The sequence below is a fragment of the Heloderma suspectum genome, chromosome 1, assembly GCF_057233095.1.
Source record: "Heloderma suspectum isolate Gila_16-S chromosome 1, 16-S_ref, whole genome shotgun sequence".
Taxonomy (NCBI): domain Eukaryota; kingdom Metazoa; phylum Chordata; class Lepidosauria; order Squamata; family Helodermatidae; genus Heloderma; species Heloderma suspectum.
Genome location: NC_139458.1, coordinates 271226891 through 271298979, shown reverse-complemented (window position 1 = coordinate 271298979; position 72089 = coordinate 271226891). Strand labels below are relative to the sequence as shown.

Below are 72089 nucleotides of genomic sequence, written 5' to 3'. Positions count from 1 at the left end.
ACCCCGTGAGGTAGGTGAGGCTGAGAGTCAGCGACTGGCCCAAAGTCACCCAGTGAGCTTCATGGCCGAGTGGGGACTAGAACCCAGATCTCCCCAGTCCCAGTCCAACACTCTAACCACTACACCACACTGGCTCTCTAAATACTTCCATTCTAAACAAATTTGTCTTAGGTAAGGCCTACACTGTTTGGTGGAGCTAACTTTCAAGCAAATGTGCTTAGGAAGGAATTCAACCATATTTTATTTTCCAGTTTATTGTTCATTTACGATATTCACAAGGGTCCAGTGATGGCGGGGGAGGGGGGAAAGCTCCTTGTCTGCAGGATACTTGCCCCTCTCACCTCCCTATTGCATCACCTATGGTCTGTGCATTGTTTTCGGATGTATAAGCAATGCAAAACTGTGGCTGGCATCTTCTGGGAACTGACTGCTCCAAGAAGTTACTAGACTCAGCCAAACCTATTTTGTGGGGGCTTTATCCTGGTATCCCCACTTCAGGAATCTTAAAGTCTACTATACAAGCACTGAATTCGTCTTATCTTACTGGCGAATAATAATAACGCTGTCACAAGCCATATGGGATGAGGCCTTATATACGCCTTGCTCCAAATCTTCCCCTGAAATCTCATGAGGCTGGGAAATTCCATTCCCCATGAGATTTTGCCTCTCCTGTTCAATTCTCTCAATGGACTGGAACTCATAGCCATGGCAAGAACTTCCAATGGGCAACACCCAGGAAACTTACCAGATGCAGCAACCCCCAGATACCCTTAATGTGGGGTTGGGTGGACAGTGCTGACTCCTTCACCCCCACAACCTTTCCCCTCCCCTCAGGTCCGATGGTATGTTGGGTCAGGTTCTTTTGTTTTATGCAATACAATTTATATTTTTATTAACTTTAGTACGTATTTGTTAATCAAAACAATTAAATGGTTTATCATATGTGTTTTTTTTTTCCCATCCCTATTTTGTTTCCCCAGTCCTATTCCATTCAACACAGTTCTTGCCGTTTGGAATCCTGTGTAAAAAGTTCATTATCCCAGTAAAAAACTATGGATTTTAAGTCTTTTATACATCTAGCTTCCATTCATACCTCCATACTAGGAACATAGAAACTGAGTAAGACCATTGATCTATACTGAGTGACCATTAGGCCATCTTGACTAGTACTGTTGACACTGACTGGCAGTGTCTCTCAAGGGTTTCAGGTAGGATTCTTTCCTAACTTTACCTGGAGATGCTGGGGATTGAATCTGAGACCTTCTGCATGCTTTGCATACTCTCTGCCACTGAGCTACAGCCCCATACTCATGACAAAGAGATTACCAAATAAGAAGGAAAACCAAAATGAAATACGTGGGGGCGGGGGGAGAAGGAGGAAAATAAAGGTGTACATCACAAAAAGTTTAAAAATGTTTAAGGATAGACTATGAATTGGGTAGCAGAATTTTAATGAGGTGTTCCATTTTCCACTGTCCATATTTCCTGATGTTTTTGTTCTGTTTTGTTTTTAAAAAGGTACCTGTCAAAGGGTTTTCTTTTCAATAGCTTTTCAGCTTTTAAACATTTGGTGGGTTGAATCCCAGGTCTGGCATTATTATGAAGATAGATTTAAAAAGACACTCCAGATGGCAGATTCTAGAAAGGCTTCTCTATTTCTCCCTCCAACCTTTCTCTGAGAGCAGGGTCCCCATATTCCAGTTCCATGAATCTGAGCAGCCTAATTTGCATAATATATTACTGGTTTGCTAATTAAGAAAAATGCATTCTTATTTTGCATGAGAATGTCATCCCCCCTCTCCTCGAGCACAAGGCCTCGGCATGCAAATCAATGGAGCACAAGGATTCTGCCTGCAACCGAGTGATGGATTTTGGGTTAGGAGGGAATTGGGGAAGGTAATTGAGCTAGATTGGCCTTTGCTGGATCCAAAGGGATGTACTCTATGGGGGGTCATTTTCACTAGAAATCCAAACCAACCTCAGCCCCAACTCTACTCAGCTATATTAACAGTGGACTAGATTGCAGAGCTTCCATTAGCCATACTTGTGCTCAGCCACAGCCAAAGCCACATATGAATTTAGGGATGGTGGAGAATTTCTCCACGAATCTCCGGGAGGCCGAATGCCAACACATTCGGCCCCCCAAAATTGGTGGGGAAATTCTCCGCCACCCCCCCCCAGATGGGACTTACCTCCTTCGAATGTCTCTCTCGGCGGTGGGTCCCAGCGGCGTTTCGGCGGGGGCGGCGGCTGGTCTTCCAACCGGCTGCCGCCGCCGCCATTACAAAGTAAAGTAAAAAAAACAAACACGTGATAGGCTACGTAACGATTTACGTAGCCTATCACGGCTAGATTTTCAAAGTCAGCCGTGATCGGCTACGTAAATCTTTACATAGCCTATCACGGGTGACTTTGAAAAAAAAAAGCACGTACACAAATGGCGTTGCCCTTATTTTCGCCGTAATCTACGTAAATCTTCACGTAGACTACCCCTGCCCAAACAAGGAACGCAAATAGCGGCACCCATGGGCGCTGCCATTTGCGTACGTGCTTTTTTTTTTTCAAAGTCACCCGTGATAGGCTACGTAAAGATTTACGTAGCCTATCACGGCTGACTTTGAAAATCTAGCCATGATAGGCTACGTAAATCGTTACGTAGCCTATCACGTGTTTGTTCGTTTTTTACTTTACTTTTTTTATTTCGTGGCCGGGAAGACGGCAGTGAGGGATGGGGCGCCTCCCCACTGGCCTGAATTTTGGCCGGGAGGGGCAGGGCGCCTCCCCCCCACCAAGAACTTTGGGGGGAGAACCGAAGCACCTCCCCCCCACTGCGAAGCAAGCTGCAGGACCAGGTAAGGGACTTTCATCCATCCTTACATATGATATACCTGCAATGTGGGGATAATGAACTGGATTTGCACTGGCATCAGCATTGCCAAGGCAATAGGTACATATTAAAGAAAGGAAGGAAATAATCAGATTTTGCACATGAAGCATTGCCTCTATTAGGACGGGTAGAAACTCCTATTTTCTGCAAGTTCTATCCCTGGACAATTGAATTGTGACTCCTCTTTTTTCCTATCTCTATGGATATCATGGTTGCCATTGTATGTCAGCCTTCGCTGTGACTTCCCTGATTGGCTACAACAGTGGAAAATGGGGCTCATTTCTCACAAAACAATTAGTCAGAAATTTGCTGCCTGCACATTTTGCTTCGTATCTCTGGTTCTGTAAGGGACTTGTTATTGTTTATTGATTTTTAATGAAAGCCGAGAATCAGAGCCAGAATGGCATGGTCATAATTTGGACATAACCTGGCCAACTAAGCCCCATGGCAATCCACTCTGTGTGTAATTTAAAAGAAAAAAAAACCTATCCCTGCTAAAATTTACTGATCTTATCAAAATTTTGGCTCAAGTTTCCTCACAGCCCCAATCCAGCTTAATCAGTTGTGAGAAAAGTTGTAATCCAGGGCTGGAGAAGCTATAGCCCTCTAGATGTTGTTGGACTACAACCCCCATCATTCTTAACCATTGGTCATGCTGGCCGTGGCTGATGGATGGAAGTTGATTGTCCAACGACATCTGGAGGACCACAGGTTCCCTCAATCTCCATTAATCCATGACATTCTTAACTGGGTGCAATGCTCATTGAGTCAGAGAAAACATGAAGTTTGGGGGATGCAAATGCTTCTGAAAGCAATGGAACTTAAGGTAGCCAGAACTAGTTGTAGAATTCATTTCAATGGCTGATGTGCCTTTCAGTTGTTCCCTCCATGCGTATGCTAAAGACATGGAGGGGGAGAGGATCCATGTACATGGGTCATGCTCCTGACTTTGTTACACCACACTGATGCCTCCCCCTGCCCCCAATACCTACCCATTCAGGAGAACATCTGGGCAAGGGTGCTGACATGCTTATACGTCTGTAGGTGCTCCACATTATTAGAAACCCCAACCATGCAGGACTTCTGACCACATGACGCACCTACAGTCACACTGTTTGAGATGTTAGGAGTTGGGGCCAGTGGGGGTGCGATCCCATTCCCCCTGCATGTGTTTAGCCTATGCATGGAGGAAATAACTGAATGAGGCATGGCCTCCAACCCAACCCACAGAGCTGGTCCAGCAAGATGCCATGATCAATGGTATCAAATGCCATAGAAAGACCAAGAAGAATCAACAAGGTTGCACTGCACTGTTACTCTTATGATAGAGATCAACCAGTAGGACAACCAAGGCTATCTCAACCCCAGCCTAAACTCAGAGAAAAATGAGTCTAGATCATCTGGGGCCTAGTGGGCACATTTCAAAATTTGAGAAATGGTCCCAGGCACGACCATAAAATGGCTGTCATGGGTGGACATGGCTAGTCAAAAGGACAAGTAGCCTGCCCAGGGGAATTCATGGGAAATAAAGATGTCAGCAGCTGGAGGCTCCCACTTTGCTTTGAAGAAATCCCAGCTGCCAGTAAATAAAAATTGGGAGGAGTAGGGTGTCTTGGTGAGCACTAAGGAAGGAGACTGGGAGCACTTTGGTGCCCGTGGACACCTTGTTTCATTGTCCTGGTCTAGATAATCTGTTTCATCCAACAGTACCTGGAGCTGGACCACCACCACATTCTCAAGCCCAAGAAGGGATTCCCCCCCACCCCGCCTGCCCCCCCCCCACTGGTGATAGTTACAATCTTCCAGGGACCAGTGAGGCTTTCTTAAGATATGGTCTCACAACCACCTGCTTCAAGGTGGCCAGAATGATCCCCTCTCTTACCCTCCAGGACCTACATGGCCACTTTCCTGCAGCTCAGTGTAAGGAGCCAAGATGGGAAAGGGTCAAGACAGTTGGTCAGACATTTGCAGCCATGGCACTCAGAGCCTCTCTGTGGAAGTTATAATGGCAGGTGCACCTGGAGCCTTGTCTAGTGTTTTGCTGAACCACCTGACCTCACCTGGAAATGTTTTTTTAAAAGAAGGATGTTGTGCTGACTGCTATCAGTGCCTGTATTGGGTGCTGATGTTGCATCTGTTTCCTGTTGCACCATGAACCCCCATCATCTGCCACCGACTGTGGTGGTCATTTGAGTGGGCCTGGGCTTTGTGGCTCCAGATTTGGGCCCCGAAGTCCAGTCCTACTTATTCTTTAATCTGATTCTCAAAGCCAGCTGAGACATTCCCCACCCCCACTCACCCCGATCAATCACAGAATTCAAGCAGGCTTGCAAACACAGATGTTTTCAGAGATATGATTAGCTTATGGTTTCGCATCACTAAAATCTTGCTAAAACCATCCATATGCTTCCCACATGTTGCTGTTTCGATCACTTTGTACCTTGAAATCTTTTATTCATTTTCTTGTTACCGCTTTGGCAGAGTGTATCAGATATTTATTTATTTATTTATTTATTTATTAAAATGTATTTTGTGCTCTACAAGGATATGTCAGGACAAGGAGGTGGGAAGCAGGTGAGATCAATGAAGTCTTTGCATTTGGACTACATGAGGGTTGACCAGATGCTACAATTCACCGTGCTGTTTGTCAGGCATAAGGAGAAAGCAAGGGCATCTCTACACCAGCCTAAAATCCTGCAATTAAAACAGGGCTTTCTGCTTCCGTTTTAAATGTAGGATCCCAATGACTCCCTTTTTCACCTGCTTCCTTTTTCCCCTCCCCTTTCCCCCTCCTCCTCCCCATATCTCAGTCTTCTATTCCCTTTCATTGATCTCGCTCCTCTTCTTGCCGCTTTTCCTCTTTTCATGGAGAGAACTGAAGTGGAACACATCGGAGTAATTGGACAGCTCATTATCTGCGTTCTATTTAAAAACTGAACAAAGGGCATTTAGTGCAGAAGACGCCCTGGATAGTCACGGCTCATGTAAAGAGCCCTCAAACTTCCATGAAGGAGCCATCTCAATTGCAGGAAAAAAGCTCCATGTGAAGGAGACCCAAAAGGGGTTTCTGAAGGCCAGTTTTTATAGTCAAACTATGTACTGGAAATGGCCTCTACCCCTCTAACACAGTGGTGCATTGAAATTTACGAAATGGCCCTGAGTCTCTATACAAACAAGAAAGGTCGGTTGGCAGTGCAAATATTTTGGTCCCCTGACGTAGACAGTACATAAAAATCTAACAACTGTACGGTGATTCCATTTCCATTTTTGCACCTGATCGTTCATGCACTCCACTTATACCCTCCCTCCTCTTCCCTCCAGAGATCTCTCAGAGTGTCTTGCATGCAGTGGGGTCAGGGCTTGCAGTGATGCAGTGCTGACGCTTTTTGATTAGCAAGGACACCGACGTCATCTGCTACCACTCTCAGACTTCCCTCTTCCCACTGAGTTTAGCTGCAATCCTCACAGTAGCTGGCAGGAAAGGATTTTTCCCCAGCAACAATATATTGTTCCTTGTTGCAACGCAAAGTATTTGGGGGTGGCCTGGTCTTGAACGGGAAATTAAAACCCATTAGCTTTAGAGAGGACTTTCTCCTAATAGATGGAGACTACCAGAACTAGTTTGTTGATAGGGATCACTACAGCTTTGGACTCTCCTTGGGGGTGTGACTATGGGGACTGTCATGATGAGTGCCTGCACTTCAGAACTGACCACTACACCACTGCTTGTAGGTCAGTCCCAGATAGTCTCCCATCCAGGCTAATGCCAAGACCAGAGCTGCTGTTGTGTGCCTTTCAGCCATTCTAGCAGCCTTGTATTGTGCATGTTAAACATAACACACTTTCTAGGCCAATGGTGGGCAATTTGTGGCCCTCCAAATGTTTTGACCTACAAGTCCCATCAGCCGTAGCCAGCATAGCCAAAGGTGAGGGCTGAGGGTGTTGCAGTTCAACACGCCTGGAGGCTCACAACTGGAGGCCCAAGTTGCTCACACCTGGTCTAACTAACTTTTGAAACGGTAAGCTTTAAAAAAAAAAAATCTTTCTTTTAAGTATGTGAAAGGATGAGTATGCATGTTTACTCAGACGTCAATCCCACTGTGTTCAGAGGGGCTCACTCCCAGTTAAGCATGTGCCAGAGGTTAGAACCTTAGCTGATAGTAAGTATGGTAAGACAGGAGGCAGGAAAATCTGATTCCAAAGCATATCGGAGTGTGGAAGGTAGAGACTGCCTGATGGCACAAGGATGGCCTCTGAACTGAGTCTATGTCAAGACGGAGTCGGGCTTTGGCAGGCACCCCAGCCTTCAACTGGGGTACATTCTTACAGTGTCAGCTAAAGTACATTCTTACAGTGTCAGCTAAAGCTTGCAGTGGCTTGCCTAACAGAGGAGGCCACCAACAAATTCTGGCTGGGGTTCCCACTAAGAATGTGCTCATTTCACTGTCTGGATCAAAGTCAGCACCTGATTTCGCTGTTTCCCAAGCCTCGGTTCTGGTGCCCCTAAGCAAAGGGTGAAGTCCACTGTGATGTTTTACTAAATCAGTTCAGTACAAGAGGCTTTTCGGGAATTTCTTTTTTTCTTAAATCTCCAAATCTACCACTGACACTCCCAAGTTAGCCAAGCCTCCTGCACTCTTTCTTTCATACACGGTCCAAAGGCAGTTACCATAGCAGCTGCTTCAGCCTATTCATGCTACCGTACATCTAATGCACAAAAACACTTTGGGCCTCCTTTAACCCCTATGGAGGAATTTGCAGTTTAATAAGCACGCACCTTTCAAGGCTCATCTGGAAGCGTTAAATGTTTTCAGGGCAGATATGGCTTGCCTGCCTGCCTAACCAGCTAACTCCAAAACTTGCTAAGCTATATTAATGAGGAGGAGGAGGAGGAGGAAACTGAAATGGTTTCATGATTTGAGCATGAAATCATGAAACAAATCATGAAATTTGTTATATTTCAGATTTGTCTGAAATCTGTATAAGCAAATTCACATACTATAGGAAGGTTAGTTAACATTCTTGGCCTTAGGAAATATGGGCTGGCTGAACACACACACACACACACACACACACACACACACTGCCCAGTGTAATTTTCAGTGGTTTAGGCTGTCATGAACATTAATGAGTTTGTCCTATTTGTTCAGTTTCTCTCATCAGTGCCAGCTCCAGATTTTTGCGGGCTCTTGGGCAAGGCAGCCTCAATGGGCCCCCTCCCTCAGTGAGGCTACCTTCTCACCAGCTGGACTTGCTCCTCATCCACTTTTTCATCACTGCTACCTCTTGCTAGCTTGACAGGCAGGGAGCCAGGGAGCAAGCAGGCAAGAGCATCTACTGCTTCTCTTCCTCACCACCGCGGTTTTCTGGGCCAGAGCAAGAGGCAGGTGAACAAGCAGGTTGCAATGATGAAGAGAAGGAGCAAGTCTATGGGGCTCTTGTCAGTGGGCCCCTGCTGGGATGTGGGCCCTCAGCAGGTGCCCTACCATGCCTACCCTCAACTCCAGCCCTGTCTCTCATAAGGGTAGGTCCATACTCCTACTTTCTAATCCAATCAATATGTTTGACTCTCTCTATGGATGGGCTAGTCACTCTGTGTCACTTTCAGTCTGTGTCCAGTCTGTGTCATTTTCGTATATGTTCATTCAAAAGACAGTTCCATCCTGTTTAATCTGTATTTTTTAAACAACAACAAACCCTGCACAAAAATACATATTTAAATGCATAGTTTAAATGTATTCTCTCTCAAAATAATAACATATTTTGATGCTCCCCCCCCCCTTTTTTTTGGCCAAGAACTGTACTGAAACATTTGGGAAGTGTAAGATTTGGTGGATAACCAGGTTCCAATTCTCACGTTAATCCTGGAGCTGGGGATCAGGTCAGTTTGTATTGGAATTCATAAACATCAGATTCCTCAAGCAGCCGTATATCTCTCTAAACAACATGCTAACCAGATTGAGCAGCACCTTGGCAAAGCTATACGCACTCAGTCAACTTTAGCTTAGCATGCAGTAATTTATTGACTTTCCTAAATCATGCTGTTGTCCACAATAAATCTGCCACTGGTGATGTTTTGTATCAAAGAGGGGTAAATGAGAGAACATAAGAGATAGGGGTGGTTGAATATGTCAGTTTCACTTCCTCCCGCATTTAAGCTTCTTAAATTGCAATTTCTTCCTCTCCCAAATGTGATGAACTTTGTGAAAGCTGATATTTTCAAAAGCAAACTGAAATGAAATTTTCATCCATCTGCACAGGCAAAATTCAACAGGTACAGCTAGGGATGGCAGAGAAATCCACCATGGACTCCAGCGAGGCCGAATCCGGGCCCCCGGAGTCCATGGTGGAACAGACTGCTCCCCACCACCACCCCGCAAACTAAGGTCGGGACAGACCCTACCTGGCACTGGCCGGAATGGTCCATCTTCTTCGTTCCGCAGCCGTCCGCTGCCAGGCTGCGGCCACTAGGGGTGGACGAAAGTCCCTTACCTTTCGCCGAAGCTTTTTCGCGGTGGGGGGGAGCGCTTCGCTGCTCCCCCCGCGAAGTTCAGGCCGGGGGGGGGAGGCTTCCCGCCTCGCCCGGCCGAAATTCAGGCCGGGGAGGAGGCTTCCCGCCTCGCCCGGCCGCGAACTCGAAAGTAAAAAAAAAAAAAACAACACGTTGCCCTTATTTTCGCCGTAGTCTACGTAAACATTGACGTAGACTACAGCAACTAAATAAGGAACGCGAATGGCGGCTCCCTATGGGGGCCGCCATTCGCGTACGCGCTTTTTTTTTTTTTTTAAGTCACCCGTGATAGGCTACGTGACGATTCACGTAGCCTATCACGGCTGACTTTGCAAATCTTGCCGTGATAGGCTACGTGAATCGTCACGTAGCCTATCAGGGGACGTGTTTTTTTTTTTTTCTTTCATTGCAATGGCGGGGGCGGCAGCCGGTCGAAAGACCGGCTGCCGCTCCCGCCCCGCTCGAACACCGGACGAACCGCCAGCCGGACCCGCCGCCGGGAGGGACATTCAGGGAAGGTAAGTCCCATCCCGGGGGGGGGCGGGGGGCGGGGAGGATTTCTCCCCGAAACTTGTTCGGGGGGCCGAACACGTTGGCGCTCGGCCCCCCGAAGTTTCGGGGAGAAATTCTCCGCCATCCCTAGCGGCCACCGATGGCGTCCGACGTAGCGTACGCCATTTGCGTCCCTGCCCTTTGCTGTGATTGGCTACATAAATATTTACATAGCCAATCACGGCAAAGGGCAGGGATGCAAATGGCATCCCCTATGCTGGATGCCATTTGCAGCCGCAGCCCGGCAGCAGACGGAAGTCCGACTGTGGACAGTCCCAGCCGGCGGCTCCGTGGACTTGCCACAGAGCAGAACCAGGCAGGGAGGATTCCGGGGGGAGGGACGGATCGCCTTTCCCCCCAGCGGACCCCAGAGCAGACTGGTAAATGGGGTTCATACACTCCTAGGTACAGCTATTCCCAACATGGAGTGGACCATGTTGTATCTGCCTGACATACCGCTAGGGATGGCGGAGAATTCTGCCACGGATTTCAGTGAAGCTGAATGCACTGGCATTTGGCCCCCCTGAAATCCATGGCAGAACGGCCTGCCACCCCCCGCCCCCCTGTGGATTCCCCCCGGGATGAAGCTTACCTGGGGCGGATGCTCCGGACAGCGGCGGCTCCAGTGGCGGCGGCGGCGGCAGCGGCTGGCCTTTCAACTGGCTGCCACGGCTGCCGTTAGCATCCTGGTCTTTGCTGTGATAGGCTACATAAGTATTTACATAGCCTATCACGGCAAGCCAATCCAAAAAAAAAAAAAAAGGGATATGCAAATGGCGGCGGCTACGGCGGCCACCATTTGCGTTCCTTATTTTTTGCCGTTTTAGTCTACGTAAATATTTACGTAGGTGTCAAGGGCTCCTTGGAGGCCTCTCTCAGTCTAATCCAGTAGCCAAGTCCAGACACAGACAAAGGGATTCTTTTCAAAGCTTTATTCCTCTTTTACAACTTAACAACTCTACCGTTAGCAACTAGATATGAGCAGCAGAGTACCTATCCCCTAAGTTGGAACAGTTGGTCCCTGTTTGAAAGGGAATCACTGGCAGACCCCTGAACTTAAGGGCTAGGGAGAGTCCCTCCCCTTTTCCCTTGGATCAACTGGACACAACCGTTGTTTGCGCGCCAACCGGGCACTACGCCTCCTTTCCGCGCCCTCCATTTGGCGCCGCTCTCTGTGTCGGCGACACGCGTCCATCAAGTCTGCTTCCCGCGCTCTGTCACTCCCAGGACTGCTATCTAAGCTAGGAATGCCAGTGGGAGGAATCTCCGTCAGCTGTTGGCCCTGGGAAAGTGGAGCGCGCTCCTCTCCCAGGAGCGACTCCTCTTCCTCAGAATCAGAACTACTCTGGGATTCTATGGGCTCAGTGTCCACCCTGACAGTAGGCTATTATGGTGAAAAAAAGGGGAACGCAAATAGCGTAGTGGGCGCTATTTGTGTTCCCCTTTTTTTTCGTTGTTTTAGCCTACGTAAATATTTACGTAGGCTAAAATGGCGAAAAATTGGGAACGCAAATGGCAGCCGCCGTAGCCGCCGCCATTTGCATATGCCTTTTTTTCTTCTTTTTTTGGGGTTGCTGTGACAGGCTACATAAATACTTATGTAGCATATCATGGCAGCCTGGCTGGACGCAAATGGCGGCTGCTGCAGCCGGAAATCCGGCTGCGGATGGCCCTGGCCAGCTACTCCATGGAGCCGCTGCGGAGCGGAGTCAGCCAGGCAGGATTCCGTGGGGGAGGACCGGATCGCCTCCCCCCCCATTGAGGATTCCAGGGGGAGGGACGGAGCGCCCCCCCACCGCAAAAAATTCCGCGAAAAGGTAAGTGAGTTTCGTACATCCCTACATAGAGCTGTTAAAGATGGGGAGACTATCAGAAAAAAAAGAGGTGGCAACCCTAATTAAGAACAGATATGAATGAATACACAGGGTTTCAAACCCAGACTTTTCAGAGCTAAATACTCAAAGTCTGGATGGATAAATATGTCAGTTCCAGTTTCTCTCGCATTTATTTTTTTTTAAAAAAATCTCACATTCGTTTTGCCCGGTGGATAGCTCCTTTAGAGTTCCGACTGGTTCTGACTGAAACCCAGAGCAGATTCACAGCCCCACTGACATCGGAGCTACCAGCCTCCACTGCCTGCACACCTAAAGGCTAAAAAACATGGTGGGGTCCAGGGCACGCTCCCAAGGCCCATACTCAACATCCCCAGGTGCACAGGCAACTCTGAAGATCTTTGCTTGTGTAGCACTCAGGTCTGCATGGGGTTGTAAATGCTTCTCTACAATCAGACACCCTGCTTTATCAGGCTTCCCAATGGCAGGGAAGTTTGGGTTGTATCCAACATTAGTCCTACTTAGAGTAGTCCCATTGAAATGAATGAGACTTAAGTTAGACTAACACTGGATACCACCCTTTACCAATATGCTCGGCTGAACACGCTGACATGGTCTTCCCTGAAGACCTTCATGCCTAATGGGTGAAGATCTACAGAGCAGCACAGGGATGAGTCTGGGCTTGCCTTGCCTCCACCACACTTCTAACCCAGGCCTCAGAAAGGGGAAGATGACACTCAGCTCTGCTTTTCCTTTTCAGCCAAAGTAGGTGAGGCTGTGGGAGTGCCTGGATGTTGTAATGGGCTGGATGAGAGCCAATACACTGCAGCGCAATCCAGACAAGACAGGGCTACTGCTAGTGGGTGGTTTGTCTGCCCATGTAAGTGGCTTAGGCTGTTTCAATGGGGGTTGAAGGACTGAGTTCATACATTGTCTAGGGGTATTATTGATCCATGTTTGTCACCGGTGGCACGAGCAGCCTCCATTAAAGATCTGAAGTGCGGAGTCTGCTGTACATACATAACATCCCTACATTATTTAGAACCTGACTGCCCAAATTGGGCTTAAAAAGTCATTCTCATGTTACATTATCTGAAAAGGTTTCCCAGTAAGGATACCTAACACAATCCAGTATCCTTTAAGCAGAAGAAAGAGCTCAAATAAACCAATGTGTATGTATTCCAAATCTGCATCCACATTTCATTATGCATATTTATTTATTCATTTTTAAAATGTATAGACAGTGCCTTCATCATCCAAATGAGGATTTCAGGGTGGTATAAACAAAAACCAAATATTCAAGACAATAAAAACAGCGTAAAAACTTAACATCAATACAATACAAATTGAGAGGCATGAAAACTATTTCAGCTAGGCTAAAATATACAAATTTCAATTGTAAATGCCTGGGCAAATAAAAAGGTTTGAGCCTGGCACTGAAAAGAATACAGTGTGGATCTGCTCCTTCTTTTTGAATGGTTGGGACAAGCATTCACAGAAAAGTTGTCCATGTATTCATCTGTTTAAAATGGTAGCAGGGCAAACACACACACACACACACACAGAGTGGTTGTGGCAAGAGTAGGACTGGTGTCAGTAGATTAGTACCAGTGGCCATGTCTATAAAAATATATACTGGTTTGACTTTCCTCGCCTGTTTCAAAGAACTCTGGAAATTGTAGTTTGATGAGATTGCTAGAATTCTCTGCCAGAGATCCAAGTGTCCCTTGCTCCCCACCCCCTGTTAGCTACAATTCTCAATGCTTCCTAAGTAGTGGGAATGACTAAAAAACCAGCTTGTGTAAATATGTCTAGTGCAGCCATCCCCAACCTTGCGCCCTCCAGATGTTCTGGACTACAATTCCCACCATCCCTGGCCATGCTAGCTGCAATTGATGAGAGTTGTAGTTTGAACCATCTGGAGGGGACCAGATTGGAGAAAGGAGAGGAATTGGTTGAGGAACTTATTTTTCCCAACTGTTAAATCCTTCTGCCCAACCTCTGTCCTGGGAAAATATTCTCTGTCCTCAAAGCACCAATCTCAGGCTTCCCAAGACAACAATGAAAACATTCAACTTTCACTGGGGAAGATACTCTGAAAATTGGCCAAAAGGAAGACGCAGTCTCTTCTGAGCAAAGCCTTTTTGATACAAGATGCCAGGCCAGAGTGGAATTGGTATGATCAAGTAGTAAAGCCCTAAAAAGTGGGAAGAGATAGAAAAGGAAAGGGGTGGGTTGGGGAGCTCTGACATGCAACTAGCTGGTTCTGCTATTACAAGTTCTGAAGCATATTTAAAAAAAAAAACAATTGGGAGAATGGCTTCATTATTTGATGTCTCACCCCTTTTATTTCTTTGGGCTGCCATTGCTGACAGGCATATTAGCATTTCCTTTCTTCATAATTGAGTGCTGAATTATCTTTAATTGCCATGTATATGCTGTCTGCGGAAGAAGAAGGAGAAGGAGAAGGAGAAGAAGGGCATCAGCCACAGCAGCAGCAGCAGATATAATAAACTGCTCCTGTCAACTTTTGTGCAGGTATGTTCTGCTTACAGTGGAGGTATCAAAGACAGAGATGAAAAGAAGGATTTATTATAAATAAATTAATCTAAATGGACCCAGGAGCTGTTTAGAATATCACTCAGAGTGCAAATTAATGAAAGATACTGATAATTATTGTCCTATGGGCTTCTCAGCACCTTTATTTTCATCCTTCTTGTTTATTTTGGAAAGCTAATAGGAAATGACAGGTTGAAGTTTGCATTTAAAACTGCATGTTCCACAGTCTGATGCTTACTCAGGGACACAAATTCTTGTTTCAGTCCAATTAACGGGGGGAGGGGGATGTTTCTTCCCCCGCCCTGCCAGTTTTGGAGCCAATAGTTTGAAGATTCAAATGCAAACTAATACTATGCATGTCTACTCAGAAGCAAGACCCATTGAATTCAATGGGGCTTATTCCCAGTTAGCATGCATAGTACTGGAGCCTTAATATCTTCATTTTGGGGGGAAAGGAATGTATTTCTCTCGAATTTGCAGAATGTTCAGGGGAAGAGCAGTTTGATACACTTCCAGAATGTCTAGGACCACATTTAAGGTATTGGTTAAGAACATCATTTGCACCACGATTTGTAATTGCCAAATGCATTAGGGTGCAATCCTATGCATGTTTAGATAAAACAAAGTCCTACAACTCCCAGCATTCCCCAGCTAGCATGAAGAATGCTGAGTGGGGAATGTCTAAACATGCATAGAATTGTACCCTTAAGTACCAAAGACACCAGTTGGACTGGCAACAGCCTAGGTATTTTAACTCCTTAGAAATTCACAAGTAAATATATCTTATGATTAAAGATATTTTATTGGGTTGAAACAATGGGGGAGGGGCTAGAAAACCACACACACACACACACACACACACACACACATTTACACATACACACAGAGTTTTCTCAAGGTAAAACGAATACCAACTAACTGCCATTTTTTCCCAATACTGCAAAGCTACAACGAGCTCCCTGTAATTGTTGAAGCACATATCAATAAACGAAGTGTGCAACAGGGATTTCTGAAATTAATGTATTTTCTTGGCTGCTTCATTATCCCTAGTGATTTACTCTTTGTCTCCTGCCACTCATCCCCATTAGAAGGTTGGCTGCTGTGTTCTCTGCTGGCCTGCACAAAGTTTTCAAAACATGTTCAAGGGCTGTCCCATATGGAGTGCAATACAGTAGTCTAGCCAGTTGCACATGTAGTTCTGAAGACTGGACCCTAACACCCAGCACTTATGGCTTACTTCCTTTTGGAGATTACAACTGTGTTCAGTTACAACTGCCTGCTGCTGAACAGGCAGTCAGCACTGTCAGTTTTTAACCCAGGTCCCTCTTTCCTCTGCTCAGTTAGATAATCAATGATATCTGATGCTTGACCATGGTAAACCAAACAATGATAAAATAGGCAGCCAAAGGACGTATGGAAGCTCTTCTGCTATTCTTATCTTTTCAAGCCTTGCCTAAAAGCACATATCTCATCTGTTGTCTGATAAATGATTTAATTCTGTGAAGCAGTTTGTGATACAGATTGTGGGAAACATGCTACAAAGAAGGAATAGATGTATCTCTAACAAGCCAACAGACTGAAAGGCACCTTAAGGCAAGATGGTTTCCATTAGTTTTTAGATCTGCACTTGCTAAATCCAAACACTAACCAAAAAAAGCTCCACTCCACAGCTTCTCATGGTAAGGAAAGTACCACAGACCCAAACTGTGTAGGGATACCCTGATATCTAGGAAGTCTCTTTAAGTCGTCCCCACCACGTACTTCTCAGTGGATGTGACAGTCATCTGACGCTCCTGATATAAAGCGACCCAGAGTGCCCTTTCACTGTAATTGATGCAGAATATCTAATCACTGTGAACAATCCGGTCCATGTGATCCAGCTGAAAAATTCTATATATGTAACTGGGGCATTTAGAGCTGAATGCAGCTGCACCGTGACAATGAAAGATTAGCACAGAGGTCCACTGGAAAGAAAGCAACTGCTGACTGAGTCCTTCACCTTACCTTTCAGAACTGGGCTGCGAATTAGGAGCTGGAAACTTGTGGTTTAAGTATTTACCCTATGGTGAAATAGCTGTGAAAGTAACTCACAAACTAGGGTTGCTCACTGACTGGGGGTGGTGGGACGAGGAGAGAACATCTTGATTTGCTTGATCTGCAGAAATCAGCAGGTGGGCATTTCTGTGGCATGGAGGTAAGCATTATCTTCTAGTAATGCTGTAGATCAATCTGCTATTGAAGGCACAGGAGCTGGGGCCAGATTAAAAAGTTGTCAATTCTCACCTCAGCATGTAACCCCGGATCCCAATTTTTCACTACCAATCCCAGCCACATATTATTGCATCCACCCCACTGCAGTCCACTTGTGGAAACAGTGGCACAGGAAATCAAAATCTGAGGCCAAGCTAGAGTTGCTTTCCCATAAATCCTATCTATTAAAACAGCCTTCCCCAACCTGGTGCCCTCCAGCATTTCTGACCATTGGCCACACTAGATAGGGCTGATGAGAGTTGAAGCCCCAAACACTTGGAGGGCATCGGGATTGGGAAGGCTTTATTAAGCCCATGCTGGCCACCTCAAAATACAAAATAGTTTTATCATATAGTTGAATGTGAAACACATTTTATAAGAACATAAGAACTAGGGATTGTGTATGTTTCGCGGATTGCCAGGCACCTTTTGTTCTGTTGTCTGTTCAAAGATGGATTAGAATTTTGTTGTTGTATGGAAAAATGCGCAAATAATTCCACAAGAGGGTTCACAACAATTTACATTATTTAGCTTAGTACGTAACATTGAGCGTATTGTCCCCCATTCCATTCAACTTTTCCCTGAGTATATTTACAAGTCTCAGCAGAAACTTGCATATTTTCCTATGCATAAACGTGTAAATTTCGGGAAAGTAAAAGAAAAAAAAATCCGGAAGTCCACGTTCTCTACACAGCCTGAGGAGGTCGGTCCGCAGTGTATTCCGCAGGTTGGATTCTTAGAAATCTGAGCGCATTTTAGTCTGTCTCAAATTTCTCCAGCATCCCTAACAAGAACTGCAATGATAGATCTGGCCAACGGTCCATCTCATTCAGCAACTCACAGGCAGGCTCACAGCTATAACAATCAATTAGAGATGTGTATCTGCGTCAGATGAAGCCCACATTCAGAACTGAGGTGGGCTGCTTCTGAGTAATTTGGGCTTTGTACAAGGCAAAGCAAGGCTTCTCCAAAGTCCTTGAATAAATTGGGCTGCTCTCAAAGCTTTGGGTCCACCTCAGCAATCCAGTAGATGCAGACTAGCCAGACAATCCCGCACTGTTTATTGAAAAGAGTTAAATTTCCCTTGCAAGCTCTCCATAAAAAGAAAATATCAGGTAGTGGGGAAGGGAGAAGAGGGGGATGTAGTTTCGTGACTGTCACTTCTAGCTTCCAACAAGGAAATAACTTTACCAAGGCTTTCCTTTTTACTTCAGCAGCAGCCCTGTGTGGGAAGGGCAGTACATTGTTTCCACGACAATGGAAGGAGAAACTAATGGAGGAGAATGGGATTCTTTTTTTAAGCAATCAGCTTTGCTGTAAGCAGGGCTCCACGAGTAGATTCTCCAGAGCAGTAAAAATCACTTCACAGAACATACTTGCTGGTGGGGGTTGGAGTGAACGTCATCTGACCAGCAGGAGCTGCTCAACCAATAAGAGAGGCTTCCCCCCTCTTCCCCCTTTCTCATTTCCCCTGAAAGTCCAGATGCACCTGCATTTCAGGAGCAAGCCTCAACTTCCAAGTAGACATACTTATGTTTGTGCTGGGAAAGGGTGGGGAGAACACAAAGATGGAAACCAGCCCCCATTTTAACCCACAGGAAATCATTGACCACAATGGGAGTTACTTCTGAGGAGACTTCGTGGGAAAGAGAGCAGTAAACACAAAGACGGAAACCAGCCCCTTTTTAACCTGCAGGATCTCTATAACGAAGGGTTGAAGTAGTTTCTTCCTAAGGCAATAAACCAAACAAAGGAGAATCGGAGCCTCAAGATCATGCTGTGCCATGTCAATTGAGGGGGAATCTCTATTATTTCTGTGGGCATTCAGAGGGCAAGCCTCATTCAGCACAATGGGAGGAAACACCCTTTGACTGGGGTCACAGTGAAAGGCACACCCCTGGGCAGGGCTAGCATACCCGAGCTAAATGCTGGGTTTGGGGCATACAAGAACCATATGGGGAGAACCCGACTTAAGGAAAAGAATCAGACTATGCAGTCTCAGGAAATCCAGTTTTGCTGTGAAAAGCTCCGGGATGGCTGCTGGATGGCCACGACATCATCTAATCCCAAATGACCTCAACACACAGCCGGCTTGGAGTAAATCGCTGGTGGAAACACCCCCCATGAGAGGATTACCCTACCATGATGTTTTAAAAGTTATTGAAGACCAATTTATATGTTATAAGATCCATTCCACATAGCTGGATCCCATGTTTCTTTGGGAAGCAAATACTGTACTTCTGCTTTTCCACCAAGGAACCTGTCTAGTTTGCCTAGAATGTAAATTGTTTTGAGTGAATAGCTGGATTTTACATTTTCAGGAATAGAGGATCAACTATGGTCTGTTGCTTTCTCCTTCTCAGTGGTCTTAGGGTCACTGAAACCTAAGACCATCTCATCACCTGGCAAAGCTCAATTTGGATGCCTGCAAACCTTCCTTCTCCATATAATCTTAACACTGAGACTATGCAGATGTCCTGACTACAACATCCACTCAGCGTTTCCACCCTCCTCCTATCCCCCCACCCCATCACCCTGCTTTTTGTAACATCTTGGCTGGATCTACACCTCAAGTCATAATGATATGATCTCATCATGGTAACGCTATATCCCTCGTGTGCTTTCAGATCTCGTAGCACACACAATGACATCTATTGCGATATTTTGGATAATACAGAATAGAAGTGGGAAATAATACTACAAAAGCAGTATAGGGAGTATGTAATGTGCCCCAACAGTTATCATAAGAAGGGCCATGCTGGATCAGTCCAAGGGTCCATCTAGTCCAGGATTCTGTTCACACAGTGGCCAACCAGCTGTTGACCAGGGGCCCACAAGCAGGACATGAGCGCAACAGCACCCTCCCATCCATGTTCAAGCTCACTGCCTCTGGTACTGGAGGTAGCACATAGCCATCAGAACTAATAGCCATTGATAGCCTTCTCCTCCAGGAATTTGTCCAACTCCCCCTTTAAAGCCATTGAAATTGGTGGCCATCACTACATATCAGTACACTTTTGTACCAATAAAAAGCACTAGTGTAGATCTAGCCCTTGTCTGGTGAAGAGATTTGGAGATCTCTGAAAGCTTGCACATGTTTTGTGATCTTTGACTTGGCCTAATAAAGGTATTACGCTGTTTGGATTTTGGAATACTGTTATTGTAAGTAAGCAATATGCAATATGTATTATGTATAATAATATTGTAATAAAATATATTGTAATAAAAACTATTACTAATGAAATAATCGTGGCTTTCCCTACCATAGTGTTATAAAAGTTACTGGGGAACAATTTATATGTTATGTGATCCATTCCATATGACTAGATCCCAAATTCCTTTGGGAAGCAATCACACCAGCTGGGCAACTTGTTCCTGGGCAATTTGAGCACTTCGAAGAAAATATGAATGGTTCGAATTGCTTTGAGCAATTCAGAAAAAGTACTGTATTCGTACACTAAGTATCGTAATTTCTGGCTTTTAAAAAAATGGTAAGTGAGTGACTGACTGTTGATAACTTTGTAATAGTTTGTTAATTAATTTATTTTATTTATATGACACCCTGTAACAACAACAACAACAACCACAACAACAACAACAAAACATTCTCAGGGCAGCTCATACAATTGTTGTTGTTGTTCAGTCGTGTCCAACTCTTCGTGACCCCATGGACCATAGCACGCCAGGCCTTCCTGTCCTGCGCTCTCTCCCGGAGCGTGCTCAAGTTCATATTCATTGCATCGGTGATGCTATCTAGCCATCTCATCCTCTGCCGTCCCCTTTTCTTTTTGCCTTCAGTCTTTCCCAGCATCAGGGTCTTTTCCAGGGAGCTTTTTCTTTGCATTAGGTGGCCAAAATATTTGAGCTTCAGCTTCAGTATCTGTCCTTCCAATGAGCAGTCAGGGTTGATTTCCTTTAGGATGGACTGATTTGACCTCCTTGCAGTCCAGGGGACTCGTAAGAGTCTTCTCCAGCACCACAGTTCGAAAGCATCAATTCTTCGGCGCTCAGCCTTCCTTATAGTCCAGCTCTTACAGCCATACATTACTACTGGGAAAACCATAGCTTTGATTAGATGGACCTTTGTCGGCAAGGTGATGTCTCTGCTTCTTACCATGCTGTCTAAGTTTGCCATAGCTTTCCTCCCAAGGAGCAAGTGTCTTTTAATTTCATGGCTACAGTCACCGTCTGCGGTGATCTTGGAGCCCAAGAAAATAAAATCATATTGCTCATACAATAGAACAGGTTAAAAACAACTACAATAATAAAAAGCTATAATAAAAATCTCTATCTAAAATACTTGGGAGAAGAGTCTTCACCTGGCTCTGAAAAGACAGCAGTGTGGCCACCAGGCAAGCCTCCTGGTGGGTAGGGGGGCATCATAAACAGGGTGCCACAACTGAGAAGGCCCTCTTTCTTGTAGCCACCCATCTAACTTCATTCAGCAGGATACCCAGAGGAGGACTTACAAAAATGATCTAAGGGTCCCGGCAGGTACATATGGGAGGAGATGTTCCTTTAGATATTCCTTTAGATATGCATAGTTATTATGAGATAGAAAAATGTAAAATGATCACAATGAACACTCTTAAAATATACTACTTTTATTGGATTTTGATCTTGAATGAACCCAACAGCAGGCTTTCGAACCTTGCAATAAACCTCCCCTCACACAGATCCAAACTCTCCATTCTGAAAACTGGAATGGCGTCCCTGGTTCCAGTAATCAGCCATGTTTTTTTTTAATACTGTCAGACAGACAAAATGAAAGCAGTCCATTCACAGTAACAGCAACAAAAAGATAAAGAAAAACAATCTCAAACTTGCGTCTCCTGCAGCCCCTGGTGAGAACCACTTCCACCATTAGGCCAATGCAGAATGTCAGAGAGGCTCCTAACAATCTCTTTCAGGCAAATTGTGGCTTTCACAGATTATTGTTAAGATATCCTCCCCAGCCCTGAACTTGAGGCACCCTCAATAAAAAGAAACAAGGAATGCTATCATCCTTTAATCCAGAGGCTCTGTATTTCCAGTCTATTCAGCTGAGATTCCCACAACCACTAAGGCAATGACAGTGTTCTCTTTGATGTTAATTCTTCATGTTGCTCTTACAGCCACTTGAATTTCCATGAGCACACAAGGAAATGCAGCATTCCCACTTAGAACCAACATCCTTTCCTGCATTTTCCATGACAGAACTTCTTGGTCTCATAGTGTGCCACTCTGTCGCTGTGGAGCCCAATCCTATCCATGTTTACTTATTTATTTGGAAGTAAGTCCAAATAACTGAATTCAGTGGGTCTTATTATTACCAAACAAGAATGCATAGGACTGCGGCCTTTAAGCTGTTGAGCTTACTGTCCATGTGAGTCTACACAGGATCATGTAACCTGATCGTATGTATATCCTGCCTTCCCGCCAAAAATGGCGCTTAAGGCAGCTAGTGATACTAAAATACAGATTAAGAACAAAATCTTAATTAAAAAATAACATAAAACAGATCCATTAAACACAATGAAAAACACAAAAACAAAAGAAATAGACAGTACCCAACCAATTACAACCCCCTTCAGCAATAGACCAGCTTATATGCCAAAGGCCTGCCTGAATAAAAAACGTCCTTGCCTTCCAACAGAAGGACAATAGATGAGTTCATCTTACCTTTGCTCAGGTGTAACTATATGAAATACCATTGTATTGTCATGTATAATCATAACACAATAACATCTTTTATTTGGATTGGATTGGACCACAGGTCAATCTAGTCCAACTTTCTGTTTCCAACAGTGCCTAGTCAGATACAGATAGCTCAAAGGGAATGCATGAAGACAGTTGTCCATGATATTTTTCCACTGGGAATCAAATGTATAACACCACTGAACATGGAGGGGTTCCTTTAGCTGTCAAGACTAATAGCCATTGACATGATTTGTCTAATTTGCCTAAATACTCTTTCAAACAATCTAAGCCAGTGACCATCATCACATCTCATTCCCCCAAATTTCATATTATCTATTGTATGAAGAAGTACTTTCTTTTGTATAGCCTGAATTGACTGCCAATCATTTCTAGTATTAAGAAAGAGGATGAAAACATTTTTTCTAGCCAGTCTGTACTCTGTACACAATATTATAAATGTCCCTTTGTGTTCTCAAGCCCAAGTAACATGTCTGAATGAAGAAGAGTGCGGGATTGGATAGGGACTTGGGACCTCCCATCCCCTACAATACCTCATTGCACTGCTTGTCCATACATCTTCTGGGGTAAAAAATAAACACAGCACCATGGGGCCCATGTGAGTGCTGTGTCCTTATACAAGGAAGCATCTGGTCCCCAGTCAGCTGATACAGTTATATTTTAACAGCATATTAATACTACCAGGTTTGCCTTAATTAAACTATCTATTAGAGATGTGCACTAACCCCAAGATTCAACTTGGACCCTGATTCAGCACTTCAGAAAATGGCCTCTTTGGGTTCAGACCAATTTGGAGTCCATCTGCTTCAACTCAGGCACTGAACCTAGTCAAAATTTGGAAATCTGAGGCTTTGTGCCTCCCATTGGCTATCATGGGAAGTTTAAAAAATGGCTATACCTTTTTTTCCCTCTCTTGGTCAGAATTGGATGATATTTGCAAGCATAGTAGCCCTCTTAGGAGGGGATTACACCTGCCAAAGATAAGAAAAAGAGGTACAGGGGATTTTTGTGCTACAAACTTTTATATTCTGTATAGTTTGTTCTTTTTAAGGGAACTGCTGATAACTCTTTCTATTTCTTGGCAGAATTGGATTAAAATTGTACGGATAGTTCCCCTACTGAGGGGATTGAGCCTGCCAAATTTCAGAATAGCAGCAGCAGATGGGGTTGTGCAAGAGTAGACTTGACATTTTGAGGTTATCCACAGTGCTTACCCCCCTGTGTTTCTTATGGAGCAATGTTCTGAAAATAATAGAGGGTATACAATCATCCCTAAGTAAGAAACCTGCAAAATTTCAAAAGGGTAGTTGCAGCAGTTAATGTGAAAGAGAAGTCCTCCATCTGGGGGTACAGGGTGGAATTTGTTTTCTGTTCCCTTCCTGTTCCCTGTGGTTTTTTGGGAAACTTGTATGAAAATATCACAAAACTAGGGTGTACGAAACCCCGCTAACCTGGCTCTGCCAGGTTCCGCAGGTGGGGGGAGGCGATCCGTTCCTCCCCCCCGGAATCCTGCCCGGCTGGCTCCGCTCTGCGGCCAGGCCATGGAGCCGCCAGCCGGGCCAACCCACAGCGGGGCCTCCAGCCACTGCCGGGCTGGTGCGGACGCAAATGGTGTCCTGTGTAGGGGATGCCATTTGCGTCCCTACGCCGGCCCGTGATAGGCTACGTAAAAATTTACATAGCCTATCACGGCTAAAGCAGGTAGGTGCTCCGTTCCGGGCCCATTTCGTGGGGCGGGGGGGCTTTGTTCCACCATGGATTTCGGGGGGCTCAATGCGCTGGCATTTGGCCTCACCGAGATCCATGGCGGAATTCTCCGCCATGCCTACACAAAACATAGAGGTCTCCCCAGGCAAGAAACCTTCTAAGTTTCAGAAGGTTAGGTACAGAGGCTAGGGAGTTATGATGCTTGAAAACCAGTTTAAGGCTCTTTCATAGTGAAACATGGTGGCATTGGAAGAATTGCCATTCGCAGTCCCATTGTTGTTCTACCCTGTTGGATTGAAATGGCTCTCCAAGACACACAAAATGGGGAATTGTGGAAGAAAAGCTAATTAATAAATAAATAAATATTATTCGTTTTATTATTTATTTTATTTATTTGTTGCATTTCTATACTGCCCAATAGCCAAAGCTCTCTGGGTGGTTCACAAAAATTAAAACCAAAAAGTACACAGTAAAACAATACAACAATGTAAAAGCATTAAAACCACAATATAACAATTTTAATTAATAAACGCTGACATAATGCAAAATAAACTGAATGAAACTAGGAACAAAAGGAAAAAAGTAATCAAAATGATAGGGAAACTCCAACAAAAATACATTTTCAAAATTCAGTAGGGTGAAAGAAGAACGAAGGCATGGCGAACTGCCTGGTGAGAAAGCAAAACAAGAGATACAGAGGAAAATAGGGGGATAATATAGCACACACATGAAAAACTGCAGGGCAACACTAAATTCAAACTATTTAATTTCTGTTTCCTAATTCAGGGAGGGGAAAATGGATTCATTACCTAATTCTACACAAAGACACACACAGCGACAAGAATGACTGAGAAATCAAAGAGTATCTCAAAGAGAAACATTTGTCAGGAAAAAGTCAAAGAGAAGGACTGAGTTAAAGCAGAATGAAACCATGAAGAAAACTTGAAGCTAAGCGACCCCACCCCACCGCACAAGAACCTATCACTTCATTTCCTATTTCCAAGCTGCTACACTCGACAACTGAGAGAAAACAGAAGACAGAGAACATTTTACTCAACAGAACTCAATCCCTCCCCGCCCGCCCAAGCACAGTGATTGGAACCACTGATAAAACATGCCCTAGGATTACTAGGTGGACCTGTCAGTCACTCAGCTGCACTCCCTCCCTCCTTCCCCTCTTTCTCCACTCAGCGTTTTAGAGAAATGAAACTAAATCATGCTATTTGCAGGAGATATAAAGTGTTGGGTCTTCCCTGTCTCCAAAACACGAGTCAATAACAAACCCTCAGTTCTAGCTTCTGTTCTAGTGGCTTCAGAAGGAAGTCCACTTCACCTCAGGAAGCACCAGAACTTGACCAAAGTGGCCTGATTCTGCTTGGGCCAAATCCAGTGCACATCCATACTATTTATAGTTCATTTTCACCCTCCAAGTTGGTTTGCCCACAGATTTCCTTCCTGGATAAGGAATTATGTGTTCAAATATATATTTTATACACAGTTCTCACAGATGACTCACCACATTTAGAGTTATGCACGTGGCCATGGATTGTTTGGTGCAGTCACCTGTGACAGTGGTGATCACCTGCCTGGGGAAGGAATTGCACAATGAAATCCCCTGAAAGCAGGGAGATGGTGCTGCCACAGTTGACTGCCATGATTAGTGGTGCAAAAATGCAGACATCCAGTAGCCACTGACACCGAGTAACTGAGCTTTGCAACTGGCATCTGGATTGCTGTAGAGGTCAGTGGAACACACTCCCCATCTTTTCAGGCTCCTAGAAAATCTCACTGACTCCTGTTTTTTAAAGTATGTTTCTACTGCTAATACAGGTCATCTGATCACCAGGTAAATTGGCATGCACACATCTAGGTGCTTGTTTCTCAGGATCAGGTTCCGTGTTTCTATTTGAATGCTTTTATTTTAACAGAACTTCCTTGTTCATAAGAGAATTCCCTCTGCAAAGCAGACAGGATTCCCATTCAGTACTCTGAAAAGCATGTTAAATAAATTACATTGTGACCGGGGACTGATAATCCATATAACATTGCTCTGTTTTCTTTTGTTTTAAACAGTTCCTGGCCATGCTCCCTGAGCCTGCAGGTGGATGATACTATTTTTCAGAGAGCTGGTTGAATGATAGTCATTGTGGCTTGTAGTCGCTTGTAGTGTGTGCAGACCGATCCATTACTCACTACTCTAGTCATACAGGACTTGTAGGTTTTTGTAAGGATGCAAAATCTACAAAGCCTGTTTGATCCAAAATGACAGTGGATGTTCTGCAAATCCCAGAGTAAATCTAGGTAATATTGTTTCAGGTCTTGGGGAGGGCAAGAAAACCAGGAGACTGGAGAAGTTCATAAACCCCAAAGAACTTCAAAATAGTTTCTGGCACTGCTAGTTTAAATCAATTACAGAGCCTCCGAGACCAATTCCAGATGAGCCTGCCAGACCAGTTATAGCAACCTTTGTCGCTGACTCTTATGCATAAAATAAACAGTGCTGCTTGCTAAATGGCTGTGCCATTGTTTGTATCTATGAATGCCTTATTGTGTTCTGTATTCCAGCTGTTCTATGTGTGCTTTTGCTTGGTGGTAGGCCAAACATTTGCTAAATGTTCATAGTGCCTCATATATTTTATGTATCTTTAACAACACGGCACTGCTTTCTTAGAACAACGGAGATCATTAAGGAAGTATTTATGGTTGATGTTCTCATGTCTTCATAGATGAGGGCTGTTTATGTTTTCAGCAATATGTTCATATGAACCAGTGGAGTTACCACAGAAATTTCATGTGCAGCAAGATTCAGGGCATAGGGCACAGGACCCTAGGTAAAATGTGTGAGGAATTTTGAGGAAAGCCAAAATAATTTTGAATTTTTTTTTTCCACACATCCCATGACTTGTCACCAGATCACCTCTAAAGTAAAATTTAAGCAAATTTGGGGGTTCAGCCTCAGGTAATCAGCACAGTCACGGTTGGAACCAGATATTTCATTCCACTAGCAGAAAGACACTGCTTGTGGAACTGAACTTCTGTATTCTTTCTTCCTCCCTGCAGCCTCCCACACACTCTCCAAATCTGCTCCAAAGTGATCTCCAGAGAAGATTTGGAGGTCACATAGGGGGCTATAGGGGAGGGGAAGGGAGGGGAAGTGGAAGTCCCATTCTGCAAGCAGTGTCCTTTCATTGGCAGAATGAAGGATCTGGATCCAACCCAAGGGAATCATAGAATCATAGAATAGTAGGGTTGGAAGGGGCCTACAAGGCCATCGAGTCCAACCCCCTGCTCAATGCAGGAATCCAAGTCAGAGCATCCCTGACAAATGGCTGTCCAGCCTCGTCTTAAAGGCCTCCAGTGTGGGAGAGCCCACCACCTCCCCAGGAAACCACTATGAAATTTCAAAGCAATTCAAAAGAGCTTTGAGAAGGCCAGCAAAATGTCTCAGGGAGATTTGGTACATCCCTTATTTATTTATTTAGGAATCCAGACTACTGCTGCTATTTAATTTTTCTTTAAATTCATATTCAGATGGCTATGCAAACATTGCAACTCAACACCACACTTCTGGGATAATTGGATTACTAATAGAAGCTACTATTAATTTAGACAAAATGTATTTTCTTGAAAAGGCCTCTAAATACTGAGCTCTATTTGGAACAGTGACATGACAGTGGAAATTGTGTGTCATGTTTCCAGGGGTGGGACTGCCAAATATAGGAAGAATAAGAAAGAGCATTATTGTTTTGTTTGCTCTTTGATAGAATCTCACTGACTTCATTGGGAATACCAAATGTGTAATAAAGGAAATGTGACCCAGACAGGTGAGATGAACCCCTTGTCTAAAGGGCTTTTCTGTGCTGTTGCATTTTGTTCATAAGGCATTAAAAGAGGAGTGGAGAGAGAAAGACTGAAGAGCAAATTTGCTGGAACATGTACAATTAGGAATACCCTAGCTGTGTCCTAATGTAAAAGGAGACAGTAAGTGAAACTGCGTACACGTGCATACATTTTTATGTATTGAGTGGACATAGATCCCTCCTCTCCAAAAATATCCAAGGCACGTGCAAATCTGAGAAATGGGAGAAGCAGCTCTGACCTAATATTGTGCATGGGACTTTGCTCTCTTCTTGACCTGGTTGCTTGTATTCCTAAAAATAAATATGGGTCAAGAGTAGGGATGTACGAAAGTCACTTACCTTTTTGAAGGGTGACATTCGCGGTGGGGGGGAGGCACTCCGTCCCTCCCCCCGAAATTCTCTCCGGCCGGCTCTGCTCCACAGAGATTCCGCAGAGCCGCCGGCCGGGGCCACCTGCAACCGGACATCTGGTCGCTGGGCAGCCTGCAGGGATGCAAATGGCGGTTGCCGTAGCCACTGCCATTTGTGTCCCTGTATTTTGCTGTGATAGGCTACATAAATATTTACGTAGCCTATCACGGCAAAACAAAAACAAAAAACAGAGAACACAAATGGCGGCTACGGCAGCCGCCATTTGCGTTCCCTTTTTTTTGCCGTTTTAGCCTACATAAATATTTACGTAAGCTATTACGGGGGAAAAAAGGGAACGCAAATGGCAGCCACTATGCCATTTGCATTCCTTTTCTTTTGCCGTAATAGCCTACGTAAATATTTACGTAGGCTAAAATGGCCAAAAAAAAAGGGAATGCAAATGGCAGCCACCGTAGCTGCCACCATTTGCATTCACTGTTTTGTTTTTTGTTTTTTTTGCCGTGATAGGCTACATAAATACTTACGTAGCCTATCACGGCTATAATGAGGAAGCGAATGGCAGCCGCAGACGCGGCCGCCATTCGCAAAGCAGCGTGAATGGCAGCACGTAAGTGCTCCGTTTCATGCGCCTTTCGTGGGGGGGGCAGGGGGCTTTGTTCCGCCACAGATTTCGGGGGGCTGAATGCACTGGCATTCGGCCTCACCGAGATCCGTGGCAGAATTCTCTGACATTCCTAATCAAGAGCTAGGATTTTATTATTTGTTAACAAGAGCAGGGGTGCCATTTAAGAAGGTTAGAGGTTGGAACACACACACCCTTTTGATGTTTCAGATCATGTGCTCAGTCCTTGGCAGCACTTGTATCTCTGTCCAGGTCACTGGTTCTAAAAACTAAATGACTATTGGTAGGAACAATGAAATGGGTCTAGGTACAAGGTAGACATGCCAGAAGCACACATCCTTCCGCTTTAAAAAATGTTTGCTGGGGGGGGGGGCGGATTTTGATCTGTGTTAATAACAATAATACAGCTATTATGTGGTAGCTTTTTTAAAAAACCACAACATATGCTCCTAACCTATATTACTTTAAAATATTTAAAATAATTTCTGGCACCTTCCCATCCACCCTGGACACTAAAATCTTGCTGCCCTCCCTAGTGAAACCTAAAAGGATGCCCCTTAAGAGGAGATGGTATTTCTGTTCCTGCCTCAGGGGATTTCCACACTAGCCTAAAATTCTGCATTTAAAACAGGGCTTTCCACTTCCGTTTTAAATGCAGGATCACAACTGATTCCCTTTACATGTGCTTCCTTCTCTGTAGATGGCCTTTCCCATAGCGTTATATTTCCGTGAAGAGGCATTACATGTGCTCCAGGTTCAGCAATACTTGCTCCTGGGTTCCTGCCCCTTTCTCTCCCCTTGCACATTACTGGTAGATGGGGACCGACACAAAGACAGCCCCCCCCACCAATCTCCCCAGGCCCCGCCTCCCTCTTCCATACTTTTGGCCAGTCCCTGTCACTCAGCCCCTCTGCTGCTCCTCTGCTCTGCCACCCCCCCTCGCTGCCGCTCTGTTTTGAACAGGCAAGCTGAAAATGGTGACGACCAAAATGGCGCAGGAGCGGGAAGGCTGAATGCCCATCAGGCCTTCGTCACCACCTTCGACATCACAACCACAGCCCCAACAACCACACTCAGCACTTCATTCATGCTAGGGGAGAAATACACAGGGAGGTAGGGATGTCAGAGAATTCCACCACGGATTCCGAAATCCGTGGCGGAATGAAGCCCCCCATCCCACCACCCTGTGAAAGGCGCATGAAACGGAGCACTTACCTGGTGCTGTTTGCGCTGCTTCGCAAATGGCGGCCGCGACTGTGGCCGCCATTCGCTTCCCCATTTAGGCCATGATAGGCTACGTAAATACTTATGTAGCCTACCACGGCTAATGCAGGAACGCCATTTGCGTCCCTACGGAGGCCATGATAGGCTACATACGTATATACGTAGCCTATCATGGCAAAAAAAGGGAACCGCCATAGCCTCCGCCACTTGCGTTCCTGTTTTTTTGCCGTGATAGGCTACGTAACTATTTACGTAGCTTATCACGGTAAAAAAACAGGGGTGCAAATGGCATAGCGGCCGCCATTTGTGCCCTGTCTTTCGTCGTGATAGGCTATGTAAATATTTACGTAGCCTATCACGGCCAAAAACATGAATGCAAATGGTGGCCACCATAGCTGCTGCCATTTGCGTCCGCAGGCTCGAGATGCCTGCGAATGCACCTGGCCGGTGGCTCCGTGGAGTTGCCGCGGAGTGGAGCCGGCCAGGTTAGGATTTTGGGGGGAGGTGCAGAGAGCCTCCCCCCTACCGTGAATCTTCCCTGCGAAAAGGTAAGTGACTTTCATACATCCCTACGGGGAGGGCATGGCTCTCCATTTGCGCATATCTGGAAAAATACCCCATTTTTTTCCGTTTCAGGAAAACACGGGATAGGTGGGAGGAAATAGTGGAATAATGACTGGATGACGACGACATCATGTAATGGACCCGCACAATTCAGTGAGTGAGCAACCATGAATGCGCAATAAACTTTGAGGTGGAGAGCCCCTCAGTCTCAATTGTCTCTGAGACTCAAAGCCCATGTTTCCCAGCATACTCTGATTCTTTCCTCCACATTTTTTCAGCCCAAAGCAGCCTGTGCAAGTGATGAGTCTGAGCAGAAGGATGTGTGTGGCAAGGGGGGAGGGAGGGACAGGCTGCTGAACTCTTTCTCCTCAAGTAATTTCCCTCTCAAAGTTGTACTTCCCAAGCTGCTTTTTTGCTAATGGGGAAACATATGGGTTCCCATATACAGGGCTGGCCCTACCATTAGGCTCAGTAAAGCGGCTTCCTTAGGTGGCAGGGAGTGGCAGCACAGTTTTGGAGGGCAGAGCTGTGTGTGCCATGTGGGCTGTCTTGCGCCCCCAAAGCTAGTCGCTTGCCATCAGGTGCAGTGGAGGCGACTATTCTCTCACCAGCATTGAAGTAAAATTCAGCTGCCAGTGTGGTCAGGTTCTGTATGTAGAATGGGGGAGGCACCATCAGGGTCCTTTGCTTCAGGCAGCACAATATGCCCATATATCCCTCCATGACTGAAAGAGAAGCGGGGGGAGGGGTCAAGGGTAGGAGGGGAAGGCATTAAAGCACTTCCCATCTCCTCCTCTCACACATTGAAAAGGTGTGTGAAATACAGTGGTGCAGTTGTGCAGTATTTGTAGGGCTATGCAAAATCCCCCCCCCCCATACATAGGCTGCCAAGCAACTGGGGTGTGTGTATGTGTGTGTGTGTGGGGGGGGGGGTATTTTGGTTATTTAGCACCATTTGGTGGAAAGATGGGATACAACTTTAACAAATAAATAATTTGCGGGGGAGTAACTTTGCAAGGATATTTCCAAGCAGAAAACAGTGACTTTGCTTCCTCATTTGTTTTTTAACTTTTTTTTTTTTATTGTTGCCTGTAGTGGTAGCAGCAACAAAGGCAGTCAAGAAGCACATCTCAGTGGCCACCACTTCTCAGTAGCCCACTGAGCAGAATATTCAGGGGCATTTGCTGGGGGATTGCCGCTACTTCCAAAAAATGGTGGCTGCCAGGGGATTAAAAACATTTTTAAGCAAAAAAAAAAAAAAAAAGTGTTTCTCCCTTTTTGCCTCTAATAATCCCCCTTCCCAACAAACTCTTTGAAAAAGTCAGTCCCACCAGGCAAAAATTGCCCTCCATTTCAGGAACACTTTCTCATCTCTTTCCCCCAAGGGAAATGTTCATGACTGCAAACGCAACACTAATTTTTCTTTTTTGCTAGTTACACATGAACAAATGCTGATCACAAGAAATGCTCTTAAATATAACACTTAAAAATAATTCTGAATGTATGCAAAGGACTGACCTCTGCTCCAGGACATCAGGGCATAGAATACAGTTTGATGTCTCATGTTATAATCTGAGCTCTGTAGAATGGAAGTCTCTTGTTACAAGGATTCCATCCTCACGGTGCTCCTTATTTTCCAAATTTAGGGGCAACATTCACTGGAAGATTTGGCATTGGCTTTAGTGGGATATGATTGCTCTCACAGGACTACATGTTCTTTCAGCAAACACAAGTTCCCAAAATGTATGTTTGCTGACGTAATGAGGTTTGTTTGAGAGTCAGCATGATGTAGTGTTTACATCAAAGTGTGACAAAGTGCTGGACTCAAACTCAGGGAAATCCGGGTTCTAATCCCCACTTGGCCATGAAGCTCACTGGGTGACTTTCAGCTTTACCTACCTCACAGGGTTGTTACGAGGATAAAATGGAGAGGAGGAGGAGGAAGCGGACCATGTGAGACGCCTTGGGTTCCTTTCAAGAGGAATCCTGATGGTTACTCAAGGAAGTCATGCAACCTCTTGCCCCTCATCACAACTTACTTCAGTTCCTCCTGCCCTCTCTTATTTGTAGAAATCTGTGTTCCCAATTCTTGCTGCAAGCCTATAATTCTTGTGTGTCTTGCATTGTGACTGTCCTAATGAATGGGGCAGTAAAATCATCACAAGATTATATGCACTGTAGTTGTAGCATCAAGGAAAGCAATGTGTCCAGACTTCCAGGCCTCTGACATGACAGTCATGGGACTATTCCTAAAGAATATCATGCATCAAGGGGGTGCCAAGCTGTGTAGCAAAGTTCTGACCAAAGAAAGATTGGGCATTGGCTAAAACAGGGTAAAGTGTGACAAAGGAAGGAGAGAGGAGTTTAAAAGGCCTTTAAAAGACTGACATACTTTATAGATGGTCCCCACAGAGCAGCCATTTATTTATCCTCCGTCGTTCCTTCTCCTCTTCCTTCTCCCTTCCCCACTGACACGGACATTTGGATTTCAAAATACATTCTCTAATTGGCCCCATTAACCATAATCAGTGGAACATTTAATTGCCTCTTCTACAGCTCATCATCTCATTGGAATTGCTCTCTACTTAATCTTCATCAAATCCCTGCAGAAAGTGTCCAGATACAGCACTTCGCATTGCTGTTTATGACAGAAGAATATTTTCCGTGGCAGCTTGTGTTACAACAAGACGCATGCCGAGAATGTTGAGTATTCAGTCACAGCCATTGCAGATAAGCTCCTCAGTGATTTGACTGGCAAGGCCATTTCATTGCAAAATATTTGGCGGCAGAATCTGAGGAAATGAATTTGCAGTTTATTCCAATGGTTCTTAAAGCACTCCCATAGGGCTGGTCATCTTTCCTTCCCTACACAAGTTGCCCATATTTAAGCCTGAAATGAACTGTCTTGCATTGCACTATTAGGTTATCCCCCTGGCCTCTGTCTTACTGTGAAAAGAGGGAATAAAGGAAGGTGTTGTTGCAGGGATTAATAATGTATGTAAGAATTCCTTGGTAAAATTAGATATGAAAGACACAGCATTAAAATACAATGATACAAGCAAGCACGGAGGTTCCAAATGAAAGCTTGCCATTGTGCTCCAAGTAAGTGCTTAAGCTTCACTTCCCGCCAAAACACTGAGGCAAAAAGTCTCACAAGGCCAGGTAAGCTTACAGGAACAGTGCTGCTAAGCATTCATGACTCTGTGGCTGATGGCTTCTTGTTTGATACAGAATAGTTAAAGAGGGCCAGCCACATATAGGGGGGACTGCGGTGGCTTAGTGGTTAAGACGCTGAACTGCAGACTGGAAGGTCAGCAGGTCAGCAGTTCGAGACCCGAGTGCTGCGTGACGGAGTGAGCTCCCGTCTTCAGTCCCAGCTTCTGCCAACCTACCAGTTCGAAAGCAAGAAATTGCAAGTCGATAAATAGGTACCACCTCGGCGGGAAAGGTAACAGCGTTCCGTGCACCTCGGCGTTCAGTCATGCCGGCCACATGACCACGGAAGCGTCTTTGGACAGCGCTGGCTCTTCGGCTTAGAAACGGGGATGAGCACCGCACCCTAGAGTCGGACACGACTGGTTGGGGACACCTTTACCTTTTTTTTTTTTAGCCCCATATAGGGCATCTTTACACCATCCTAAAATTCTGCATTTAAAATGGGGCTTTCTGCTTCCATTTTAAATGTAGGATCACAGTGACTCCCTTTTCCCCTTCCTTCTCCCCATATTTGAGTCTTCCATTATCTTTCATTGTTCTTGCACTTCTTCTTGCCACTTTCCCTCTTTTCACGAACTCAAGTGAAACACAACAGGGTAACTGCAGATCGCTCATTAGCTGCGATCTATTTAAAAATGGAACAAATGGCATTTAGTGCAGGAGATGCCCTAGAGGATCATGGTGTCATGTAAAGAGCCCGCAAAACTTTCATGAAGGAGCCATTTCAATCACAGGATAAAAGCTCCGTGTGACGAAAGCCATAGACACAAAATGGGGCAGGATAGCCAATACCTTGGAAGACAGAAACAAAATTCAAAGTGATCTTGATAGACTGGAGTGCTGGGCTGAAAACAACAGAATGACATTTAATAGGGATAAATGCCAAGTTCTGCACCTAGGAAAAAGAAACCAAATGCACAGTTACAAGATGGGTGATACTCGGCTCAACAACACTACAAGCTAGATGGATCTTGGAATTGTTGTAGATCACAAGCTGAATATGAGCCAACAATGTGATGTGGCTGCAAAAAAAGGCAAATGCTCTTTTGGGCTACATTAATAGAAGCATAGCTTCCAAATCTCAGGAAGTACTAGTTCCCCTCTACTCAGTACTGGTTAGGCCTCATCTGGAGTAGTGTCCAGTTCTGGGACTGCATTTTAAGAAGGATGCAGACAATCTGGACAAGGTTCAGAGGAGGGCAACAAAGATGATCGGGGGACTGGAAACGAAGCCCTATGAAGAGAGACTGAAAGAACTGGGCATGTTTAGCCTTGAGAAGAGAAGACTGAGGGGAAATATGATACCGCTCTTCAAGTACTTGAAAGGTTGTCACAGAGAGGAAGGCCAGCATCTCTTCTCGATCATCCCAGAATGCAGGACACGGAATCATGGGCTCAAGTTACAGGAAGTCAGATTCCGGCTGAACATCAGGAAAAACTTCCTGACTGTTAGAGCAATACGACAATGGAACCAATTACCTAGGGAGGTAGTGGGCTCTCCCACACTGGAGTCATTCAAGACGAGGCTGGACAGCCATCTGTCAGGGATGGTCTGACTTGAATTCCTGCATTGAGTAGGAGGTTGGACTCGATGGCCTTGTAGGCCCCTTCCAACCCTACTATTCTATGATTCTATAACTGTGGTTCTAGAAAGCACCTATGAAGGAGATAAAGGTTCACTACGTTCTACAGTAAAGCCCATTGAATTCCAGAGTTACTTCCAAGTAAATATGCATCTGATTGGAATGAAAGGCCCATTGGTACAAAGTCAGTTTATTTTATATGAACTTCTTCTTCTAATGATTGTGCCAACTACAGAGCAGTCAAGGGAGTCCTCCATCCCAGGCGTAAACTGTGACCTGATTCACCACTGAACTGCAATTTGACCGCACAATGGAGGACTGAGGCTGCCACTTTGCCAAAGGCACAAATAAAGCCTGAAGTGACCAAAAGGTTAATGGACATCCTCCAGCAAGGAATAGACTGACCCGGATAGGATCGCCCCCTAAGTGGCCTAGCACAACATTTTGCTCCCGTCATCCCTTTTGCATCAGTGCATGCAAACAAGGACCCCTGTGGCAGCCATGTTGTAAGGCAGAACAGGAGAGCTCCTTAAAACATATGCGGAGTCCTTTATTTCAGATACTTCTATTCAATGGATTCCATGGAGCTCAACAAAGTTCCACAGCCTCCCAGCAAAACAGCATGCTTTTATTTTTGCTGTGCCATGTAACAACTCTCACAACCATTCATTTGATTCTTAGTACTTCTGAAATATAACCCAAACTTCAGATTAAACCTAACTATGCAGAGCTCAGACAGCCTTGCCTTTCCTACCGCAATGGGTTCCGTTTCATTTCCTTTTGTAAGCTGTTCTCCACAGACCTGTATTATTGTCACATCATTTCATTCTAATGCTGTAACGCTGTCGCTCAAGATCGGCGCTGACATCAGTGCAGCATTTGCTTGCTGTAGTAAATTGGCTGAGCGGGCCTCCATAGATGTGCTGTTGCAAGCCAAGGACAAGCTTCCCTGTAGATTATTTCCTTTGTGCTATCAGTCAGTGCATCCGGGTCTGATATCTAACCACCATTTCAAGGCAGGCGATAAATCAACATTGCAACAACTCACAGTGGCTTTGCCTGGGATACTGGCCATGTCTACAGTGGCTGAAACAGATGTGTTGAAGATCCACAAGCAGCTCTTCCCAAGCCACATAGCATTTTTCCCCTATTCTGCTGCCCCCCAACCTTACCCAACTTGTCTCCTTCTGCATTTCCCATAGATGTTATTATGGGGTCTGTGTGGCAATCACAGGATCCCCCTGGTCTGCCCCCATACAGCATTGTTCTTATTTAAAGCAGAATGTCTAGTGCTCCCTCTTTGGCTTTAGTGTTTAAAATGAGAACTCATCACTGCAAGCACAGGGTTTCATGTTGATAGCTATTCACATACATACACACTGAAGGGTGGTGATAGTGGTGGTGGTGGTGGTAGTAGTAATAATAATAATAATAATATCCCACCTTTTCCCCCAATAGTGGGACTCAAGGCGGCTTTGGAACATTAAAACTTGTACAGTTAAAACCTATAAATAGAAGCATACAAAAGTTAAAAATATAATTAAATCATCAATAATATTAAAATTGTATAAAATGTCAAAATATTAAAATACAACAAGAAAGAAAAATGTTAAAAGACAACAAGAAATGTTAAAAGACAACTTCCTTTGATCCAAAGGGAGTTAGTTGCCCTTCCGTCCCATTCAAGTGAATGGGGGGGGGGGGATCTTCACGACAATGGAATGAGAAGTGCATTGGAGTATTATCCAGATTTTCATGTAATCGGCTTTGGTCCACCAGGGACACACGAAGCAAGATAAGCAGAGCATGGTGTACCTTTAAAATCCAGTTTTCAGGGTTCACACAGTACTTCAAAGGAACATACTTCTGGGTGGAGTGGGGTGGGGGGAGTAGAACTGAACATCATCAAACTGGCAGGGGCTGCTCAACCAATGAAAGAGGCTTGTTTCCTGCCCCTGTCCAGGCACCTCCTCTCCTATTACATTATTATGAATGGAGAGCACCTAATTTTCCCCATGTGTGCAGATGACCCTGAAGAAGTCAAAATTCCCGATCTCCAGAGCAGCAGCTGAAGGCTCCCCTGAGACCTTTCCCCCACCCCAATTTTGCCAAATTCCAGTAATCTGCTGCAGAGTTATTGCTCCCACTCCTTTTTTCCCCATGTGCGCACGTTTGCCGATTGCTTCCAACCCCCTCTTTTTCCCTTTCTCCTTCTCCCTGCTCATAATGAGAAGCTCCCATAAACCCGAATGATCGTTACTGCAATAAAGCGATAAAGTTGAGAAGGGACTTTACATAACGGAGAAACGACTTTACATCAGGGAAACTACAGGACATTAAAGAAGCACAACATTGCAATAGCGATTTAAGAGAGCAATGGAGAAGCGAAAGAGCGCTTTAGGGCAAGTTACTAAAGTTAGCCTTTAACCCTTTCACTTCAGGGGAGTGAGATTTATTTCTTACTTCTGAGCAAACATGAACAGTGGGGCGGGGGGATATGCTATAGACTAAAAGCAGGCTACCTAAGGTGACTGAGTGACTCTACTACTGTGGTAATGTGAGGGGTCACTGCTGCGCTCATGGGGATTTTCTCAATGGGAAAACTATTTCCATTGGGGAAACAAGAGGGAATGGGGCATCCCACCCCCTTGTAGGGATGTACGAATTACTTACCTGCTGTTCTGACAGGGGGGGTCTGCAGGGGGGGAGGCGATCCGTCCCTTCCCCCGGAATCCTTGCCAGCTGGCTCCGCTCCGCAGCAATTCTGGATCCTGCCTGCCACCGTCTCCGAAGCCCCAGCGATACAGCCACCATTGCCATATCGCTAGCTGGACTGACGTACTGCAGACGCAAATGGTGTCCAGCGTAGCGGACGCCATTTGCATCCCTGCTCTTTGACGTCATATGCTACGTAAATCTTTATGCAGCCTATCGCGCAAAGGAACAGGGATGCAAATACGCCATTTGCGTCCCTGTTTCTCCCCGCAATAGACTATGTAAAGATTTACATAGCTTATCGCGTCAAAGAGCAGGGATGCAAATGGCGTAGCGGACGCCATTTGCGTCCGCAGTCCGTCAGTCCAGCCAGCGATATGGCAATGGTGGCCATATTGCTGGGGCTTCGGAGCCGGCAGCAGGCAGGATCCAGCCGGCGAGGACTTCACAGGGAGGCAGAGGTAAGAGATCCGATCCTCCATGGACTTCAGGGGGGTGGATTCAATAGAATCTCACCTCACTGGGGTCCATGGAGGATTTCTCCGTGGAGGATCCCTACCCCCTTGACCACCTCACTGCCAGGTCTCATAGGCGCACATCCAGGATTTAATGTGGGGGGTAGGGACATGCCACACTGTGGTAAAACTGCCAGGGAGCCGTTTTCAGTAAAAAAAAGTCAGAGTAAATAGGGATTGCGGAGAATTTCACCACGGACTCTAATGAGGATGGATTCTTTAGAAACCGGCCCCCCAGAGCCCATGGTGGAATGGACCCCTTACCTCCGCCACCCTGCGAAGTTCGATGCGGACGGGCCCTACCTGCTGCGTCTGGATCCATCTGCTGAGTCTGCAGCTGCGTCCGCTGCCAGTGTGCGGACACAAATGGCGTCCAGCGTAGTGGATGCCATTTGCGTCCCTGCTGTTTTCGTGATATCACGGCAAAGAGCAGGGACGCAAATAGCGTCCGCTACACCATTTGCGTCCCTGCTTTTTGCCGTGACAGGCTACGTAAACATTTATGTAGCCTATCACGAAAAGAGCAGGGATGCAAATGGCGTCTGCTACGCCGGATGCCATTTGCGTCCACAGACCGGCAGCAGACGGAAGTCCAGCTGTGGACGGGCCCGGCTGGCAGCTCCGTGGACTCGCCACAGAGCAGAGCCAGCTGGGGAAGATTCTGGGGGGAGGGATGGATCGTCTCCTCCCCTGCGGACCCCTAGGAGGAACGGTGAGTGGGTTTCGTACACCCAGGTAAGCTTACCTTGAAATAATATATGGCAGGTTCAGTGGATGTATAACAGGTTTTAGATGACTACCAGAATTTTCTACCAGCAAGACTACCAGCAAGGCTCAGAATAGTAGGGATGTACGAATCCCTTACCTGTTCCGGTTGGGGCTAGGGATGTCAGAGAATTCCGCCACGGATCTCGGTGAGGCCGAATGCCAGTGCATTCAGCCTCCCGAAATCCATGGCGGAACGGCCTGTTACCCCCCCGCCACCCCGCAGATCCCCCCCAGGACGAGACTCACCTGGGGCGGATCTTCCAGGCGGCGGTAGCTCCAGCGGCGGCTCCGGCGGCGGCTCCGGTGGAGGCTCCGGCGGTGGCACGGCGGCGGTGCGGCGGTGGCAGCAGCCGGTCTTCCGACCAGCTGCCGCTGCCACCATTTCCAGGCTTGTGTAAAAAAAAAAGACGTGATAGGCTACATAAATATTTACGTAGCCTATCATGGTTGGGTGGGTTTTAAAAAAAAAAACCCGCGTACGCAAATGGCGGCGGCTACGGTCGCCGCCATTTGCGTTCCTTATTTTTCGCCATCTAAGTCTACATAACTATTTACATAGAATAAGACGGTGAAAAATAAGGAACACAAATGGCAGCGGCCATAGCCGTCGCCATTTGCGTATGCGGTTTTTTTTGTTTTTACCCAAAGCCCTCCACGGCCGGAAATCCAGCTGCGGACGGCCCTGGCCTGGGCCTGGCCGGCTGCTCTGCGGAGCCGCCGCGGAGCGCAGCTGGCCATCAAGGATTCCGGGGGGGAGGACCGGATCGCCTCCCCCTCCGTCGAGGATTCCGGGGGGAGGGATGGAACGCCTCCCCCCCACCATGAACATAATCCGCGGAAAAGTAAGTGACTTTCGTACATCCCTAGTAGTGGGCGCTATTTGCGGTTCCCTTTTTTTTTCGCCGTAATTGCCTACGTAAATATTTACGTAGGCTAGAATGGTGAAAAATAGAGAACGCAAATGGCGGCCACCGTAGCTGCCGCCATTTGCGTACGCTGGTTTTTTTGGGGGGGTTAGCCGTGATAGGCTACGTAAATTCTTACGTAGCCTATCACAGCTCAAAGGATGGCAATGGCGGCCGCAGCAGCCCGGCTGCAGCCGGCCAGGAGACTAGCCACCACCAGAGCCGGAACTGCCGCCGCCGGAGCCGCCACCAGAACCGCCGCCGCTGAATCCGCTGCATCTGCCCCAGGTTAAGTGCCGTCCCGGGGGATTCCGTGGGGGGGGTGGGGGGCGTTCCACCACGGATTCCGGGGGGCTGGATTCTGTAGAATCCGGCCTCACTGGAATCCGTGGCAGAATTCTCCGCCATCCCTACAGAATAGAAGAAACCACAATAATCAACCAAAATCCCAGTCTTTCTGAATTTTGTTGGCAAACCTGTGTTACATCAATGTTGTCTAGGTTGCCATTGTTGGGAATATTGCAACCTCATCTGCAAGTTACTAGAAGGGAGCACTGCTGCAGTTAGTTAATTCATGGGATTTTGATGATAGCTAGCCTTAAGATCTCTATAGCCCTACAATGTGGTTTCCTGCGATTTCTTCCTTTTGCTCCTCCCCTTCCTTCCTGCCTCTCCCCTCTGGCTTCCACCATTGCTAGGAGCACACATGTTTGCTCTCCACTCCTGCCTGTGTAATGGAACACAAAATGGACTAAACAAACACTATGCTGTACCTGCATTTTATATGGAAGAACATTTGTGAGTAAAATCATTTAACCTTTTCTTCCCCAAAGAAGGGTGTGGTCTTCCTGTATTGTTAGAAGACAGGCTTGTGTGCATGTGAGACTGGCATGTGGACTTTTTTCCCCCCTTCTGCTAATTGCCTTTCTAACAGGAGGCATCATTACTAAATAATCCCATCAGCCACTTGGTACCATAGTACAGTATACAGTATTATGTTAATTTAGTACAGGCATGTTCCAACCAAAGTTAAGCACGTTTATGTCCCACTGATTTTAGTAGGAAAGTTATGCAGGAACTTAAGGCTACAATTCTATACCCCTTTTCCTGGGAGTAAGCTCCATTCACTCAATATGACTTATTTTTGAGTAAACATGTATAGGATTGCACTGTTATTATTTCCCATTGAAATCAATGGGACAATGTTTACATAACTTATATCCCATACCTTTAACATGAATTAGTGTTCTCAGAGCAGCTAACCAAGTAGTAAGATACAATAAAAGCTAAAATAATAATTTAAAATAAAGCATATATGCTAACATAACAAATTACAGCAGCAACATTCCATTCAAGTAGACATTTAACATCAAACTGTTTGAAGTTTAAAAATCTAAAAGTAGTGGTTCTTAAATGCTTGGGAAAACAGAAATATATTTGCCAACTGCCTAAATAATAGTAATGAGGGTGCCAGGTGGGCCTCCTTGGGAAAGGCAGTCCAAAGGCCAGGATCTCTTCTCTATCACCCCAGGGTGCAGGACACATAATAATGGGATCAAGTTACAGGAAGCCAGATTCCGGCTGAACATCAGGAAAAACGTCCTGACTGTTAGAGCAATACAGCAATGGAACCAATTACCTAGGGAGGTGGTGGGCTCTCCCACACTGGAGGCACCCAAGACAAGGCTGGACAGCCACCTGTTAGGGATGCTCTGACTTGGATTCCTGCATTGAGCAGGGAGTTGGACTCGACGGTCTTATAGGCCCCTTCCAACCCTACTATTCTATGATTCTATGAAAAGACCCTGTCTCCAAGCATCACCTGCCACACTTTAGTTGGCAATCCTATGACATATACCTTGGGATCATTCCAATTGCCCTCCATGGGTAAACATGCATAGGATGCTAGGGGAAAGACCACAGCCCAGTAATAGAGCTGGGACAAAAGGTCCCAAATTCAATCCCTGGCATCTCCAAGCACAACTGGGAAAGACCCGTCTGAAATCCTGGAGAGCTGGCACCAGTAGACATTACTGACCTAGATGGCCAATGAAACAATTTGGTATCAGGCTGCTTCCTATATTCCAAAGATTGGGTTGTCTCTATATTTGTCTTCTCAGTACAGAAGGTCATGTTGCAGCTCTAGGGTTGTATCCAATGTTAGTCTAACTTAAGTTCCCTTCATTTCAATGGGCCTACTCTAAGTAGGACTAACATTAGATACAACCCCTAGTTCTGAGGAAATGACATCTACCCAGCAAACTGACCAGTGAGCTAACACAGACAAAACCACCAATGAAGTCTTTGGGATGACCAAGCCCTGGGAAGGACTGGGAATTCAGTCTGAAAGAGGAAAATACAAATTACAGCCCCCCAAATAGGTAGTTATATCAAGAGGAATGACTCTCATATTGAATTTAGTTCAATAAATCAGTTGCAAGGTTCTGCAAACATTGTAAACCTTGAAAGAAGAGCCCAGAGTGCTTTCTGAAACACAACTGTCACTGAGATTGAATTTTTTCTGCCTTGTTATTCAATCTAAAATCATGTATTATTATTTAGAATATTTAGAATACAATTTTGGAGACAGTAGGCTGGGGATGCGGAGAATGAAAATCAAAGAGGTGCAGGGTTGGGGAGGGAAGAAAACAGAAAATGTGTCTGCTCAAGGGTGGAGGGGGAAAATATCCTTTCATATGATATAAAATATGTAATTTTCATGAGGGTCCTTGAGGGCAGCTGGCAATTCATACATATTACAAATTGGGGGTATTATACCACAACACAATTACAGAGGAAAGATTTAATAAAGGATCCCATTATACGAGAAAAGCGAGAGAAGGCAGAGCGGCCAGCTAACCGAAAACCAATGCAAACCTGGCTGCCCGCAGCTTCTCAGTCGAAATTGTGCATAATGTGGAGTTCCTTCTCACCACACTGAAAGAGGAAATCCATGAAAAGTTAATGACTTAGACTGAAGGAGGCGTTTTGCCCATGATGCCAACAGAGGGTGAGGAAGAGGAAGGGCAAAAGAATAGGAAGCTGGCAATAAATATAAAGCCAATCTTTGGGCAATTAGATACTCACATATTACGGCTGCTGGTTTAGGAAGAGGCCGGGTTTATTGCAGAAAGGAGCAATGTGTTGAAAATGCCATTTCATGTCAAGAATAATTTACTATGGTAATTCAGATACGTTGGTCCCAAACAAGCCAGATGCATTGTGAGAAAACGGATAAATTAGTCAATTGATTTTAATTGCTTTTCTGGCTCCTATGTCTTAATAGAGACACACACACGCGAAATATGAAGGACATTGCCAAATGCCAATGAAAAGAAAAGAGATCCTAGTTTATTATAGAAAAAAGTACAGTAAGGCTGCAATCCTAGGGTCCCTGTGAGGGTGTGCCAGGGGCCATAGCATTTTTCAGATAACCCTCTCCAAGGACAGATAGGGAGGCCCGCCCTCCAAGAGGGAGATAGGACCTCTAAAGTCTCCTCTGTGAGGCTGCACACTGCTCGTCTGATATAGGGCAGAAAGGAGACATTCCAGGGCATGCCAGGGACATGCTGGGAGGAGCTGCGGATCCACAGGATCCAAAGCCCACCCAGTCATGTGGCACTCTCCCAAAACAACAGAAAACACCACACCAACCCTGGAACTCGTGTCGTTTGTTTTCTTCCCATTGGGATCAGTGGGAGAGAAACTGTGTGTCGTTCTTGTTTTTAAAAAGCTCCCAAATCAGGAAACAAACACAAAAGAGAAAAAATGCCCCCTTCCTGCACACCACCTGCTCTACTGGCATGAAGCCAGCCGGACATAGGAAAAGGTGATTCTCCTTCTCTTGCCCCACAGGATTGCTTTCACAGAGGACTGTCTTCTATTTGAAGGGCTGCCAGAGGACTGTCCTCTATTTAAAGCAGCCCATTTGAAAGGCTGCCCTATTCAGTCCCAGTTTAAAGATGAAGAAGAACTGTTGCCCGTCAACAGTTAACACCTGAAAACGCAGGTCCACAGGTCACCTAGTCTCAGTCTTCTGCATTATGCTGAGATGCACTGTATTTCTACTAACATGATAAAAATTTCTAAATTTGCATCTCTACATATAAATTAGCATATGCAAATTTTGTGCAAATCAGTGTCCTCTTTAGTGATTATGCATTTCCCCCTTTGGGGTGTTTCATATCCCTGTATGGAATATGTATTACAGCAGTGCACAAGGGCAGTCCTAATAACATGGAGTTCTCCTGTGCCTTACCGCTTCCTGTACCAAAACTGGGCCCAGAGCTCAATGGAGTTGAGTTGGCTGCTTGTCTAAGACCACTGCATAAGATCCTACATGCAGCTTCCCTTTTGTGCCTCACTTCTCTGGGGAGGAGGGGCAGGCCTTCACAGCACTCTGAGCAATGTAACAGAAACTCTTCTCTGCTGCATTGTCTTTTTCTACAGGGCTGTCCCCTGTAAAAGTGGGGATGCAGTCAAAAGCTCAAAAGTTCCCCATCCCTCATGGGGGAACTTGTGGGGAAGAGGGATTTGCCCACCCCATCCCCAGTAGCAGTTTGACCAGGGCTAAGTCTTCAAAGCAGGGCCCTAGGTAAAGCCTTGGGGAAACATCTCCCTGGCTTCTGCTAGGGGACTGCTTTAAAAGGCTTCCTCCTGGAAAAGTTAGCCTATTTAGATTGGTTAGGAAATTAAATGAGCTGTTTCCTATTGGGGGGCATAGCTCAGCTCATTCCTGAGCCAAGTTGAAATGAGCCAGTCTCACGGGTGGCGCGAGGAGATCACCCATCTCTAGGACAGAACATAGAATGGGGATACATGTATCTTAGATGGTATTAAGAGAGGATTAGATACATTCATGGAGAACAAGTCTACCAGTGTGCTACTACTAGTCCTGATGGCTATATACAACCTCCAGATTCAGAAGCAGTACACCACTGAACATCAGTTGCTGGGGCAGAGTAGTTGTTGCCCTCGCATCCTGCTTGTGGGCTTCCCAAAGGCATCTGGCTGGCCAATGTGTGGGAAACAGGATGGTGGACTTGATGGGCTGTTGGGCTGATCTCATAGCGTTCTTCTTACATTCTTATCTTTTGAATGCACACTTCGTTCTCTCCCATCATGTGCCACTGTTCTCCTCCCCTCCCCTTGGTAACATTTCTCATAAAAATGAAGTGGAAGGCTTACAAAGAAAATGCTCTGTTTCAAGGTAGGATGTCACAGTGTGAAAAAGTCCTGACGTTGCCAGAACAGAAAGATATGTACATTCTACAGCTTTATGAGCGACTAAGCAAAACAAAGTTTAGAAAGCACAAAGAATGCAATACTACATGCATATTAATCTTTTGCTTTCTCAAATGTAGATAAGAGTTATTTATGATAATTGAAGTCTATGGAAATGTTGTTATTGATTCCAGCAGGCTACGGAGCAAGTCTACAGCTTATTGCATTGCTATATGCAAACACTGTTAATTTGAGGCTCCTCAGCAGAAAGACAGGCATAGCTGCACAGAGTGATTTCCATCAGAGTTTTTATTTATTTATATTTCAATCCTTTTGAGGATCTATTTTTATTGGAGCTGTACATTTTTTATGTAAATTCTATGCCACTGAATTAAAATATTCCCACTGTACTAATTAACTCTCCTCTAATTATAAATACATGTTTTATGCCTTTGATTCATTCAGAGCTTATGAGTGGAAGACTTTAGGATTAGAAATTCATAATTTTACAAATCCGAAATCAATGCAAAATTTTAACTAATATAAACTAGGGATGTATGAAAGTCACTTACCTTTTCGAAGGGTGACATTCGCAGTGGGGGGGAGGCGCTCCGTCCCTCCCCCTGAAATTCTCTCTGACCGGCTCCGCTCCGCAGAGATTCCGCAGAGCCGCCAGCCAGGACCGCCCGCAGCCAGACATCCGGCCGCTGGGCAGCCTGCAGGGATGCAAATGGCGGCTGCCATAGCTGCCGCCATTTGCGTTCCTGTATTTTGCCATGATAGGCTACGTAAATATTTATGTAGCCTATCACGGCAAAAAAAAAAAATAGCGAACGCAAATGGAGGCGGCTACGGCGGCCACTATTTGCGTTCCCTTTTTTTGCCATTTTAGCCTATGTAAATATTTACGCAAGTCAGCTCGGACAGCAGCAGGTAGATACTCCGTTCTGGGTCCATTTTGCAGGGCAGGGGGGCGGGGGGCTTCGTTCCGCCATGGATTTCAGGAGGCCGAATGCACTGGCATTTGGCCTCACCGAGATCCGTGCAGGGATGTACGAAAGTCACTTACCTTTTCGAAGGGTGACATTCGTGGTGGGGGGGGAGGCGCTCCGTCCCTCCCCCCGAAATTCTGGCCGGGGGGGGAGGCGCTCCGTCCTTCCCCCCCGAAATTCTGGCCGGCCGGCCCCGTTCTGCAGGGATTCTGCAGAGCCGCCAGCCGGCTCCGCCAGCAGCCGGACATCCAGCTGCTGGCTAGCAGGGAGGCAAATGGTGGCGGCTGTAGCCGCCGCCATTTGCGTCCCTGCAGTCAGCCGTGATAGGCTATGTAAATGTTTACGTAGCCTATCACGGCTGATTTTAAAAAACAAACAAACGCGCATACGCAAATGGCGGCGCCCATGGGCGCCATTTGCGTACGCACATTTTTTTTTTCTTTTAAATCAGCCGTGATAGGCTGCATAAACATTCACATAGCCTATCACGGTGTTTTTAAAAATCTAGCCATGATAGGCTACGTAAATCTTTACAAAGCCTATCACTTTTTTTGTGGTTTTTTTGTTTTTTAACTGGAAATGGCGGCGGCGGTAGCCGGTCGGAAGACCGGCCACCGCCGCCGAACCACCACCGGAGCTGCCGCCGCCAGGAAGAGCCGCCCAAGGTAAGTCCTGTCCCAGGGGGGGGGGGGGCAGACCGTTCCACCACCGATTTCGGGGGGCCGAATGCGCTGGCATTCGGCCTCCCCGAGATTCGTGGCAGAATTCTCTGACATCCCTAGATCTGTGGCGGAATTCTCTAACACCACAGCTGGCTTTTGTGCACTTGAGAAGACAGAGTACAGATAGATGACACTGAACTGCAAAGCTTGATTACCAACACAGTCTTATGCATGTCTACTCAGAAGTAAGTCCCATTAAGTTGAATGGAACTTCCTCCTAGATAAGTGTGTACAGAACTGCCTCCTAAACAAGCTAAATGCCATGGCAGATACAATGGCATCCACTTAATCAGCCTCAAGCAAGTAAACATTTTGAGACTGAACATCCGTTTCATCCAGGCACAACTTGTCAATTTGACTGGACTGAACTAAGTGAAGCTTAAGATGGCCACTCAATTCCAAACTTCCAACAACATAGGAAGCAGTCTTCATGTCTAGTTTTGCATTGACTTTTCATACTTACGTATTCTACTTGGTTTGCAAGAAATGGATTAGAGAAATATAACCACAAGCACTTTGGCAACTTGCTTAGCTGACAGAAATGGATTAGAAGGACAGCATGGAATGCTTCAGCACATGCTACTCCTCCACTGGGTTTACATATGCAGAAGAATAATTCTGAAACTGGATTGCCATATCAACAGTTCAAATGGCATTTAGAAGAAAAAGAATGTCCCTTAAACTAAGAGGCATCTGACATCTCTCCTGTGAATATTCGGAGATTCCAGAGAAAAAAGTCCATGAATTCCAGGGTTGATTAAAATCAATGATTAAAAAAAAAAATCAGACTTTTTAAAAATTTAAATCGGATTTTTTAATTTAAATCAGAGTTTTTTATTTAAATCAGATTTCAAAATTTTCTTAAAACAATTAGTAAAAAAGGAGCCTAGATCAACGATATCTTCATTAATACTAATTATACAACTTCTAATTATATTCTATGAATATGCTAACAGAGGTTTATAGAGATGAGAGATAACCTGGGGGCTGTCTTCATGAGCAATTTAGTGGAAAGTTAGAGCAGTCTGAATTCCTTCATGACAGGGGACGTCGTCACCAATCCGCTGCTAACCAGCCGCTTCCCTCTTGAAAAGCCACATTTTCTGAAACTCCTTTTACTCCAACTTTTTTTTTACTGAAAGCAGCTTCCTGGAGGTTTTACCACAGTGTGCCATGCCCCCCCACCCCCCTCATTAAAACCTGGGTGTCACTCTATGACATGACAGTGACATGGTGAAGAGGGTGGGACACTCCATTTCCTCTTGTTTCCCCAATGGAAGTAGTTTTTCCCATTGAGAAAATCCCCAGTAGCGCAGCAGCGACCCCTCACATTACCTCAGTAGTGGGGGCACTCATTCGCCTTAAGTAGCCTGCTTTTAATCTTTAACATATCTGCCACTTATGGGCATGTTTACTCAGAAGTAAGAAATCTCACTCCCCTGCAGTGAAAGGGTTAAAGGCTAACTTTAGTAACTCACCCTAAAGCGCTCTTTCACTTCTTCCTTGCTCTCTTAAATTGCTATTGTGATGTTGTGCTTCTTTGATGTCCTGTACTTCCTTTGATGTAAAGTTGTTTCTCCGTTGTTATGTAAAGTCCTTTCTCCACATTATCGCTTTATTGCAGTAATGATCTTTCGGGTTTACGGGAGATTCTCATCGTGAATGGGGAGAAGAAGAAGGGGGCAAGGGTTGGAAGCAATAACTCCAGGGCAGAGTGCTGGCATGGAGCAAAATTAAGGGGCTGAGCTGCTCTCTGTGGAGGCCTTCAGATGCTGCACTGGAGAACCAGGGATTTTGGCTTCTTCAGGGAAATCTGCAAACATGGGGAAAATTAGTTGCTCTCCATTCATAATAATGTAGTAGCAGGGGGAGCCTGGACATGGAAACAAGCCTCTCTCATTGGTTGAGCAGCCTCTGCCAGTTTGATGACGTTCAGTTCTACTCCCCCCACCCTACCCGGAAGTATGTTCCTTTCAAATGCTGTGTGACCCCTGAAAACACTCAGCTTAATTTGCTTCATGAGTTCCTGATGGACCAAAGCTAATTCCATGAAAATCTGGGTAATACTCCAACATGCTTCTCATTCCATTGTCATGAAGACACACACACCCCGATCAGTCCTGTTCTGCACTACAGGTGGTGTACAGAAGTGCATGAATGCTCTCTCTCTCTCAAGGCCTTGCCTCTCTCTGAGTGCAAAGATAGAGAAGGTCAATGAGTAGAGAATTTGGGGAGATGGAGTAGCTCTGAACAAGGAGGAGGAGTCTGGATATAAATGTAAGAGATAGGGGGCAGAAATAGCAAGTGAAACCAAAAGTGAACAGAACATATTCATGCAGTCCTCCTAAGGAAACTTCTGCTGCATGTATCCTCCACTGTGTACCTACCTTCTAACGAAATCTACATCTCCGAATATATATTAAGGTTATATTAAACAATAATGTACTTCTAAAAATGATGATTAAATAGAATCTTCCTCACTAGTGATTTAAGCTGTGATTTAAATAATTAAAATTGAGTCCTTCAGAGAAGCGATTTAAATCAAGATTTAAATCAATTTGATTTAAATCAAATCAACCCTGATGACTTCGAATGCAAATTCGGGAAATTTTAAACTGTTATATTTGTATCCCACCCTTCCTCTAATGACATGCGGATAGCGTCTGCAGTTATCCCATTTTACGCTCAGTAGAACCCTGTGAGTTAGATTAGACTGAGAGTTAGTAAATAGGCTAAGGCCACATAAAAACAAAGGTAGCTGGCAAAAGAAGGAAAAAATCCAGCATCCATATCACTGTAATACTTTCATTAGGCCAACTCAGAGGTCACAAAATACAGTACAAGCTGGGAAACTGTTGGATATTTTCTCCTCCCCTTGGAGAAACTTGGTGAAATGGTCCACCCAACTTCTCTAGCCACAAATACCACGGAGAAGCCCATGAGAACACATTTTGAGAAGCCCTTTGACACAGCTCTAATCCTACTGAGGTAACTGTTGTCCCAATTTTTAAATAGTATTCTCAAATATAGCATTCATGGCCCCCCTACAAAACTACAGCTCCCAGAGTTCCTTGAGGGAAACAAGCTTCAAACCTACTGAACCATGTTGTGAAGATGCAAACACCGAATTCCCTAGGCCATGATCCTCATTCTTTAGGTGCTTATGTAAGAGCCTGTGCATGCCAAGCACTGTCTGTCCATTTCCCTGAGAGGTAGGAAGTTCCAGGTGCAGCTTTACAGGGTCAGTTTCCTCATGAGGAGGACAAAGATGATACTGGAGACATGCCATTGTGCATGTGTGTGTGTGTTTCGAAAGATCTGTTTATTTCCAAATTATCCAGACCGAGTAGCTGGGAGAAGGGAGTGCTGTTCTGTCCAGGCATGCAGTAAGTAGTGTTTATCCTAAAGCAGTATCAGTTCCCCCCACCCCCGCTGCCACCTCCCCCAAAGAACAGCACATCTCTGCAGCCTCCCACAAACAGTTCTCTCAACAGCCAGAAATCACTGCCAACTTTTCTAGCTGGTTTTTAAAACAAAGAGGTGTTTTCCTCCCTGCCCAAATTTAAAACAAGGTAACACAAAACAAAAAAACCGCTGATACTTTCCTTTGTTGACACAACCCTGCCAGGCAAAGCGCGGATCTCACCCCACTTTGGCAGGTAGGTGTGACCAGCTTTCCTAGCTGGCCTTCTCATTAATTGGCGTTCATTGCTCATGGCAAAGCCAAACTGAAGCTTCAAGAAGACTCCGAACAGCAGCAGGGCAGCAAGGCCCAGGACACTGGCATGTCAAAACCAATGTGTATATTCAACAATATAACTGACACACCCAAATGAGCATCTTCTGGAAGCTGAGAAAGAAAGATGAGGCAACAAGCCTGGAACGCCACAGAATATCTGCCAAGAAAATGCAAAGTCACACTGAAAGGTTTCAGTAAACATCAGACTCTGTAGGCTCAAGTTCTTTAAATTATTATTTTGTTTGAAAACCCTTGGGCTGGTGGCAATGTTTCACAAATCTCTATCATTGTGGTTTGACCCAATTAGGAAATGTGAGAACTATAATAAAGAGGTAAACAAAAAAAGTTAAGCCATTAGAGTTATAGAAATACATTAAGATGTGACCATATTAGGCCCCTTCTCTCATGGTAGAACAGCCTTCCTCAACCTAGTGCCCTCCAGATGTGTTGGACTGTTAACACCCATCATTCCCAGCCAGCATGGGCATTGGCCATGCTAGCTGGGGATGACGGGAGTTGTAGTCCAACACATCTGATGGGCGCCCGGTTGAGGAAGGCTGTGACAGACTGTGCTGATCTTTAAATGCCCACCCCAATTCCTATTACAGAAATAAGACTGTGAAGTTTTCAAATGGATTTTGAGTGAAAACTGAGGTCAAAGATTAAACAGAATGTATTTAGCCAGGGCAAACACCGGACTTTTTCCAAGGCAAAAATGCAGTCTAATATTTTGTGAAGAATAAGCAGCTTGCCTGTCCGTGTGCGTGCGTGTGTGTGTGCGTGTGCATGTGTGTTGTGGGGTGAGGGAGAGGGGGAGGGGGAGGAATCTCCAGGGTAAACACCAAAAGGATTTTTGTTGAGTTCTCTTCAGCTCTAGTATTTGGTTTATAGATTATTTTAAAATCGTTGATAGAAACATTTAGAGATATATAACCCAGAATTTATGCAGGGTAAACAATCATTCCAATGAACAAACAGAAAAAAACCTTGCTTCCTCTCTGAAACAAAACAGAAGTATAGGGACCTAGCAAGCTATCAAACTGATCACTGTAAAAATATAAAACCTTTTCAAAAACATAACATTTCTTCCCCTTATTATTTGTCTGCTACCTTTCTGTAGAACTCGACTCCATTCTTTCATTTATATTTAACACGGCAAAGCCGTTGCAACATAACTTGCCTCTGGCCTTTTCACCTGGTGAACCTTTTTTTTTTAACGTGCCCCAATTTGGGAAGATTTGCCATTTATCATACTCTGGAAGCTCATTATCTCCACGATCTGGCAACAGTCACCACTACCTAGACGTCACTAAATGGGGTGCACACAAAAAACAAGTCTACCACACAAACGTTTAGGGAAAGACATCTCGCAGTGACTTAATAAAGGCCCAGTTTACATATCTGGCATAATGCACTGGTGGCTACTTGAATCACAATATGTGGACTAAATCCAACTTTGTGCCAGTGGACTTCCACTCACACAGCAGGACATCCCTTTGCTCTCTTCCCCTCTGCAGCTCCCTTGTGCTTCCCAAATCTGCTCCAAGAGGTCCCCCAATCCTCTGGAGCAGATTTGGGGGAGCTGCAAGCAAGAAGGGGAGACCATTCCACCAGCAGTTTCTGTTCCACTGATGGGCGGACAGGATTGGATACAACCCTGTATTTAGGAAGAGATTAAGCCAATGGGATGCCATGTTAGTTAGTCTTGAGTTACAGAGGCCTATGGTGGTCTAGTAGATAAAGTGTTGTGCATGGACTTAAACCTGGAATTGCTCACTTTGAGCAACTTCCAGAAAGAAAGAAAGAAAGAAAGAAAGAAAGAAAGAAAGAAAGAAAGAAAGAAAGAGAGAGAGAATTCAAAAGAGCACACAGGTGGTTGAGTAATCAGAATTACATTGGAGACATAGGATTGGATCCAGAATGTTTATTCTACCAGTGGGAGCATCCCTGAGTGGAGTTCTACTCAGAACGCTCCCACTGACAGGAAGGGGTGGGAAAGCAATCTTTGCTGATTTCCCCCACCATGTTCAGGCCCCAACACCATTTCTCCCATTGTTCTGGAGGGTTCTCCAACCCCCCAGAGCAGATTTTCGGGAGGCTTCAGGAAGAGTGAGGAATTGATGAAGATCACCTCCCCCAACCCCCCCCCTTTAGGCAGGAGAAAAATGTCACTGAATCAAAAACTGCCCAGTGACAGATGGACCTTCCATTTGTGGGAGGCTTTTGCTGGATCCTACACATAGTGGATAGCGGAGCTGTGAATACGAAGTACCACCCCTTCCCCCGTGCATCTAATGTCTTCCTTTTGACTTGGCTAGGGATGTCAGAGAATTCCGCCAAGGATCTCGGTGAGGCCGAATGCCAGTGCATTCGGCCCCCCGAAATCTGTGGTGGAACGGCCTGCCACCCCCCTGCCCCCCCCCGCGGATCCCCCCCGGGACGAGACTTACCTGGGGCGGATGTTCCAGGCGGCGGCAGCTCTAGCAGTAGCTGCGGCAGCTGTGGCAGCTGGTCTTCCAACCAGCTGCCGCCGCCGCCATTTGCAGTCTTGTCGTTTTTGGTTTTTTTTACAGAGACGTGATAGGCTACGTAAAGATTCACGTAGCCTATCACTGCTGGGTTAAAAAAAAAAGTGTACGCAAATGGCAGCGGCTACAGCTGCCGCCATTTGCGTTCCTTATTTTTCGCCGTCTTAGTCTACGTAAATATTTATGTAGACTATTACGGCGAAAATAAAGGGGAACGCAAATAGCGTAGCGGGCGCTATTTGCGTCCCTTTTTGATTCGCCGTTTTAGGCTACGTAAATATTTATGTAGACTAAGACGGCGAAAAATAAGGAACGCAAATGGCGGCGGCCATAGCCGCCGCCATTTGCATACGCGGTTTTTGTTTGTTTGTTTGTTTTACCCAGAGCCCTCCGTGGCCGGAAATCTGGCTGCGGACAGCTCTGGCCTGGGCCGGGCCGGCTGCTCCGCGGAGCTGCCACAGAGCACAGCCGGCCGTTGAGGATTCCGGGGGGGAGGAACGGATCGCCTCCCCCGCCGTCGAGGATTCCGGAGGGAGGGACGGAACGCCTCCCTCCCCACCGTTAGCATAATCCACGGAAAGGTTAGTGACTTTTGTACATCCCTAGACTTGGCTATCTCCACAATTTAGTATTTTTCTTCCTGGAAAAAAAAGATGGTGCATATCTTAGTTTGTTTGCTTGCTTCAGTTAAAGTGCTATGTAATCAACATTTTGATTATTAATCAACGTGGGAAGTATGACCTGTGCATGTGAGATGTGGGTGTAGAAAGGAAAGGAGTGCAATGTGCCTTGAAAACAGAATTGGATTAATGATCTGCAGGACTGGCCACAGAAAACTGGAGACAAACTTCTTGGCTCAGCTTTTGCTCTGGATGTCGCTGTAATCATTTATTAAACATTTCCAGGTAGTATAATTCAGGAATACAAATAATTTAAATATCTACTAGTAATATGTCAGATCATGGAGATAGCAGATATGGCAAAAGACCTCACACAAGAATTAAAGATTTTAATGTGCAGCATCTCATATACAATTTAAGAAACCTTGAGGCTTTTGAAAGCCCTTTTATCTGGCTCTGGCTCTAGGTGAAAATGGCCCATCTCAAAGACACATTTAGGACAGGGGGGCAGTGACAGCAACAGGGCCGGGGAGTGGAGAGACCTCTTGATAGCAGCCTGGGTCACAGCACCTGCACTTTACACTTCCCTTTAATGTCACGGCTCTTGAGCCATGTGTCCTGTCCTGAACATATATCACAAAACGTTTGCGGGAAGAAAGCGGTGCATTCCTGCTGACTAAGAACCACTCTTTATGTATGTGTAGGACGGTAAACCGAGAAAGAGAGAAAAGGTGTGCATGTATATGGAATGCCATGACTAGGGCTACGTCAAACTATTCAGCCCACAGCATTTTGTCAATTTCAGGAGGGGGGGAGGAGGTTAAAAGGAAAAGATTTCTGGGGGGATATCATTGATGTATTGATGTGGGTGGGGTGGTGGTGATATCATTATAGATGAAATGGAAGAGGGCTTTCTACTTCTTTCTTTTACAGCCCCCCCTCCACCCCCCACTTTGCCACCGCTTCAAGCAGTAGGTGCAGCTGCAGTCACCAACCCAGTGACATTCCTCATTAGCCACAGAATGGCCCAATGGAAACGGATGCTCTATAATGGCATCGCACTGTTGCCAGAAGCAGGGGAGTGGGGAGAGAGATGGCTGACTCCACCGGTCAAATGGTCCCATGAAGAGGGCACTAGCCATTACAGGTCTCAAGGGGGATGGGGGAGTCATGATTCTCAGCAACTTTTAGGGCGCAATTCTATGCATGTTTAGACAGAGAAAAGGCCTACAACTCCCAGCATTCCCCAGCCAGCCATAGCTGGCTGGGGAATGCTGGGAGTTGTAGGCCTTCTCTCTGTCTAAACATGCATAGGATTGCGCCCTTAAAGTCCTGCTCTCAGATACCATATATCAGTGGGGGTTAAAGAATATTTTAGGAACATTTGTTGTTGTTGCTTCTTAATTCCTAATAATTATTAATAATTATTAATAATAAACATATGAGTTCCCTTTTGGCTCAGATAGGGCCCGCACAGCAACTTGACATTATAAATAAAGGTAACTGAAGCAAAGGAATGTGTGCTTTTGGCACTTAGCAACTCGTTCAACTGCTTGCTACCTCCAGTACCAGAGGTCATATGTTTATGTACACCAGTAGGTGGGGAACATGGGCGGGAAGGTGCTGTTGCACTCATGTCCTGCTTGTGGTTTCCTGGTCAACAGCTGGTTGACCACTGTGTGAACAGAATGTTGGACTAGATGGACCCCTGGTCTGGTCCAGAATGGCTCTTCTTATGTTCTTGTATCAGTAGCCAGTATATATAACCAGTAAGCAACCAGAACCATAGGAGTCCTGAGCAGAATTATAGGAACCTTTTAAAATTATGCAGCTGTTTTAATATTTGACTGTTTTTAATGTTCTTGTGCTCTTTAATGTTCTTGTATTGTTTTAAAATGTTTAAAAATGGTTATACACCCACTTTGATGGCTTTTTAGCAAATAAGGTGGTTTATAAATGTTAATAATAAATAAATATCCACTGGCATAAGATAGCAGCAGGTTGGGTGAGTCACTCATATATGTGGGTTTGTTCTTCACCATCCTTCCCATTTCTGGTTTGCTATCTAAGCCGAACGAAGAGATAACAGCCACGAGGAATGAATCCATCTACCGCCATCAGGCATTCTTTCCAGGGTTACAAGTGTGTTGTTTTTAATTAGCAACTCGTGGGTGCTATATCTTGGAAATGCTGCTGCAACTGGAAAGCCAAGTAAACATTCACTTTGTGGGGATGGAAAGTGAAAGAGGTCTCACAAGCCAAACCTAAGGCTAATCTAGCTACTAAGGAGCCCATTTGTCTCAAGACAAGAGGCCGAGAAGTGGGTACACCTTGAACCACTCTGACCCTGAAATGCAGTCTTTATTTGGCAGCAATGTGCAACTTCAGGATGCCGGGGATAAACTGATGCTTGTGTTCCGAAGTTAATTAAAAGAGTAATCTAAACGAGGCAAGTGCCTGATGAGATGCCAGCAATATACAAAGGCATTCTTATCTGCTGATACTACAGGAGAGAGAGATTGTCGCACCACACTAATTACAAAATGAGGCACTGCATAAGCTCTGGTCCTCAAAACACTTGCTTCCAATAGAAAAGCTTCATGTATTTCAAGGGAGATGCTCCAAAGGAAGTGCTGCAAGGACTGTAGCCATAGGCAGATGGCAAACCACTGAGATGGGAATCAGCCCACTGAGATTCCATTCAAGTCTGTGGCTCCTTTACACAGAGCTTTTATCCTGCGATTGAGAAGGCTCCTTCACAGAAGTTTGTGGGCTCTTTACCTGACGCCATGCCATGAACCTCCAAGGCATCTCCTGCACTAAATGCCCTTTGTTCCATTTTTAAATAGATCACAGATAATGAGCTATCCAATTACCCCATTGTGCTCTGCTTGAGTTCCCTCCGTGTGAAAAGAGGAAAAGCGGCAAGAAGAGGAGCAAGATCAATGAAAGAGAATGGCAGACTCAGATACGGGAGGACAGAGGGGGAAAGGGGTGGGGGGAAAGGAAGCAGGTGAAAACAGGAGTCATTGGGATCCTGCATTTAAAACGGAATCAGAAAGCTCTGTTTTAAATGCAGAATTTTAGGCTGGTGTAGAGATGCCCGAAATCCATCCTACTGAGTTGCACGCACAATTGTCTCAATCCAGGCCCAGCAGATAGTGCACACACCATCATTATCATCTCTACAACACTATTAATGTACATACCACACCTTTCCTTGGAAGAGAGAAGAGAACCCCAACCAAGAACAACTGCAAGGTAGAAGGAGAGGGAGCCTGCTGCTTGCTGCGACCTCTGCTTCTGCCTCTGGGACTCCTGATCCACCACATCACTGTGAGTGCTGCCTCTCCGCAGGATTAAGGCCCTGACTCATCAGCTTCTCCCAGGACTGCCCCCCCTCCCAGCCCAACTGTGTCATCTTCCTGGGCTGGGGGCATAAAGGCTAGGCTCCTGCGGGGGCGGGGCGGCCACCGAAGGGGTGACACCAAAGAGGTTTGCCCCTTTGGGGGAGCCACTTTGGGGGAACGCGAGGGCGAAGGCCTGCCCCTTGTCAACGGAAGGGTGGGGGGGTGTTGGGAGGGATGTGCTTCAAAAAAATAAGGGGAGAAGAAGGGATACAGGGAGCAGCCATGACAACTAGACAGGGCAGAGGGAGATATGGTGGGGGGAGACAGTTGCGTGTTCAGGAGAGCAGGGACCATAACAGGGTCCTGGTTGTCCCGCAGCAGTCCCCCAGTACAAATAACCTGGATAGCCTTGGCAGCAGTCCCCCGGGTTGAAAATACTATTGGTGAATGGTAAGACAGCAGCCATCCAGGACATGATCCTGGATGAGCATGCAGACCTGGCATGTATTACAGAGACCTGGTTGGATGAAGCTGGGGGTGTTGATCTATCTCAGCTTTGTCCCCCAGGGTTTTCTGTAGAACAGCAGGCTGCGGGGGGGGGGGGGGAGTTGCAGTGGTCTATTGTGATACTATCCCCCTCACCAGGTGCCCTGGCCCACAGTCTACTGGGTTTGAGTGTGTTTACTTAAAAGTGGGTGCTTGGGACAGAATAAGGATTCTGTTGGTGTACCGCCCACCCCGCTGCCCCACAGTCTCCTTTCTTGAGCTAACCGGGGTGATCTCAGCAGAGGTGATGGAGTCCCCTTGGCTTGTTCTGCTGGGAGACTTCAACATCCATGCTGAGGCTGCCCTGTCAGGAGTAGCTCAGGACTTCATGTCCTCCATGACAATCATGGTTCTGTCCCAAGTGGTTTCTGGCCCCATTCATACAGCAGGTCACACTCTAGACCTGGTTTTTTATGCCTAGCAGGATGGCGGTGATCTGGGTGTGGAGGAACTTTCTGTTGTTCCGTTGTCATGGACAGATCACTAACTGGTGGGGTTTAGACTCACTGGAACTCAGTGCCTCTGCAGGGGTGGGGGACCGATTAAGTTGGTCCACCCCAGGAGGCTGATGGATCCGGATGGTTTCCTGATGGGGATTTTCCTGCTGCTGCGGCAGGCGATTCAGTCAAAGCCCTGGCTGATCTCCAGAATAGGGAAATGGCTAGGGCGGTGGACACAATCGCTCCCGAGCGTCCCCTCTCATGGAGTGAAGCCAAACCAGCACCCTGGTTCTCTAGGGAACTGGCAGCGATGAAGCAAATGAGACAGAGTCTAGAGCGACGTTGGCAGAAAACTCGGAACGAGTCCAATCGAACATGGGCTAGAGCTTATCTGAAAGCCTACTCCATGGCAGTGAGGGCAGCAAAGAAGTCTTTCTTTTCTGCCACCATTGCATCTGCAGGGAGCCGGCCAGCAGAGCTGTTTTGAGTGGCCAGGGCCGTTCTACATCCTGGCCCATGTGACAAAATTTTGACCACTTGACAGCCCGCTGTGAACAATTTGCTCAGCACTTTGCTGATAAAATCATTTGGATGCGTTCTGATTTGGTTCAAAGAGCTGCTGCCAGACTGTTGACTGGGGTTGGACCATACAACTCCCTCGTTAAAACAGCTTCACTGGCTTCCAGTCTGTTTCTGGGAACAATTCAAAGTGCTGGCTATGACCTATAAAGCCCTATACGGCTCCAGTCCAGGTTATCCGAAAGACCGTATCCTCCCTTATGAACCTGCCCGTGTTCTGAGATCTTCTGGGGAGGCCCTTCTCTCAGTCCCCCCACTGTCACTGGCACATTTGGTGGGAACCCGGGAGGCCTTCTCGGCAGCTGCCCCACGGCTGTGGAACACCCTTCCCAGGCAGGCTAGGATGGCTCCCTCCTTGATGTGTTTCTGGAGGCAGACTAAAACATTCTTGTTCCAGCAGGCCTTTGGAACCTGGTGGTAAGCTGCTAAAATGCTGTTTCAAAATGCTGTTTTAATTTTTGATATAATTTTAATTGTATTTTTGTTTAATTTATATATTAACTTTTGTATATTTTCATGTTTTAATTGTATATGTTTTAATTTTTATAAGCTGCCTTGTGTCCCAGTACTGGGAAAAAGGCGGGGTATAAATATAATAATACTAATACTAATACTTATATTGTTTTACATAGTCATCCCTGCCCCAACGAGCTTACGATCTACGTTTCGACAATGAATAGCATCCAAAAGAAAGAAAAGTGGGGAAGAGAAAAGCAAGGATAACAGGAGATGGTTATGTGCAGATGAAGTTACACATACTAATGCTTAGTTCTGGTTTGGACGGAGTGAGGACTGATGGCTTAAGCCAAAGGCTTCACACAGACGAGATAAAAGAACAGGAGATTGCTTTCTACTATGGAGTCAGAAGACTGATCAAGCTCAGCATTGTCTGGAATGACTGGTGGCAGTGACAGCTCTCCAGGGTTGCAGACTGGGGAATTTCCCAGCTCTTCCTGGAGATGCTGGGGATTGAAGTTTTGAACCTAGAACCTTTGGCATGGAAAGCAGGTGCTTTAACACTGAGCTATGGCCCCTCCCATACATGAGTTTTGAGGCAAGAACTGAAGCAAAACATGAGGGAGGTAGCACACAGAGCTCCCACATGGGCAATGGGGCAAAATCTCCCCCATTCACTTCAACAGAAGAAATGGCTCCACGTGCACACAAAAAATGCATAGCTAGCAAACACTCAATGGAAGTGAATGAGGAAGCCAGCAAGTGCTCTGGAGCTCAGTGTTATTATGTCTACATTACCTTCCTTGGAGACATTTCACAATAAGTAAGCAAATACATTGACTCATAAAACTGTATGAGTCAATTTGGATCCAACTTTAATCATACTTAAGAGTAGACCCACTGAAATCTCTGGGACTTGTGTTAGTTGTGACTAACATATATCCCCTTTATTTCAATGGATCTCCTGTACGTAGAGGTAAATCTGGAGCCAACCCTGCATCTAGAATAACATGGAGGCCGTTCAAACTCCTACACACAGAGACAAAGATGAAAAATGGGTAGACAAGCCGCGACAGAACTCCACAATCAGGGGTGGATCCAGGGCAGGACTCTAGGGCAGAAATCCAGGAAGGGCCCCACTCAGAAGAATGAATGACCTGGAGGCCTTCCGAACACAGCAGGACTGGCTCACACCCGACATTACCCTCTAAAGAGGGCGGGGGGGGGGGGAGCAAGACCATGAAGTCCAGGCTCTAAAATTGCATAACTGCACCACACCACACAGTAACCTGAGGGTGCAATCCTATCCATGTTTGGACAGAAAGAACTCCTACACCTCTCACGGCTGGCTGGCGAAGGCTGAGAGTTGCAGGACTTCTTTCCGTCTGAGCATGCCTGGGGTTGCACCGTAGATACGTTAAGGTTGTAATCGTTACTGTGGCGCTGTCGCGTTCTCAGGATGAACCGCCACTGCAAGGCTATGTGGGGTCTCTGCAGCAGTTGGGGTTCTGACGCCCACCCCACCCAGCCACCCCAGAACCCCTGACACGCTTCCGAGGACACTGAAAACCACCACGGCTTTTGTCGTGCGGACCCGTCAGGTGCGCGCGACACGCCCTCCCACGGCAAGACGCATTCGCTGAAACGCGACGCGTGGCTTTCGAGGCCGCTGGCGGATTTCCTCCACCGCCCGGAATCAGCGCCCCCTTTGACGTCAAAGTTGGTCCGGTAGCTAGCGGGGGGATTGTAATTCGGATTGTCAAACGAGAGAGAGAGTCGCCAGCCGCCTCTCAGCCTCCGCTGAAGGGGAGAAGCGGAGCGTGGGGAGTCTCGACGGCAAGCAACAGAGGAGGGAGCGAGGTAATGGGGAGCCACGTGACTGGGGCATTACCTGGTGGGATACTGGGCAGGGGGCTGGAGGAGCCGGGGGTTCCCTCGCCAGCGGTGGCGGCTTGTCACAAGCGGTGCTGCCCGCGCCAGCTCCGGAGAGCAGCCCGCGCGCGGGCCTCGCCGCCGCCGCCGCCGCCGCCGCAAGGGGCGAGCAGACGGCGGGCGCCTGGAATCCCACCCCCGCGGCGGTGATTGACACCCCAGAGGACGGCTCGCGCTTTCCGAGCGGAGAGCCGAGCAGCCAATGAGCGCGGCCCGGGGCGGGCTTTGGCGGCAGGAGCGGCCGCTACTTTATTTGACTCGCCGGCGCTGCCGAGGGGAGCCCAGAGCCGAGCGGGACCGTCCAAGGGAAGGGCGCGCGCGAGACGCGGGCGCGCCTGCCAGTCGGAGCCGCGATCGCCAGCGCTTGGACGGCGGCGGCAGAGCAGGGCTGGCTCGACTCCTCGTCCTCAGCGGCAGCCGGCAGCCCCCATGGCGACCAGAGGGCTTTAAAGGAGTTGGGGGGCTTTGTCAGGATCTGGGCGACTCCGGGTACGCAGAGGGCAGTGGGGATCCGGGCTGGTCTCTCTCTCTCTCCCCCCCCCCCCGGTCGTGGCTACTTGTCGGTTTCCAGGGAAGGTCAGGCATCGTTTTGCGGCGGCTGCGAACCGCTTTGGGTCAGGAGTGAAGGAAAGGGCAAAAAGCCGCTGACGATCTTCTGCCTCGCCGGAGCAGACATTGTTGGAAGCCGAGGAGCGGGGGCTGGGGAGCCCCTCGGCCCTCCGCCAGCACGGGTTTTCTCTCCTGGAGGGGGAAAGGCGGGGAACGACAGTGGAAGACAAAGGGGGAGAAACCCCGATTCCCCCTTCCTCCTCTTCTCCTTCGGGGAACCAAGCAGCGCCTGGCTGTTGCTGTCCCAAGCCGTGACCCAGGCGCCGCGCTCTCCGCCTCTGCTGGGTCTCCAGGGTTAGCCCCGGCCGGATCGGGTACGCGGAAGCGGTGCAGCCCAGCGAGCCAGCGGCGTCGCTGCTGCAACATCTGGCTGCCAGAGATCAGCCCCTGCTGGTTCCGAGGGGCGTGCGGCGGTAGTGGCGGCCGGGCGGGCGGGTGGGTGTGTTGTGGGAAAGAAATCCGGACCGGCCAGCGACAGTTTTCTCTTCCTTGGCAAAGATGAGGCGTGCAGAGCCCACCGCACCCGATCCCTTTAGGCGTGCGCCTCGTTTTGTGTCGGGCGTGTGCGCGTTTCGTTACAGCCCCCGCCGCCGCCGCCGCCGCCCCCGGATTATTCTCCCCACTACCCTCCCACTCTGCTCGCTCTCTCTCTCTCTCGCTCTCAGATCCGGCGATTCCTTCTCTCGCCTCGCCCTGTCATTGATGGGAAATCAACTGGATCGCATCACCCACCTGAATTACAGTGAGCTGCCGACCGGGGACCCCTCGGGGATCGAGAAGGACGAGCTGCGCGTCGGGGTGGCGTACTTCTTCTCGGATGAGGAGGAGGATCTGGACGAGCGAGGGCAGCCGGACAAGTACAGCGTGAAGGGCTCGAGCAGCCCTGCCCAAGAGACGCCCGCCCACCACCACCACCACCACCACCACCACCACACGCCGCAACTGGTGCTGAGCGAGACCCAGTTCTCCGCCTTCCGGGGCCAAGAATGCATCTTCTCCAAGGTCAGCGGAGACCCCCAGGCTGGGGATCTCAGCGTCTACCCGGTGTCGGCCCTGCCTGCCCTGTGCAAGCCGGGCGACCTGCTGGAGCTGCTCTACCTGGGGCCGTCCGACCACCCGCCGCCGCCCCCGCACTGGGCCGTCTACGTGGGCAGCGGCCAGATCATCCACTTGCACCAGGGCCAGATTCGCCAGGACTGCTTGTACGAGGCGGCCGCGGGCAACGTGGGCCGGGTGGTGAGTAGCTGGTACCGCTACCGCCCCCTGGGGGCGGAGCTGGTGGTGCAGAACGCCTGCGGCCACCTGGGCTTAAAGAGCCCCGAGATCTGCTGGACGAACTCGGAGAGCTTCGCCGCCTGGTGCCGCTTCGGCAAACGGGAGTTCAAAGCCGGCGGCGAGCTCCAGCCGGCCTCGGGCTCTCAGCCGCCCCAACAGCAATACTATCTCAAGATCCACCTGGCAGACGGCCAGGCGCACACGGTGCGCTTCCAGAACCTGGAGGACCTAATCAGGGAGAAGCGCCGGATCGACGCCAGCGGCAAGCTGAGGGTGATCGAAGAGCTGGCGATCGTGGGTGGCAAAGAATAAGCGGCGGAGCCGATGCTAAGGGGCCGGGGGGGGGGGCTGGGGGGAGGAGGGGGGGACCAGCCGTGGCCCGGCCGGCGCGCACAACCCGCCCTCCTGCCCGGCTCGCTCCTCCCGCCCCGCGGCTGGCTGGCCGCCCCGCGCGCCCTCTCCTCTCCCGCTTTTCCATCGAGGGGAAAACCATGGCAACATTCCCAACGAAACCAGCGCTGCTCCTGCCCCTTCCATCGGCCGGTGTTTGGTTCGCCCCCCCCCCCCCGCTCACCACGACGATAGTAGTAACGATAATCGCGATCAGAAGCGGGGTGGGGTGGAGCGGAGGAGGGGAGCGGAGGAGAGATGCAGTTAGCAAAGTCTGTGGACAAAGTCACTCCCAGCTATCGATGTCGACCATACTTCCCAGCGTGCTTAATAAAATTTCGAATTGAGCTATATAGACAGAGATATTTTCCCTTTTTACCATGCATGGTTTTAATCTGGGAGGAGCGGGGGCTGAGATTTTTGTATTTTTGATTTATTTATTTTGATGTGGGTTGCGCGTAGTTCTTGGTTCTTCTGCCTGATTTCTAGTGCAGCCCTTTACACCTCAGTGGGACCTACTCTTGAGTAGATGTGTAGCGTTGACATGTCTGCTCACAAGTAAGTCCCTCTGAGTTCAATGGGGCTTACGGCCAGGTAAGTAGGCATGTGCTGCAGCCTTATAGGACTTGATAACGACCGGGGGCGTGTAGATCTCAAGGTGACTCAACAGGGATTCTGGGCATGTTTACTTGGAAGTAAACCTTACTGAGTTCAGTGGGCCTTGCTCTGAAGTAAGTATGCATGGTATTGCAAGGTTGTAAGGTTGCAATACTATGCACACCTACCTGAGAATAAGCCTGATTGGATTGGACACAGTTCTTGGGACTTACTTTAGAGTAAATATGCACAGCATGACTGCAACTGTATGCACAGTGGGGGAATGCAGTGGGATTTACTTCAAACTAAACATGCGTTGGATTGGGTGGCAGGTTGTTTTGATGTGGGTTGTACTTGGTTCTTGGTTCTTCTGCCTGATTTCTAGTGCAGTCCTCTACACCTCAGTGGGACCTACTCTTGAGTAGATGTGTAGAGTTGACATGTCTGCTCACAAGTAAGTCCCTCAGAGTTCAGTGGGGCTTACAGCCAGGTAAGTAGGCATGTGCTGCAGCCTTATAGGCCTTGATGATAATGAGTATGCATGGAATTGCAAGGTAAGGTTGCAGTCCTGTGCACACCTACCTGAGAATAAGCCTGATTGGACACAGTTCTTGGGACTTACTTTTGAGTAAATATGCACAGCATGACTGCAACCGTATGCACAGTGGGGGAATGCAAGTGGGATTTACTTCAAACTACATGCGTTGGGTTGGGTGGCAGGTTACCCTTTAACACCCTCAACCACACTGTAGGTTGTTGTTTTTTGAGGTGTCTTTAATTGCAGGGAAGGTGTTTTCCTTTTAATGTATGCTGCTGGCTCAGGTACAGCTTCTAATCTGGTTTAATGACTGTGATTGCACAGAGCCAAGCCACAGTATTGATTCCAGTTTAATATGATCTAAAGAATGTTGTTTTGTCAGATTATTGGACAAGGAGTGAAGGAAGGAGGTGTGGGTTTTGTGCTCATCACAGTTCTTCATTGGGAAGAATCATCACAGTTCTTCATTGGGATCTGGCTGTAGAACCAGTGCTAGAATTATTGGAGCATGGAGAAGCAGGTCCCTTGCCTTTTGTGATTGCCCTCCCCTACTTTTTTCAAAAGTCGTTAGGGCATGGTTTAGTTAAAATAGGGTAGAAGTTAGGAGGTAGGGCCTGTGAACTTCATTAAGGTCCTCCATACTAATTTAAGAACAGTTTACAACCCTAGCCATTCAGGTTGGAAAGACCCAGTCCTATCCTGTACATGTCAACTCAGAAGTCAGCCCCCCTAAGGTCAATGGGACTTACTCCTAGGCTGCAGTCCTAGACTAGACCCACTGGCCTAGATGTAATCTGTTGTTAAGCACCAGCACACACTCCTGATTTGAAGCAAGACACTCCATACATGGCTGAGGAATGCCTGCCTGGCTGAGGGAGTTGCAGGACCTTTTTCTGTCTCAACATGCATAGGATTGTGTCCTAATATTCAGAACTGATATAGACAACATCAACAGAAGACAAAGGCCAAAATCAAGCGGGTGACACGGTGACACCTAAGGGAGCTGGAGTAAGCAGAGTAGACTTAAGAATAAGAAAAAACTCTAGCCAGATATTTAGATCATGCTTTGGAGGGAGGGAGGGAGGGTGACTTCTTCAGGCAGCTCCTCTCATTTGAAAAATGTTGTACCCAGATCCTTAAATTCTAATTAATTTTATACTGACCGGATTTTTTCTTAAATTTATTGGGAGTGGGGAAGGTGTTAATGCCTCATTTCCCTCATTGAAAGGGGTCATGCTTCAATATTCTAAATACGTTGCTGCAATCCAATGGAGCACAGTGGGACTTACTTCTGAGTAAACAGTGATGGGATCATGCAGCACATTTATCTCTGCAGTGTTCTCTGTGCAGTCATATTGGCACCTGCAATACCTTGCACTGCTCTTCTACTGGCGAGAATTGGGAGCTGGTGACTTACCTCTTTTTCTGGAGACCAAAGCCATTCCTTAAAAATAAGCATGTGCTGCAAGATGTAGAGTCCTTCAAATGGGAGAGCTTTCAGGGCTCCAGTGCTATGCAGGCTTACCTGGGAGTAAGTCCTATGAAACTCGGTAGAGCTAACCTCTGAAGATATATTATAGGATTGCCTGGTTACCTAAAATTATGTCCCATTGAATTTGGTGGGAGTTCAGAGTCCATATGACTATGGCTGGGCTGCATAAGATGTAGATGGAGACTACAACCCTGTGTTCACATCCATACAATTACTCTGCATGTTTACTCAGAAGGAAATCTCACTGTGTCCAGTAGAGCTTCTTTCCAGGGACGTGGGCATAGGTTTGCAGTCTTACAGTGCAGCTGTGTATGTCAACTCAGAAGTAAGTCCCATTAAGTTCAGTAGGGCTTGTTGTTGTTGTTCAGTCGTTCAGTCTTACTTCCAGGTAAATGGGTATCAGATTGTAGCCTTAGGGCGCAATCCTATGCATGTTTAGACAGAGAAAAGGCCTACAACTCCCAGCATGCCTCAGCCAGCCATGCTGGCTGGGGAATGCTGGGAGATGTAGGCTTTTTCTCTGTCTAAACATGCATAGGATTGCGCCCTTAGTTAGGAATAAGCCCCACTGAATACACTTGAGACTTACTTCTGAGTAAAATACACATAGGATTGGGTGGGCTATGAGTATAATTTTCATATGTACTTTTCTGGAGATCATGCTTGAAATCATCTGTGCAATTACTCCAGCATAATCCACTGCCTTCAGCGGGACTACTCTGCTTACGCAACTTACATATCATTGCAGCTGTGAACTACTGCGTCTTATACAGCCGTTGTACAACTGGCGCTGTGTATTGCTGTATTCATCTTCTCTGCCTGCACAAGAATATTCTGCAGGAAAGCAGAGGGAGGCGAGGATATTCCAAACAATAGCTGTACATTATTTATAGTTCCACTTTGACAGAGCAGCGACTAGCGACTAGATCGGCACTGAGTTTGCTTGAAAAATCAAACTGATTACAAACCTGATTTGGCTAAGTTCAGAAGGCCAGAAAATGCATCCCAGAAGAGGAAAACTGCTTCTCATGTTTCGCTTTTAAATTCTCATTCCATTTTGCTCAGCGTTAATCTGGGTGGGTAAGAGAACCAGGAACATCAAAGATAAAATATTCTGGGATACAGAGTCACAGACGTTTCATTTGTATTAATACCAAGCAGCATATTTTGTAATGATAAACAATCTGTTGCATATGCCAGTCCTAAAACAAATACCAAAGATGTTATTTTTGAAAAACCTTCATTTAAAATAACTTATCAGGCAACAGAGAGCAAAATGCAGAAATATACATTCCTTTACCCATACGCTCTCCCTTTCTCTCCTGCAATGTTCTTTGGGGGTTGTGGGGGAGTTGTTGTTTTTTAATATTAACAAGCGTCATAAGAAGCTTTGTTGCACTGTTATATCTTCAGACTTCATGTGGCTGGTTTCATCGACTTGTTTTGAAGGTGGGCAGTAGACATGCTAAGAAAATGTCAACATCAAGGATCTGTAGGGAGAGGGAAAAGTGACCTATAATGTTAGCTGGCTAGCTGATTTTAGTATTTTCTGATATGTGGAAGACGTTTAAAAACAAGAGCAATAACTAAGCGTGGGGTTTCTTCTTCCTTTAAATGCTATCAGCCTACACACATTTATTTAGAAATGCATCCCTCTGACACGGTTTGCATGATCACTGGCTTAAATAAACCACCATGGCTTGTTAAGCTGTGGCATGTGCTGGGTGCCATTTCCCTAGTTACCTCCCCAGGCACAGTCTGAACCCAGGCATGGCCTGTTTGAGGGGGAAACAACCCTCCATGGCCTGTTGTTGGATTATTGGAGGGTTGTTCCCCCTCAACCTGCCTGGGTATGGACGACACAGCAAGCTGTTCCCAGGCAGGTAATTAGGCAAATAGTGCCTGGCATGCACCATGGCTTAAACATGCCACTATGGCTCATTTAAGCCATGGTGACCATGTAAACCGGGCCACTGTGTTAAAACCCAGCAGGGCTGATCCATAGTTGCATGTTGTTCATTGCATTGTTTGATGACAGAACCATCAGTTGACTTGCATGGGTGTATCTGTGGTATCATATCATATTACTTCCAACATGGTGGGAAGGGTCCAACAGTATCTTTCAATTATGTATGAACAGACATGCAGTGGTGAGTTATCATCACCCTATTCACACATGCCCGCACACCACTTTGTCTTTCTGTAGTCTGGGCACCTGAGTGTGTGAACTATTAAAACGTTGCATTTGAAGTGACCGGAAAATTTTCTTTGTGGCATTGTGATGCCCACTTATACATGCTGTGGCTGCTGAATGCCACAGTGCTTGGCATAAAAAATGCACGTGTGAACTAGGCCTTGGTTCCTAGTAAGTGTGCATAATACACACCTTCAAATGGGAGAGCTCTTCTTTAAAGTGCAGCTGTCTACCAGGAGCGCATCAGCTTCATAGAATAACCATGATGTGCTTGAATAGCTTCCTCCCAGCCTTCCTTTAGACTCAAAGCTAAGCAGGGCCAGCCCTGTTTAGTACTTGGATGGGAGACCGCCTGGGAACCTGGCTTCCTGCATTGAGCAGGGGGTTGGACTCGATGGACTTGTAGGCCCCTTCCAACCCTACGATTCTATGATCTCTAACAAATATTTCTACATTCCGTTTGAGTGTAGTCAGTGGTTGATTGCAGCGATCCCCTTATCATAAAGATAAGCAGAAGCCATTCTGTATCATCTTAGGTGATCTTGAAATAGAGAGTATGCATACCGTGACGAGTTGAGCTACTATAGCTTTGTCTAGTGGTCTTGTACTCCCTTCCACACCAGCAGTGATGAGAAATATCTGTATGGTCTGCAGCAGCACACCAGTATATTGAGATGCTTGGATTTATTTTTATTTTTAAATAGGAAGTGGTGTATTTAATGCGTATTGAGAGATTTCATAGCCAGGTTGACTTTCTAGAATTTAGCTTTCAGACTTAATAATATCTTTCAGTGGGACTTATTTCCATGTAATCACCAGGAAGAACTTCTGTGTAAATGTGTTGAGGATCAGAGATGTGAATTATCTTGCATTTCAGGCATGCTGTCTTTAGTGGTCCTGTTGCTCACTACTAGCTTAGCTTCCTACTGAAGGCCCATTAGAAATGTCACTATCCCAGTGCAGAGAGAGGGGAAGGTCATTTTGTAGAACTTTGTAGAACAACAATTTTGTTGTTTTTGTTTCTGAGGCCGCATACTTGCCTATGAAGAGATTTTCATTCATGAGAGTACTCTTGAAACCGAAGTCATTCCTGGTGCGAGGAAGCCATTGAGACAGCCATGGGTATGCAAAGCTCCTCTTGGATTCTTGGCATACTCCTGTTTTCGTCATGGAATGGCTTGTAAGAGCACACTCACAGCGGACAATTGTAACATGCATTCTTGCACATGTTTTGCACATGTTAAAAAGGCTGAGCATGAGTGACTTGGAGAAAACCTGTTTTCAGCATGTAAGTAGTAAGCAAGTTGGTTGAAGCTTTGAAATCTGGCTCTGATCCACAATCCAGCTAAGCCACACTTGTTAATCTGGTTCCACTGGTTTCCTTAAGTTCATTTGCAGTGACACTGGGGCTTTCGTCACACAGAGCTTTTATCCTGCAATTGAGATGGCTCTTTCACGGAAGTTTGCGGGCTCTTTACATGACGCCGTGAACCTCCAAGGCATCTCCTGCACTAAATGCCCCTTGTTCCGTTTTTAAATAGGTCACAGATAATGAGCTATCAAATTACCCCCATGTGTTCCCTCCATGAAAAGAGGAAAAGCATCAAGAAGAGGAGCGAGATCAATGAAAGACAATGGAAGACTCAGATATGGAGAGGAGGGGGAAAGGGAGGGGGGGAAGGAAGTGGGCGAAAAAAGGAATCGTTGTGATCCTGCATTTAAAACAGAAGCAAAAAGCCCCATTTTATTTGCAGGATTTTAGGCTGGTGTAGAAATGCCCTAACAGTGCAACCCTATACACATCTCAGATTTAAGTCCCACTGAGTTCAAGGGCGCTTACTCCCAGGTAAGTGGATCTAGGATTGCAGCCTAAATCAGTTTAAATCTCGGTATTTTTGTTTAAGTAGGCTTTGGAGTGAATGCTTCAGAGTTAGCATATGTTTGAATGCTCTGAGCCCTTCCATTTGGTCTCATCTCTGTACTTGAGCTAATAAAGTGATCGAAAGATGAGTAACTGTTAGCGCTGAAATGAATATATCTCCACACTCAGCCCAAGTCTGCACATCTTGTGACTCAAACAGGCCGAACAGAGCAGTCCAGCCATGTATGGTAGCAAGGCAACCCATCTGGGGCTGGGGCTTAATAAAAGCAGGGGGGGGCAGTCAAGCACCCGGGAGGCACGATATCATGGTCCAACTTGGTGGGTCACAGCTCACAAGTTGTACAGGTTTAATTTTTAATCCCATTAAAATACTCTATTTCTCTCTCTCATTCAACATTCTATCACACTTTGATGTAACAAAGAAATAGGACCCAGACTTGGGCTACGCAGATAGGAGCAGACTTAATTCTTATGGAATTAACAAAGGCTTTAATCTCCATCCTCATGATGCCCCCACTGCTACAGTCCTCTTTTTCCTTCTATATCAGGGGTGGGCAACTTGTGGACCTCCAGATGTTTTGGCCTACAGCTCCCATAATCCCTCACCATTGATTATGCTTGCTAGGGTTGATGGGCGTTATAGGCCAAAATACCTGGACGGCCACAAGTTGTCCATCCCTGTCCTATATCATGCATTGCTGCCATGCCATCCATTCCTATGGCCAGGGGGAGGGGAGAAAAGTTGGGAGCGATGCCGCAGTGGCCGGTGCGCACAAAACTCGCCCATCCCTGATGCTGTGGGGCCCGGCCATCGCCAGTAGGGACATGTGTGGGGAATGCACAGTGTGCTTTTTTCAAGATCCCTGTCCCATCAAATGTGGTTCTTTAGCTAGTGAATATGCTAACAGCAGTTAGGGGTCAGTTTGTTTTTCCAAATTATTGGTTATTCAGATGCTCTGTGGCCCTCTGTATATTATTCTGACTACTTGCACAACAAGGAACTGGATTACTTAGAAGAGAAAGGAGTTAATAAATCAGAATTCTGATCCATCCAGGCAAAGTTAAACATTTTAAATTCCATTGGTTTCAATAGGAAAGTTCAACATTGAAGGCTCAAAGTGTCTCCCATTGAAAGCAACAGGACATTTGGCCTGCAATTCTATGCCAAATTACTTGGGAGTTAGTCCCATTGAACTCAGTGAGATTTCCTTCTGCGTAGACATGCGTAGGATTGGAGAGCAAAAATGTTTAACTTTGGCTGGATCATGCCTTAGGGTGGTTAGTTAATTGAATTATATTTTCTTGATTTTTTAAAAAGAAAGTAACATAAGAAATGTGTGATCATACCCTAGGTGTGTAATTCCTCCATGTTTATAACTTTTTAATTTCTCGATGTGGCAGTTCCTTTGACTTTAATTTGCTGGGTCTAAGTAAATTGTCAGTCCCTCTGGAGATTCATATGAGGCTTTCTCAGTAATGGGGTTTTTAATGTCACTTTAGTAAAATACTAAGATTGCTGACCTTGAAATATATTGTCTAGAGAGTTTCTAATCATGTCTAAAGATTGTTCCTAAACTTAGCTATTCAAGGAATGATTGACTGAACCAGTTTTGGGTTGTTGTTGTTGTCGTTGGAAAAAAGGGCCT

General features: G+C 46.3%; 1 protein-coding gene and 1 long non-coding RNA gene across 3 annotated transcripts; one reads left to right on the top strand and one right to left on the bottom strand.

Annotated features, from left to right (window-relative positions):
* Positions 1-31724: 31724 nt before the first annotated feature.
* Positions 31725-61566, bottom strand: LOC146359103 (uncharacterized). The gene is made up of 4 exons (XR_014786545.1): positions 61426-61566; positions 36880-36941; positions 34646-34748; positions 31725-33429 (listed from the first exon to the last, which is right to left on the bottom strand). It is a non-coding gene; the product is annotated as an uncharacterized LOC146359103 (long non-coding RNA).
* Positions 60945-64096, top strand: LRATD1 (LRAT domain containing 1). 2 transcript variants are annotated; one of them, XM_084826600.1, is made up of 2 exons: positions 60945-61394; positions 62741-64088. In XM_084826600.1, exon 2 carries the CDS (start codon positions 62778-62780, stop codon positions 63660-63662), a length of 885 nt encoding a protein of 294 aa, XP_084682726.1. In that variant the 5' UTR covers positions 60945-61394; positions 62741-62777; the 3' UTR covers positions 63663-64088. The 2 variants fall into 2 exon arrangements, with proteins under 2 accessions (XP_084682726.1, XP_084682725.1); XM_084826599.1 differs by lacking the exon at positions 60945-61394 and adding an exon at positions 61750-61955 and having other exon boundaries at positions 62741-64096.
* The last annotated feature ends 7993 nt before the right edge of the window (positions 64097-72089 follow it).

Coding starts and splice junctions, on each gene's coding strand:
- LRATD1 (XM_084826599.1), top strand. CDS start 62,778: ATGGGAAATCAACTGGATCGCATCACCCACCTGAATTACAGTGAGCTG.